Source organism: Protomyctophum parallelum (genome assembly GCF_964188405.1).
Source record: "Protomyctophum parallelum genome assembly, chromosome: 21".
In the NCBI taxonomy this organism is placed as follows: Eukaryota; Metazoa; Chordata; class Actinopteri; order Myctophiformes; family Myctophidae; genus Protomyctophum; species Protomyctophum parallelum.
In genome coordinates this window covers 17800825-17872913 of record NC_139713.1, presented here as the reverse complement: position 1 = coordinate 17872913, position 72089 = coordinate 17800825, and positions in this window count along the sequence as shown.

Here is a 72089-nt window from a genome sequence, read left to right as displayed (position 1 = left end):
GAAACTCATTACTCCTCATTACTTATATTAATTATTAATTATTGTATTTAACTCTTCATCAGGGGAGCAAACTGTCTATCTTTCTCTCTCTCACACACAATCAAACTCTACTAATCAAATGATTCCCGAGCGCGGCACAGCTGCAGCTCACCGCTCCTTGGCTGCAGCTCACTGCTCCAAGAGATGGGTCAATGCGGAGAACAAATTTCACTGCGGTAACGTGTGTGACAAATCATATGACTTTGACACACGCGCACGCACACGCCGTATACCGTTTGTCCTGTTCCGGTTCAGTATCCCATAGTATAGCTTCATTTGATTGGCTCAGCAGCATATTTTAAGTGGAGACACACATGAAGGTGTCATGATTATGTTGAACCAATCAAACAAAGCTTTGGAGAAACCGGTTAGATAAAATCCATAGCGGCAAACATCTAATCCAAAACCAGACAAATCGTGTTTACACTGATTTACCGTCCTGTTGTATTATGGTTTACTTTACTGTACCCTACAGTAACACACCCCTGAATATTATTAAACAGAGACCGCATGTTATTTTAAAGGTAAAGAATTATAGGCTATATTACAGTATGTAAATGATATTACCCCTACCTCTCACACGCATTGGCTCAGAGCATGAATACATTTTACCCTGCTGGTTTACTGCACAAGTCAACTTTACCAGAGGGAACGGACGCTCTGTGGAATAATGAATCCGGGGACATGCGGAATGCAATCAGGGCAATGCTTTACCTTTTCTATATAAAAAAAAAGAGTGGGTGAGATGTATTTGGATCACACTACTCTGCTAGATGTCGTCTTGAATATAATACCAGAACACCCCAAGAGAGAAAGAGACAAATATTATTACCCTGGCCTGCACCCTTTTACTGAAAGAATATATATACACAGTAAACATCTGTGGTGTTATAGTTTAACTCTGAAGACTGTACACATTATAACCAAATAGACCCTTGTCGGTTTGTTTGCGGCAGTGGCTCAGGGGTAGAGTGGCCAATAGAGTGGCTAGATGGTTCCCAGTTCGATCCCGGGCTCTTCCAGAGTTAGTGTCGAACTGTCCTTGAACAAGACTCTAGTCCCTACTATTATTTTAACACTTTGATTGCTCTGTCTTGCACTCATTATTCTTGTTTGCTGTGCTTGCTGTGGTTTTTGTTATGCTATCTATGCAGCTGCATTGTCTGTAAGGAAGCCAAAACAAAAATAAGTTTTACTCTTATGTACCTGTGCACAAGGTGTAACAATATGTACAACCTTGACCTTGACCTTGAACCCCAATTGCTCCCGATGTGCAGGTTGGTGTCTTGCATGGTTTGAATGGGTGAATCCAATGCACAATCTATGTAAAGCGCGTTGGATAAAAAGCTCTATATAACCATCTACCATTTTGGTTGCTTTATACAATCTGTGGGTTAAATTGACAAATTTTTCCATGTAAAAAAACCTGTTATGTCCAGTTTTATAATTTTTGCTATTGTGCAGTTGCACTGTCTGTCATGGGAGGTTTCCAGCCTACATATAATTCTAAAGTGCATGTGGGTCACCACTCATGCATTTCTCTAAAATACAGATCCTTTCACTTATTCAGCATTCTGTCAGGGAGAGCTGCGTGGCAGAATTCAATTTACTGCTCTGCACTAGGCTGCTGAAGGCAAAGAATGTCGCCTGGCTGTCGCTTATAAATATGGATTTGGCCCGCACTAACTGCTATCAGAGCGTTTTCAAAGACCCAATCTTCCCGCTTTCCCCATAAAAGTATAAATTGTCATGTGTGTGTTTACTCGCAGACAATCTCGGCGTGTGAGAGGTCCATTTGAAAGGCCATTAAGAAACGGGCCACATTTGGTCGCCCTCACACCTCGCCAGCATTAAATTACTGAGCCAAAAGGACTGAATCACTGCCAGGCACAATGCCCAACGCAGCCTCACCTGAAAAGCTACCGAGCCTCTGCCCAGAAAGCCCCAAAGCCAGCTTGGCAGCCGGGAACAGATGGAGGTGTGTGTTTCCATGGATGGACTCCTACCGGGTTCCTGAAAGCACCATGGATCAGGAACAACAGGTCTCGAGACAACGGCGCGGAGCACGACTGCGATTCCCGCAGACGGAGACGTTGTCCGTGCGCAAAGGTCGCGGGGTCACAGTACGGTTTACGCTGAGGGTGTCAGGTTGCACACAGACGGGTCATTTCCATCCATGCGGGCTGCAGACTCAGCAGAGCTGGACGCAGATGATGATGACAGCTATGGATGCACATGGTGGGTTCCTCCACAAGGCCATTCCTCCTCATCAGTCTCTCAGAGGGAGAGTTGAGCACAGTCAGCACAACACTGATAAAAATGTCTCTGTGTGGCCTCCTTGATATAGTTTATTCCACTGTGGAGCTGGAAAGGGAGGGAGAGAGAGAGCTAGAGAGAGAGAGGGGGGCCTTTCCTACAGAGACCACTTTAATCCCCCCTCTCTATCTTTCTCTCACTCTCTGCCTTTGTCACGTCTCCCCCCTCGCTCATGGAAATGTACTTTATAAGTGCGTGAGACTGAAATCTATTTCTGAATCTCTGCAGGTATAGCGTACAGTACTACGGGTACAGTACGCGGTGAGCAAAGACATGCATGGTGCTCTCCTAGTACGATAAGATATTGCTCTCCTCTGCTGGCTCCTCCGAGTGTTTTTTTTTAAATACTGTAGGCACAACCGCAGAAGTCCTCCGTTACAGTGCCCACTGATTAATGACGTGAATGCAGACACTGTGCCTGTACTGTACAGGGACCATTTGCTCCTCTTTGTTTGCCCAAGAACTGGGAAAGTGCATTACTCTCCTCTCCTGAAACTTCTCCTGTGCTCTTGCCTCTTCTCTCGCCTCCCGCTACCCCCCCTCTCTCTCTGGGACACACTCCAAATAGGGCAGATCAAATATCCGCAGATTAGATTGCAAATTTTCCTGTTATTAGGGGATATTGGGCTCATTTTGGTGAATGACAAGAGTGATAGAGATCTGATGTGATGAGGATTCAATTGTTTGAGCAGGAGACAAATCTAGCCATAACACGATATTAAATGGATGGGGGGAGAGAAGAGAGATGATTTGACATGTGATATGACGGAGAAGTTGATTAGCTGTCAGCGTCCTGTGCAGTGGCGCTGTCCTGGATTCTGGATTTGACTAATGAAAGGAAATGAACCGTCAGAGGATCAGCAGTCTCTCCTCTCCGTTCCATCACCTTCCCCTCTCCCCTCTCCACCACATCATCTCCATTCCTCCTATAATGTTCCCTGGAACAAATTTACCAGGGATTCGTCACGTCGTCAGTGATGTCACAAGCACTTCATCCAATAGTCGGAAATGGGGCTCTTGAGCCACAAACCGTACTGATGTCACGTTAATCTATAAATCAGTCACATGACCCTTCAGGACTTCACACGCTGAGAGCGTGTAAGGGAAGCTGTCAGAAGGTTCCCTAAAACACCCGGGACAATGCTCCACGTGTCCCGGACTCTTCTCCCTTCTGGCTCCCAAACTGTGGGACGGACTCCCCATTGCACTTAGAACTGCAGACTCACTCCCAATCTTCTGCTGTAATCTGAAGACTCACCTCTTCAGACTCCACCTTACTGTAGCACTTGCCCTAGCCTTGATGACCATGCAGGCCTATATGCAAAGGTTAAAATATAATTTAGATGCCAGGTTAATTTGTTGACCAAGCATCCTATAGTTTGTATAGTTTCAACGTACAGATTTTTTATATTATTATTATAATGTTAGACTGATGATAGGTCTACCTGCTTAGAATGCTTACTGTAAATCGCTCTGGATTAAGAGCTTCTGCGTGGGGGGCCTCCTGACGTCTAGTTACGCGGCTGCCTTAAGATTTAAATTAACACTCAGGATTCTGGGTTGAATCACTTATCGCTTCCAATTAATAATTCACTCTGCTCGGAGTTCGAGGAATGCAGCAAACCACAACATCTCAAATAGATCTGCCCTGGTTGCGAGACACAAAAACAGGACTTGGACCAGTTACTTAGAAGTGAGTGATGCTCAGTATTGACTGTGCCTGTCACCCACTCTGAGTTATGTTAAATCACATTACAGGATTTTTCACAGAGTCGTGTCACTCAAATGGCATTTGTTACCTCCTCCGTTCCCGCACAGTCAGTGGTGTGGGTCTCTGTGGACGAGAAACGGTCCAACCATTAGCTCCCGACACTTGACTTATTGACAGGGCTGAATGTTTGTGGAGCAGGGCCAAGTAATGGTTAGTTAGTCACAGCTGTTACCAAACGAGACTTCCTGGCAAGAAGTTGATGCACATTTTCCATTAACAGGGATTTTCGCACACCCGCCTCCCCCCCTCACCACCACCCAGCAGGAAGTTTTATATGCTGGCTCAGCAAGTTCTCATGGCCAAGCGTGTGAATTATACAATGAGCAAATGCGAACAGATGCCATATCTTAACCCATCAAGTCCTGGAGACCGATTCAACAAAAGGCCTTCTAAACCAGAAGTTTTTTTTTTCTCAAAAATGCATGTTCAAAAATAGCAGATGTACAAGCAGCTTGTATATCTGCTATTATATAGCTTGCTATTTTTTAATTGCCAACGCTAACATCTAAAATGACACAGGTTATCGCTTTCCCGGTTGTAATGGGTTAAAGAAACAAAATGAGAAAAATACTACACTGTGTTTTGATCACTTTTTTTTGCCAGGGAATTCTTCAAAATAAAGACCTTAGAGTGCCAGCAGATATGGCAGATTTGACTCTGAAAAGCCCCTCCCTTCCGTCCGTCCCCCCTGTCCCCCCCCCCCAAAACCGGGAGGCATAATCTTCCGTTCTTACCTCACGCTGGTCACGCTAAAGTCTCTCTAGAAGCGTTTATATTCCAAACGAGAGGCATGCTGAAGTCAGAAATGAAGACAGAATATTGTCCCTTTGGTCAAAACCACGGAGAGTTCTCTAGATTAGTACGGTGCAGACGGAGAGACCAACCAAAAGAAAAATCAATCAATTAAAAAAAGCCATAAAGACTTGTATACACATCCAAGTCCACCTGCGGTATGATTAGAAAGGACGTCCAAGAATTAATTAGTGGTACTACAGTGACAGCACTGCTCTTCTCGCACACATTCGCCACGAACGCCCCTCACGCCCCTCCGATCCCGAAATGCCATCTCGAATTAGCGACGGACTAATGCGCGTGCAGAAGGCCTCGCCGTCTGCCAGTAATGTCTACGGAGAGACAGAGGGAAGTGCACGGTCTCGGTCTCGCCCTACCGCTGTCTGCCGGTGTCCTCACTTCACATCCAGTCAGCGTCACGCGGCCACACCAGCATCTGCATATGCCACAAAGACATCTGACTCTATTAAGCCAACTAGACTAAACATAATCGTGGCTGTCGGTTGGGGAACCTTGCCTGACCCAAACGGTTACATGTCAGGAAATGGAGGGGGGGGGGGGGGGGGGGAGAACATAATAGATGTAATTTAGTTACAGGGTTTTAGTAAGGACAGAAAGGACAGAGGGGTTTAGAATAGGATAAATGTGTTTTGTCATCTCTGGAAAATGTCTTTGTTTATTATACGTCATTATTCCTTGTGCATGTGTGGCATGTGTATGAGATGTATGTGAATACTGTAACTCTTGGACTTTATTGTGTCATACTCGTATCCTTGAATGGCTTTAACGTGTTTTAATGTGTTATGACTATTCTAAGAAGCTAAACGAAATGTTATTATTTAGTTACAAGCTTCAACCCACAGCGATATGTTGTGAGCTTTTAGATCAGCTATTTTCACTATTTTTCGTTGCAGTATACTGTATGGCTAAAGTTCTCATGGAAAGTGTGTGTGTGTGTGTGTGTGTGTGTGTGTGTGTGTGTGTGTGTGTGTGTGTGTGTGTGTGTGTGTGTGTGTGTGTGTGTGTGTGTGTGTGTGTGTGTGTGTGTGTGTGTGTGTGTGTGTGTGTGTGCGCATTGATTTGTGGCTGCTAGTGGAAACAATATGGCTTGGCACCTACCTTTATAGTCTAATTTTACAGTAGTGACCTAAACATTTCTTTAGCCGTTGCATGCCCGAAGCACTGTGCATTTAGATGAGTTAAAGGAGATAATAAATGTGATTTGTTTTTGCTCCGTTCATGTCCACAGTGCACTTCTTCAAGTGGCAGAGTAAGAGGAATGACCTCTCATAAAATCCAAATTAAGGTAATGTGTGAATGAGCGGCGGAGCCTCGTGGATAATCTTAGTGATAAATGACCGTATTCCCTCAAAGCCACAATGAAGGTGAAACTCGCTCTCGAGATTCCAGGGTATCTCTTATACCAGAGACAATAGAGTGGCAAAGTTTGTAGTCGCAAAACCCGGAAATTAGTCAGCATTTTGCACGTCCCTGATTATCTCTCTCAAGGTCTATATTGGAAAAAAAATCACACCTGTGTGAACTGAGTGGTGCAACTCCCCTCTTCCCCGTACCCCCCTGCCCCCCCCCCCCTCTCTCTGTCTCTCATTAGCAGGCAACAGTGTTTCACTATCTCTCTCTCTCTGTTTCTGGCACAACAGCACCACTTTTGCCCCTACTGGTACTCATAGTCACACACATAGGTTCATAGTCACACACATAGGTTAACACGGACATTGCTGTTCCTTGGAGTGGTTGCACCACTCAAAAAACTATTATTCATAATCTACATACATGAGAAAAAAATATTTGGGCATTGGTTCTAAATCTTGGTTTGCATATAATATATGCAAAGTTGCAAACCAAGATTTAGAACCAATGCCCAAATATATTGAATATATTATATTCAATATATTCATTTTTGGTTGTCCATCCCTAGCTGTGATACAGAGATGTTACTCATGTGGGAAACAAAAAAAAGTCATCAGCAAGCAACCCAAAAGGGTTCTACAGCCAATCTCTGTGCTGTGTGTTGGTGAAAGAGCACGGAGCTCTTTGATCTCATCAAGTATCTGACGAGATACCAGAGGATCTGAGTACACTCAAGCAGTCACTCTGACATTTCATTTCCTTAAAGCCAGAAGTAATGTCTCCATTCTTGTCAGAAGAAAGACTATCAGGTTTGACATTTGAGCTGTAATTCCCATGGAATTGGTTGTCTGTTCGTATCGAGGGACATGAAACGGGGGGTGGATGGGGGGGGGGGGGTGATCTGAGAGAAAGCTATTTTCTAATTCATCAGTTACGTCCATGTTTTGACACAAACACCAGAAATGTGGGGAGAAAAGACAAAACAGCAGTGAGATGTGTCAGGGTGATTTCCTGACTTCACACATGCCTTTGAGAGTCAACATGCCCTCTGTCCCTGACGCTGGAATGGAAGCTTGGTAATTTAAGTGAGGGGTTTCTTTTCTTTCTTTTTTTTACTGCATTGCAGAACAAATCCAGTATTTATGGCTTTCAAATTGGGGTAACTTGATTGGTTTCCAATGCAGTGGGGCATGGGTTTGTTGGCATCCATTCTTGCCGCTGTTCTACCAAACTACCATTACTGTACAATATCGGTATATAGGCAGAGATCTCAAATGGTCTGGCAACGGGAGTCACACAGCGGCCTTGCGTGCCGAAAGCATAGCCGAAAGCTATTTTAGCTGCGCCGTCATGCAATGACTATGGCGATGAATCTGGCTACCCATTTAGGCCTGACCTCGAAATTTAAAAAAAATCTTCTAAATCCTCCAGTTTTCTGAAATAAATATTTTCAAGATTTTTCAAAAATAGCAGACCTACAAGCTCGTAGCGCGCCACTCGGTGACACGCTATGAGCTTGTAGATCTGCTATTTTTCAATAGCTAAATTATAACATAATGATTAAAACACCAAAAGGGGTTCCCGCCCAAAATGGGTTAAGCGGTTGCTGATATACTGTCCAAGGTTCTGACCAAGAACAAAAGATCAGCCATGGTCTCCTTGTGAAATTACTAATTAGGTATGTATGTAACACATTACATACGTCTTACTCTTACACACATAGCCTATGACTGCAGGGCTGTAGTATTGAGCCTGCTGTACATGACATCTATTAGTCCATGTAACCACATGAACCATGGGGCGAACATTCTGTGAAAACAGCAGATCTACAAGCTCACAATGCATCGCAAACACAGCTATTTTCGGCAAAGAGTTGGTGTGAACCCTGGGTGGCAACTAAACGCAGTAGTAAGGTTTAAGTGAGACTAATTTATGCTGACAAAGTTATGCATTGTATGTAATTATTTCTGTTAAAAATGTGTGCTTTTCTTTAGCAACACGGTACAAATTGGCCTTCACATTGATTGTGGGGGTGAAGGAAACAGGGCCTGTTGTTATGCTCTGGGCAATGATCAGATTCACAGTCACCTTCACTCTCTCACTCATTAACCTGTGATGTTGGATAAATAACTGTATTTCCTTGTGTGGATGCCAGCCAAAGATAGGTGGCAGCTGAGCCTGACATTTGGGAAGGCTAGTAATATTTGACCTATTACTATTTTACAGTGTCAGGATGAAGTGACTGACCATGAAATACAAGTAATTGTTTAACCATGGCCCAGAGGAGGCTATAGTAGTCTAGTAAATAACGACTCAACAAGGCTTCCCTTTAGAAATAAAACACATATTAATCAGACCACCTCAGGCGTGTATAGGACGCTTTGTCTGTCTGTCTGTGTTTCATTTCAGTGCTGTTGTCATTTTAATATCGTCTGGTACACACCACGCTCCAGGACCACTTTCTTTTTCTCCCTAGAGCGGTGCAGTCTTTGTTCGGACGAAATATTGTGTTTGTTGTCATGATTTGTCACAATCCGAGTCTGGCTTTGTCCGTGGCTCTAAAGGTCTTTAAATAAATACTGCAACCCCTCCTATAGATAGCTGTGTGTGGCTGTGTCCCTGTGTCCCTGCATGTCCATGCATGAAAATAGCGTTTGTTCACCACCAAGTGTCACTGTTGCACAGCCTAAGACACAGACACACACAGGCCAGGGAGGAGGACTTGTACAGTACAGTACAGTACCACTCACTTCAGACTAGTCTGATTTTTTAAATTATTTCCTGGGTCCCTCGTCGTTCTGAAAGGGGGCGGGACTGCGGCACTCTAAGGCCAGGGCATAACAGTGGGCGTGTTCCACTGAATACATTTTTCCCATAGAGATTTACAAAAATATGTATATCAATTATTTTAAGCCTAGAATCAAGCCACCCAGGATCCTAATGAATCATGGGGACGGGTGCAGTTCAGACTAGTCATTGGTCCGACAAACGACAACCTACCTCAAACCCTAACCTCAGCATAACCGCAAGCACGGGAGCAGCGCATGTCCGTCGGAATTACGTTCGGGTCCATAAAACCTTTGATTCTGTGGAAAAGAATATATGATATGATATACTACATTTAATGAATGCCCTTTGTTTAGCGGTTTTCATTTTCATTTTTCAACAGAATCAAAGGTTTTATATTCATGATTCTAGGCTTAAAATAATTGATATAAATATATTTGTAAATCTCTATGGGGAAAATATGAAAGGACCATTTTTCAGTGGAACCAGAAATCCACGCCCACTGCTATGCCCTATAGTCAGTGTGGGTCAGATGATCCCCAGCGCCATAGCATTACCTCCCACTCCTCTGCTGTAGGCACACAGGTAGCAGGTGGTTCACGGTTGGTGCATGGAAGGAGAACGCGCTGATGCAACTGGCAGCTTCTGGATTACACGCTTTATATTTTGCCTTGAAAAATGTCCATATAAAAAAAAATCCATTTCAGCTTCTTTTCTTTTTACTGAAACACTTAATTTCCAAAATAGAGCACAGCTGTGTGCTGCAAATATGATTGGTAGACAGACGTGATATCAGGATGTGCAGCGAAGGCTGTTTTTTCCTCCTTTAGCCTATACATGTACCAGGAATGATCCTGGTGCTGTATTGACACCTTCTTGCATGGCTGCAGCATCAATGACACACATTAGCATAATCCAGACAAGATGTACTGTATCTATGGCCTATCTATAATGTGCACGATATAGCCAGCAGTACAAGGCTTAACCTTCGCTAGCCTACTGTACATTACTCACTGTTGCACGCACGCACGCGCACACACACACACACACACACACACACACGCTGATACTGATAGCAATATTATGTTTATTTAGTTGTTTTTATTTTCCCCCTTTTGTGCCAGGGAAACAAATACATCTTAAATACAAGAAATAAATGTTCAGAATCTACAGCTCTGGACACACTGGTCTGATTAACCCATTCTGACCTGAGATCAGATTCTAAAAATGTCAGTCGTTCTTTGATTTTTCAAAAATAGCAGACCTACAAGCTTGTAGCGCGCCGCTCGGTGGCGCTATGAGCTTGTAGATCTGCTATTTTTCAATAGCTAAAGCATAACATGATGCTAACACCAAAATGGGTTCCCGTTCAGAATGGGTTAATGTGAGTTTCATTTGCCGATACTGATATTGACCGATAACGGCAAATATCGGCCGTCCGATATCGGTATGGGGCCGATACATTGGTGCATCCCTATATACATAGAATATATATATATATATATATATATAAATACACACACACACACACACACACACACACACACTGCCATTGCCATCATCAAACTCTGCTCGTGGGCCGGTTCCAAAAAAACCCTGCTGGGCCTGTGTGGTCATTATTCACTCCCTCCTCTTTATTCAATTCTAATTAAATAAGATTGTGCCTGAGTGGATTTTGAAAGGCCAATGAAGAAAACAGAGCAGTTTGGGCTCATTTAAACCTATTAAACAAAATGATGGGTTTTGAAAAGTCAAAGCATTTTAAGGTTGTCAAATGCTGAAGGTAAAATACAACAATGTACCAATTATATTATATGAAGAATAGGTCAAGTCTGAAACAAATATTACAATTTCTAAGTTCTAAATTTGCAAAAGAAGAGAAAATAAGAACAGTCTTCACTATATCACACAACCAATAAGAAACTTTCAATTGTGAGTGAGTCTGAAAAAGCTCAGATTTTAGCATCAACTGAAGTAAACAAGTCACGGAATGCATTGGGAATTGAAATTGAAACTTGAACTTCCATACAAGTTCCACACAATTCATCTGACCTGTGTTAAAATCCTATTCATACGGAAGTAATTTTATCAACTGCCGGTAAGAATTATATTACGTAAATCAAGTTATTCATCAAGGTCATACTGTTCTTGGCAAACAACATTATTCTGATCCATTCTCATCCATGAGTTGCACTGAAAGAAAAATATGAACGTATTGGACCTTTTTGACCAAGTCATTTATATTATTATTATTTTTGTTGAAGGCTTTGTTGTGCATTCATGCATGCAGAATCCAATTGATCCTCAGCCATACAGCTATAAATTCACACAACTATAACCTGCATCTCCTGTGGCTATAGCCTCAGCCATACCACCAGTGTTGCCATGTCTGCTTATTATAACCCACGTTGGGCTGGTTTGGTTTTTCTGTAAAATAGCTTGTAATTATTGATATATTTGTATTTGTATTCTTTCTTTTTTTGGGGGGGGGAAGTGGGGGTTCAAAGACCCCCATCTGACAACATTTGGTGTCAGGGACTCCTGAAAAATGCGTTGTTTTGATACATTCCCTGCCGTTGACGGAGATCTCCGTCATGTGGTCTTCAGTGGCTCAGAGTTATTGGGGCACTTGAAATAAATAAAAAAGTTTGAGAACCGCTGTACACTAAATGGACCAGAGCCTTAATTTGTATCACCAGTAACACCTGTGAAGGAAGGAATAGAGCCTCATGGTTGGGTGTTGGGTGTGTTTTTGGGTGTGTTCTTTCTTGTGTGTGTGTCTATCTGTCGGGAGGTGTGAGCGAGTGGTTGCCTTTTTTATTATTTTTCTCCTCCCTCTCCCACATGTGTCTTAGCCCCACCCCGTCAATCTCCAATCATTACTCATCACACCCATAGACATATAAAGGTAGACCCCTCATGCACCACTGCAATTCATTGGAGTCACGGAAACGGCTCTCCTGTCAACAACCTCCTCATGGCTGCAGAATCATTGTCCTCCTGGACCTGACACGATCGACCATGCAGTCCTTTTTAGCCGTTTTTGGGAGAAAACAAACTGTGCATATCAGGCACCGCCTTGGAGTGGTTTTTCTCTATCGGCATTGTTGAAGCAACTTCATCCCTACACTGCAGCGTTGGCCCTTGGCCCCGTCTTCATCTCATTATATATGCTCCCCCTCTGTGACATCCGTAGGCATCACATTCAATTTCACTTCAATGCCGATGACACCCAATTGTATCTCCCCATCAATACGAAAGACCCCTCCAGCATACACAAACTTCACACATGGCTATAGCTGACATAAAAAAACTGGATGTCCATCAACTTTTTACAACTTGACATGTACAAGAACGAGTCGAGTTGGGAAAAACCTTGACCCCAAACATTTCCCTGTTCCGGGTCAGTGTCCCATAGATTAACTTAATTGGCTCAGCAGCAGATTTGAACTGGGAACATAGATATGTGTTTCCTCTCTTTTTTCTTTTTATTAGATTTGTATCTTTCCTTTCCAGTTTGTTTGTCTTAAAAGACACATGTTGCTCCTTTGTTTTAAAATGAAGATAACACAAGCAGATCACTTGTGATAACAAGTAATATTACAACTTTAACCCATTCTGACCGGGCACCCATTTTGGTGTCGGCATCATGTCATGCTTTAGCTATTGAAAAATAGCAGATCTACAAGCTCATATCGCGCCACCGAGTGGCGCGATACGAGCTTGTAGGTCTGCTATTTTTGAAAAATCGAAGAGCGACTGACATTTTTAGAATATGATCTCAGGTCAGAATGGGTTCATCAGACCAGTGTGTGCCCGGCGGAAACCTCGTATGAATCTGATCTCAGGTCAGAATGGGTTAACACCTCCCTCCAGGTGTCTGTGACATTGTAATCCAGGTGCTGTCACGTTCCTCAGAGGCTCGGCTGTGATTAAGTGACAAACCCTAATTGTTTTCTGATTACCCCCATTTTTCCTCAGATTAATTTTTCCCCTCCCTTTTATTTTCAGGTTTTAGTCACAGCTCATTAAAAAGTGTACTGAAATTAATGCAGTGCGTGATGGTGGCATCTATTGCCCAGAGTTAAGCTGATTGAGCATGTGTTGCCATGGTCATTTATTATGTAATAACGATTTAAAAACATCAATGCCCGGATGCAATGCACCGACCCGCCAAAATAAATCACAAATGTAAATTTGGCTCTTAAAGGATGTAAAAGGGAATGATATCCATAGATTACATAAGATTTCTTCAGATCAGCAGTGTTTTGACATCGTGTAAACCATTTTTGCCTGTGGGCTCAAGATCATTGGTGACATTTTTAATTTATCGCATTATTAGAGCCATTAGAGCGGTTCTGTTGCCACATTACGCACTGTGTAATTACAAATGTGTCGTTATGAAACTCACGCGTCCATGTGCATAGGACACTTCTGAAGTGTCCGAGTCCAGGGCCGGTCAGAATTATGTCCTTGGAACCCCCTGTGCATGCATTGAGCAGCAAGGCATTGTTGTATTGTTTTGCACAAGGACACTTGACCACTTCAACCCTAGCATCCCAATTTTGGGCATGTCATTTAAGGTTTAAGGTTAAAAAACTAAAGAGAATTGAATAGACATTTTTTCCCCAAAAGAGCAGGTCCACAAGCTCCCAACGCATCGCATCAGGAATTCACGATGCATTGTAGGCTTGTGGCTCTTCTGTTACGCCCACACGTCACCATCGTATGCCTATAGTAAAAAATAAGTAATGTTTAAGTGGTTAAACATGGACACATCACAAGCAGACAAGGGAAACAATCAATATAATCATGTAAATGGGAATCCGAATAGGAATTTAAATAACAGAATTACTTTTATTGACCACGTGCAATCGTGCATATGCATATTCTTAAAGAATAATGCCTTGTTCAGTTGCTCTCTACACAGTACACAGTACACATTTACACTATATTTTATTTCAATATCTTGTTATCACATCAGCTATTGCATGTTCTCATACCACAGAAAAAATGTAATAGAGGGTATGCGGCTATGCGCATGCATAAAGTGCCAGATCGAATGGCAAATCGAGTGGAAAAGTGAGTTTAATGTTGTTTAAAGCCAATTAATGGAATCAAATAGGACTTTTCTGTTTGGATGTATGAGCTGTCGAGGCCAGAAAGTAGTTTTTTGCCACTCCGTAGGCGTTCCCGCATAACTTCCGGGTATGATGATGATGTCACATGCATACGCTCTACAGTGAGGTCAGATCAGGTTTCAGAGTCCAACAGTTAAAGTGCCACGTGCATCACTATAAGTAAGATATATAGTATATATGCAATAAGCGGAGTAGTCTAGGGAACCAACGGTTCCCGAGCAATCTGGCCCATAGGTCAGGAGTCTATCTCCAGTTTACCTACCATGAGGCAGCTTGATGTACAAGTACACCCTCTGAAACTAGTATATCACAGAAACCCCCAATCCAGCCGTCAATGCTGAGTGCCAAGCAGGAAGGCATCACCGCATTGGGTACCTTCTTTTTTATAGTGGTGTTTGTCTCCCCATCTCTCCAGGTCTTTAACAGACAGAAAAATCTTTTTCAGGTAGGTGACGAAATTGCAGCCAATTTCAGCCAATTTCAGCCATTTATCATCTTATTTTTTTATATTGTTCCAGTTCCAATTTTATCTGCTCATTTCTTGACCAGACAGTGGCCTTGTGGGACCCAATGCCTCCCTGCTTGGCACTCAGCATCAGAGGTTGTATTGGGGGATCAAATCAACTAATCAAATGATTCCAGAGCGCGGCATGGCTGCAGCTCACTGCTCCTTGGCTGCGGCTCACCGCTCCAAGAGATGGGTCAAATGCGGAGAACAAATTCCACTGCCAAATTTCACTGCAGTAATGTGTGTGACAAAACCTTTGACTTTGACTTCTTCGTGTCATCACTTACAATTCCACTTGTTTAATCTGTATCCTGACTGCGTTCTCTATAGAGATAGAGGGCGGGTCTATCTCTATGTCTATCTCTATGTCTCTGTGTCCGGGGCCCGGCCAGTGAGTACAAAAGAGCAGCCCCCACAGAGATGACGTCACTGGAGCTGGCCTGTTCTGACATTCCATATGTTGATCTGACCTCATCAAACCCCACTCAAGACATGCTCCTTATATTACCAGTACATAATTCATTCCATGTTGATCTGACCCCCCATGTCAAAGCGCCAGCGCTCGCCCAGCAGTCTGCCGTCAACGCGGCGGCTAAACCCTTCAGTTGACGGGAATTCCCTATGTAATACGAGTTGTTCACATCCTTTTCCCCCCATAAGGATTGGCTATTTATTGCCAAGTTAAAGGTGCTCTCAACGCGTTGTGTTGCATCGTGTTGTGAGCTTGTCGATCATCCACTGTTTTAGGGATCTGGAGGCCCTACCCCCTTTGCGGGTGCGTGCAAAGCGCTCACGCACAATTTTTTTATTAACATTTTATACTTAAAAAGGCCCCCTGACTGTTGAGGCCCCAGGCGGTCGCCTGACCTTGCCTATAGTAAAGACCGCCCCTGCGCTCATCGATTGCATCGATGCATGTTCACCTACTATATCACGGCCAGAATAGTGATCCTATAAGGTTGGGTTAACAGACCAACAGTCATGTCATGAGGAGCTAGCTACATGACTATATATGTAGCTCCTCCTGACAAGGAGGATGGGCGCTTGGGGACCAGATGGAGTTGGAAGGACCTGTAAGCCTGCTTTTTCAGTGGGTTTGTTTATTAGAGAAGAGTGGGAAGGAGAGTGATGGGAAGAGAGAGCAGAGAAGACAGTTTTCGCTGACAGTTTTCACACACACACATACGCGTGTTATGTGTATGATGCAGGTCCTATACATGTCATCCTGCAAATAACACAGTATCTCCACCTACACAGTGTGTAGCAAAAACACACACACACCCATTCACGTGGTCTCTCTCTCTCTCTCTCTCTCTCTCTCTCTCTCTCTCTCTCTCTCTCTCTCGCTACACTTGCTCCCTGTACAGTATATTATACAAATGCAAAGTGCTTTTGTGTGTTATATTATTTCTGCTGCGTCCTTAGTTATACATTACATAACGGAAATCCCTGAATAGACCATGAAACAAAACAAAAATAAATGTATATGCTCTCAGAATTAAATAAACACAGAGGGCCCTTTCTTGGCCATGGCTTACCACTTTGTCATATTTTGCTATCTTGAAAAACACTTTAAAATAGTTGAACTAGCTGATTTACATCGACACGTTGTGAGCTTGTAGATCGGCTATTTGAACTATTTAAAAATGTTTCTCAAAATAGCAAAACGTCCATGCCTAAACTGAAGGTTTAGAATCACTGGCCTATACATGTCACTAGTACTCGGAGCATCGAAGTTCAAGGTCATTTGTCAAACGGAACGGTGCAAACGTTGCTTGCAGTCCAGGGGTTGGTGTTGCTGAGTGTGCATGCTTTTCCTTTTCCTTCTCCGGTACTGCCCTGGTTATTCACGACCATACACTGCTATACGCACATAAAACATTTGATTTCTGAAGGTGTTCTACTTTTGTCCACTGAGCACCGCTACTTGGAGTAACTGTGGGATTAAGTGCCCTGCTCAAGGGCATGCTAAATAATAGATTCAAGGTTAGGATTTGCTGAGGGAAGAATGGGGGGGGGGGGGATTCCATGCCTTTGATTTTGATGGCTGGTTTTAGCCCTGCTTCTGGACAGGGACATTAAATACATGCATTAATATTTTGGGAAATGCAGACTGATAATGTTTTATAGCTGTATTATTTATGTTTGATAATAATAACCCAATTTAACAATTGAATAATAATAATATACAACTAACCATTTTTAACTCTGATGAAGACCGCAAGGTCGAAACGTTAGTCTTTTGTATACTCAGCACTCAAATAAAAGGCTCTAAATGTCTGTGCTGCTCCAGTCTCTTCTCCTTATGCAACTCATGATGTCCTTAATTGCACCTGTGAAGCACCGGATCAGCCGTTTCAGGCTTGAGGCGCGTTGGTATAGACTCCCTTTGTTTTTAACCATTTTAACCCTTATAGTGTCAATATTTTAAGCAGATTTGACAAAAATGTGTCCAAATCTACAAGCTTGTACAGTAGAGTGTGTCATAAGAATTATATAGGGCTTAAGAAGTTATTAAGAAAACACCCCTGGAAATGTAGCCCCGACACTGAATTTTCATTTAGTTTCACTGAATCGCCAGGGCATGTTTTTTTTTAATGGTAGCCAGCTAACTGGAAATGCTCACTTTCTCCTCAAATCTTCCCAACTGGCCAAGGGATAGAAACTTTCAGAGACAAGCCTTTCATCTCCGAACTACCATTGGCCGTAAATTGTACGACAAGCTGTAATTTCCTCTTCACAACCATAGGTGGTCCATGTCCCACAGCAAGGGCTGCATGCTGCAATAACACTCTGATCACACCTGCAGGGCTCAGTCTATGAATCAACTCAAAGGATATAGCAGGTGTGTGTGTGTGTGTGTGTGTGTGTGTGTGTGTGTGTGTGTGTGTGTGTGTGTGTGTGTGTGTGTGTGTGTGTGTGTGTGTGTGTGTGTGAGGGTGTGTGTGTGTGTGTGTGTGTGTGTGTGTGTGTGTGTGTGTGTGTGAGAGACATCAGGGTCGAGAAGGAACAATTCACGACTGGTATTGATGAGATAAAGTAGACCTTTAAAAGTATTTACCATTACTTATAAGAGTGTTCATGCACCGTGGCTGGCTGTACATGAGCCAATTGAATCACACAAGGCCGCAGCGCAGGTCCGTTTAATAGAGTGCCCTGTGAGAGATAAGAGCCCCAGAGCTCTCCAGGACAGACATGACAGCGCTGGGCCTGCACTTCAAGGGGCGCCCCGACCAACGGAACGATATGGAGCGAATCGATAGGTTCGCGATATAACCGGTCGCATCTGCTTTTATCCATGTTCATTTGCTGTTCATATTCATATCCCGTGGTATATATATATATATTTTGTAATCATTAAATATGCCATTTTTTAAGGTTCCATGAGTTATGTATGTATATATATATATATACAGTAAAGCACACCCTCCCTTGTAATATTGCTTAATTACCCACTTCAGCCCTAGATACCTTTCAGCCAGTTGAAAATAGCCGATCTACAAGCTCACAACGCATCGCATTGTGAGCTTTGTGTGTGTGTGTGTGTGTGTGTGTGTGTGTGTGCAAGGTTTCTTACTCGCCAAGTTATAAACATCTATCTGTGGCAGTTGTCAGGTCGGGGACAAGCTGTCGCTCTTTCCCTCAGGCCACTTCAGGACAGAGAAACGCATCACATATCGCGGCATATAGACGTGAAGGCCCACCATGCACTCAAGGTCAGGTCGGTTGATGCTTTTGCACAGGGCAACACCGTTGTCACTATACTACACACAATGTCCTTTTGCACAGGGCAACACCGTTGTCACTATACTACACACAATGTCCTTGTCAGTCAATGCATGACACCGCTGATGAAATAGAGGGGGAAAAAAGGGAGATTGATGACCTCGACGTTTTGCCAACAGTGCTGACATCGTGTTATCTGCGCATGATTTAAACTCATGTTTTTTTTTTTTTACAGGACTTTTTTTTTCTCTCTTAAACAAAATGTATAATGGAAACCTTGTCCTGAATTATAGGTCAATATATGACATACACATCACGATATGTACACAGAAGTGCAAATATACAATGTTCCACTCTTTAGTTATTGGCAGTTGAATATACAGTAGCTTGTCTTCACCAAAAACGCTGTCTGGGAACAGAAAGCAGATCATAAATCCTTTTGTATTATAATAAACCGTCTTGGATCTGTTTTGATCAAGTTTTTTCGAGGTGTCCTATGACCCAGAAGTCCTATAGGTTAACTCGCAAGGCTGTGGAAGAGCGCCCTCTATCGTAAATACTGAAAACACCAAATGACGTATATATTTACGCCAATGGCGGTGCGTTGGATTGGAATGATGTACAGCAATGCTTACAATCAGAATATAGTGCTTTAAACTTTTTTGTTTTGACCCCAAAATATTACATAACACACCTTTTAAGTATTTTTAAAAGTACTTTAGCTCAAGTCCTAGCACCTTTCACTTTTACAATGAGTTGACTCATACTGGGTTGAGTTACTCTGTCATTACTCTCTCTCTCTCCACACCACCGTCGTGGCTGGACTGGGCCTCATTGTATCAGGTGCATGTCTCTTCATTCTGGTGAGTTCAGTCCGCGATCACTCACTCCCCGGATGAAAAGCTTGTTTCTTATCCAATTTTTGCCAGCTGGACTGTCATCCTATGTTCTCTAGCTTCCGCAATCCGTCTTTCTAAACACAGCAGGGAGAGAATAGAGGTCTTGGACCAGCCCTGATAAACACCCAACATATAAGACGAAGGTGTGTGTGTGTGTGTGTGTGTGTGTGTGTGTGTGTGTGTGTGTGTGTGTGTGTGTGTGTGTGTGTGTGTGTGTGTGTGTGTGTGTGTGTGTGTGTGTGTGTGTGTGTGTGTGTGTGTGTGTGTGTGTGTGTGTGTGTGTGTGTGTGTGTGTGTGCTTAGATAGCATTTGACACAGACTTATAGCATGTTATGTAGACAGCACTATAATTGTATTGTATATAGTCATAGCACGCCATAGTAAATATGTATAGTGTATGTATAGTTTCATTATATAGATATTCCACTGTTACTTTCTTAGCTTACGCATGTTTCATGATAAATGCTTTTATGTGATGTATTCCCATGCTTTTGTTCTTGCTTAAATGTAAGTCGCTCTGGATTAAGAGCGTCTGCTAAATGCCTAAATTGTAAATTGTGTGTGTGTGTGTGTGTGTGTGTGTGTGTGTGTGTGTGTGTGTGTGTGTGTGTGTGTGTGTGTGTGTGTGTGTGTGTGTGTGTGTGTGTGTGTGTGTGTGTGTGTGTGTGTGTGTGTGTGTGTGTGTGTGTGTGTGTGTGTGTGTGTGTGTGTGTGTTGATTAGCATCAACTACTTGCAAAGTACTGACACATTAAAGGGGTGCAGTAAAGTAGTGTTAACCAGATGTCCTCTAATGAGAACTCTGGTTATTTACACATAAAAACATCCTGCTGTTCATTTAACAAGTGTACATGAATGGATCCTTATTTGTATACTCTTCAGAATTAAGTTAACACTAAGGATAACATATAGAGTGTATACAGTGAAATACTGTGTTCATGTAAGGGTCAATATTACGGACCACCGTACACACTGTTTAAGCCTTTAAGTGAACCCTGTTCCATTTCCTCGTAGTCTCCCATTACCGTACATCTCCTCATGGTTTTCAATTCAATTTCCTCGTAGTATTATTCCATTCCATTTCCTCGTGGTTTTCAATTTCATTTCCTCGCAGCATTCCAGTCCATCTATTTCAACCGTCAAAGTGCTAAGGCCACTGGCAGAGTGAGACTGATTGGAGCCGGGGTTAGACTACAGCTGTGCATCAGAATGATGTTGTGTTTTGTGTACATCTTAGAGAGCAATGACACATTAGGTATAGGTATAGGTACTTTAGGTAGGTGGGTGGGTGGGTAAGGTTTGGGTAGGTATAGGTACCTACCTACCTACCTACCAGGTGCCTGGACCGCTCAGCCGCAGCCCAGGCCGATCTATTGATTAATTTGCTCATTCATCCATTCATTCCCTGCAATAACAAGAGCAAGCGAGGCTACTATTTAACCCAAGGCATATAGACATTGTATGATAATTAATTTCTTTATTCCAGCAGCTCAGTTGAAAGAAAAACACTCCAGCGTTATACAGTGAGAATAAATAATTGTGCTACACCACAGATTTTAATCCTCTTATCCGCAATGCTCGAACAGTTCCTCTGTCAGTGGGCTGAAAGTGATGGCTTTCAATTATTATGCACTGTGTATTTAGTATAGCACTGGTCCTCAGCTTTGGGTCGGGTTCCAGGTGGTCCCCAGCTAATAAGAAACCTATACTGTATAGAGACCATATGGACCTTTTACGTGCCTCTTATGGGTCTGTTTGAGGTATCTTTACTTTAATACTTTAGTATTTCCAATTGTCAGGGCTTTTACTAGATCTCAATGGCAAATATTGTACTTTTACTCCACTACAATTATTTGAAAACGTACTAGTTACTTTGTAGATTTTAATTTTGATTACAAAACACTGTATATCGAAAAGGCCTTGTGCACTCCTACAAGGACAGGTGCGTCGGAGCCGGCAACCAAATGCGAATCATGAGAAGAAAAGGGTCCCGTAGTAGTTTTATTAGATGACAACGTTTCGGTCTAAACGACCTACATCAGGTATCTCGTACCTGATACCTGATGAAGGTCGTTTAGACCGTTGTCCTCTAATAAAACTACTACTCTATAAGTGAAAGACAGTGTGCGGGACCCTTTTCTTCTCATGATTACAAAACACCCACTTCAGCCCTATATACATTTCGGTCAAATGAAAATAGCTGATCGATCTGCTACTTTCAAATGATTTTTTATACATTTGAACGTGTGAATGGGACTTTTTTTTTAACTAAATAGTACCTTTCCCACCACTGGTTGTTGTGTTCCTCCTACTCAGCAGGGCAGAGAAACAGCCTTGACTCCAAAGCAATGTTGCTCATCCAAATGAAGGTATTGATTTGCCAGCAGGTAAACACTCATCTGGGGTTGTACAGTAGCTATAGCTGTCAGCAGGCTGGAAGAAGAGTACACAACATATATATGGAAGAATGGCATTGAATGAAATGTCTCGTTTAAGCGCTGTGTACGTCCTCTGTGTGCTATTTGTCACAACGAGACCAGATAGCGAGACCGTTACCGCAGCTATTCCACATGACGCCTATAAGATAACACTAATGGTAGCTTGATTCAACATTATCATGCATTTGGCATGGGACAAACTCATTTGTTTTGACATGGCTCATTTGCTCTAAGTGAGGGTCAATGCATGGAAATACATTTAGAATTTAGATTGTATACGGTATGCTACTGAATCTCTGTTCATGTGTACTAGCTCCCAAAGGGTATTCCATGCAACTGGAAGGAAGGAAGGAAGGAAGGAAGGAAGGAAGGAAGGAAGGAAGGAAGGAAGGAAGGAAGGAAGGAAGGAAGGAGGCCGTTTTTGTATGCAAAACTAATCCTTGAAATGGATTCAGAATCATGAAAACCCTCTAGTTTGACATGTCACATGCTACATAAAGCATAATGAAAATGTGAAAATCTTGCCTTATACAGGATGTTAATGGTATGGTCACATATAAATCCCTATTAAAAACATTGCTCAATGCCGACAGCCGGTCACCAAGTGGATTCATGAATGTATGTTCCTCAGATTTGGGTATTATGGTACAATCATTTTAAAATGGTCACATCTCCTTCAAATATTTTCCAATGTCATTAAATGATACATCATATGAAAGCTTACATTCTGTACTTTAATAATCTGTAAAAAAAAAAAAAAACATTACTCTGGCCGAAATGAGGGCCCTTTTGCCAGCACCAGTCACATATAGACAATATTTTAGGCCAATAAATAAGACGATATACCAAATTTCCCACTTTAAACAAAAGAAGCCTGTCGGCTGCCGGACTATATAGCCTAACGAATCACAGCCATGACTGTTTGAGAGCATGGCCTTGGCTGATGTGCCTAATGAATGGGCGACGGAGTAGCTGAAAAGCTACATGCATCACAGTTATTAGCTAAATTGGCACTCCGATATGCTAGGATTCCTTCTCTAATAGAGGCCAATTAATCCTTAAAGTTGCAATCCGGAACATGGTTTAATGAATAAAGTACTATTTTAGCCAGTCCGGAATGCGTGATACTGTCGAGTATGTATGTTAATCTGATCTAACTATAGCACATCTGCATGTGTTCTCCGTTTTCTCTTCCATCGAAGACCCTGCAGCTAGGACACCTACAGGCTGACGAGTAGCCCTGCCTGAAGCTTCCTTTCAGATGTTTGTTTACCACGCGAGAGACGCACTAGGCGCAGTGGTGTAAAGTAACTACTGTACTTAAGTACAATTATGCGGTTTTTACCAGCTGCTATGACATAGCTAGCAAGCCGAGTCTATCATCGATGTGCAAGCTAGTCCTCTAGTAGTTGCGAACGCAGTGAGCCACTTACTATGAGACCCTGCTGCTCATGTCTGTGTGTCTGTCCCGCTGTGACACCACCCGCCCGCCACCAGAGGGCGCAGCTGTAGCACACACACACACACACACACAGGGCGCAGCTGTAGCACACACAAACACACACACACACACACACACACACACACACACAACCACACACACACGAGCTGCGTTCGCTTCCCGCGTTTGCGCGTCTTACTTGTCTAGTCCAGCTGGTTTTTACATTGGCTGACGTCGCTGTGCTAGTCCAGTTGCCATGGCTTTCTCATTGGCTAAACTACAATTAGCTGTTGCCAGACCTACCAGACAGGGCGTCTGGGCGTGTCTTTTCCGGGTTTTTAGACAGCTGGTGGATGTAAATTAACCCATTCAGGCCTGACGTCGAAATTAAAAACAATATCTTCTAAATAATGACAATTTTCGAAAAGATTTGAGGCACATTTTAACGATTTTTCAAAAATAGCAGACCTCAATAGCTAAATTATAACATAATGTGTAACCACCAAAAGGGGTTCCCGCTCAAAATGGATTAAGGCTGACTGCCGCGGGGGCAAGCTTTTCCGGTAATCTGGCCGTCACGGCATTCAGCCACGTGGGTGGAGCTTCTTTTCCATCCACCAGCTGTCTAAAAACCCGGAAAAGATGCTGGCCGACAGCAGAACATGGCCGCGGCTGTCGGCTCAGGTCTGGAAACTCTGTGTGTGTGTGTGTGTGTGTGTGTGTGTGTGTGTGTGTGTGTGTGTGTGTGTGTGTGTGTGTGTGTGTGTGTGTGTGTGTGTGTGTGTGTGTGTGTGTGTGTGTGTGTGTGTGTGTGTGTGTGTGTGTGTGTGTATGTGAGCACCGCAAATATGTCCGGGCAGAAACGAACGACTCAGAACACAATAGTTCCGCCTTAGAGAATTTTGGTTCCTACTGTACCTAAACTACTGCGCTGAAACCAAGCCCCCAGTAAGGCTATGCAACGTTGAAGATGCCACTACCTACTGGCGAAATGTGGAATTGCAGAACTTTAATGGAAGTGGACGGATGTTCATGACGTCACGTGCATAAGCCCGGACCTCAAAATGAAGGTCCGGGGCTAGGCTAGGCTAAACTTCCGCTCGTTCGAGCCATTGAGTTATAATTATACTTCCGGCAGTCTTCCGGGTGCTTCAAAACGCCACTGAGCAACTTACACTGAAATGAATAGCAGGGGGCGGGGCTAGTGCTCCAGTTCGGTCTCTATCCTTCTTTATACTCTATGGCTGAAACTGACACAGAGGCAGTTATAGCGGACCCCCACAGATGATAATAATAATGCAGCTGGTAATTCATTGATTTAATCAATTTGGGCTTGTTTTTACTTTACTGCAGTATTTTCAAAGTTTCAGTACTTTTACTTCTACTCCACTGCAATTATTTGAAAACTTGAATTTGTAGATTTGGATTATTATTACAAAACGTACAATACCCACTTAATAGCCTTATATATATGCATTTCGGCCATTTTAAAATAGCTGATCTACAACATTATCCATAATGAGTAATTTCTACTTTTGGCACTTTTACGTATTTCTACATCGCAGTATTGTTACTTTTACTGTAAAAGTAAAAACAATTTGGTGTCCCCGTTGTAGTTGCCTCTATCTGTTGTGAGAGGACATAAGACGTATAGCTTCCATGCTATATAGGTAAGTGTGTCTCAGAGCTATTTGCAGTCACATGGTTGTATGCACTACCACCTGTTATAATGAACATGTGTAAGCGTGACATTTTCAGGATGGGCACTAATTTACTGTTTTCTCCATCCCACCGAAGGCAGAAAATTCCCATTTTGGTATAATGAGGCCTGGATTCCAGCAAACAACCTTGTGCAGACTTTCAAATCCAGTAAACACATTTATTAGACAAAGCAGATTATCAGCCATTATCAGCTGGGGGTTCGCCCGCAGCCCCCAGCCGTAACCCCCTGAATAATTAACACTCTCTGTGTCTTTTATTTTCTCCTTTCTGCAGTGTGCGACTGTGCGAGCATGTCTATAATTTTCAAATTAGAGTTCATGCATAGTTTCCCTACTGCAATATGAGCCTACTTCAAAGCGCTGTCGACACCGCTTTTTTAATTATTTTTTAAATATTTGACTGGTTTGGGGCTGCATGAAACATGAGGAATTTGACTGATGTCTTATTGAGTCGGTTTGCCTTTAATATTTGTCTGACCCATTGGATGTGTCCTGTTGCGTTTCTTTTTGTCCTCATATTCCTCCCAGCCCTTCAGATCTGGCTGCCCGTCAACCCCTCTGGTTTTCAAAGACTCCAGGGTATGAAATCACAGACTTTGTCTGGCCATGTACCAGATTCCCATTCTCTGATCTCCCCTCTATCAGCAACAAGCCTTTCTTTCTTTGTATAATTATCCATTTGGGTGGGTGGGTGGGTGGAAGGACATACAGATGAACGGATGGGGAGTTGAATGGAGGGACAGACGGATCTATGGACAGACTAAGCCTGAGAATGATCTATGAAAATGAATCCACAAATTGTGGTGTCAAAATTGACAGACGGAATTAGGTTCCAAACACGCATCATTTAGGTGTTCATACTTCATTCAAAATCATAGCGAGGAGTTGTATGAGACCTCATTCGGTGGGGAACTTGATGCATACTTTGCGGGAGCCATTACTTTTCCTATATTTTCTGCTTATCATCCGTTGTTGCTCTGGGGAGCGTGAAAACCGGGGGTTGGAAACAGACATCAAACGACGACGGGTCCTATCTGCTGTGTTCTGCGCGGAGCCCGTCCCGGCCCGGCACTATCGTGGCAAGGTATAGCCAGGAGTGAACTGACCTGCAGAAGGAAGATAAAGAAAAATGGCTTCAATTTCCCCCAATCGGAGGAAGTGTGCTTGTTAGAGCGGAGAATCCATTCCCGTTTCCCTGGGACCTTTGATCTGGGATTACACAGGGAGAACTAGGGTAGAGCTCCACGTTTGGCCTGGGAGAGCTCATGGTGGAGCTGCCCGAGGTGGTCTTGGCCCTCTGAAGTGAAAACAGCTGTTGAGTCGACCGCGAGGCGCTCAAGCCTGCACTCACGAGGACATAATCGCGGAGTATTAGATGATTGCCCGTTGTCAACGGAATACAGCAGGAACGGAAAGAAGAAGGGTGGGGGGGGGAGCAAAGATAAATAGCAGTACACAGGCAGTCTCAATGTCTCCTGGTGAGCAACCACTGTTGCAATCTGAGATGTATTCAATTTCACTATATTCCCTGAATGAAACTTCAGTCAGTCTAATTATTGGGTTGCATTCATTTCTTGACTGTGAAATGCAATTAAATGTGATCCGAGTGAAGGATCCAACACATTTTCCATGTATTGTGTTCAATCTGATGTGTGATTGTATGGAGTCGCATGACAGGCTGCCAGAGACCACCGTGACCTGGGCAAGACCTACGCTGTAGAGGCTATCATTTGTTTGGGCGGAAGTTGCGGGATTTTAGCAGAAGTATCGCCCAAGGAAATTATGTTGATGCTTTACAAATCAGTTTACATTCTCCGCGTGAATGAAACAAGTGTTGTAATTTGGTCGGGAAAATATCGTATCCGGGGGAAATACATCGTTGAGTACTCACTCTACAGTAAACAAACCAACATACAGTATAAGTGTAGGGTATATGCACAATTCTAAAGTTACAATTGAAGGACTTTTAAGACATTATTTTGAATACCAAACTGGGCAGATTGTCAAATATTGCAAAAGAAGGTCACGGTAAACTCTATTGTCCATAAGGGAAAATTGTCTTGGGCTTTCATCCCAGCTGCAGCCACACATAAAACATCAGTGACAAACAAAAATACACGACAAAGAGGCAAACAATATGATCATTTTGGGGGGTCTGAAAGGCTGAAAGGTTTGGGAACCCCAGCTTGACCTACAGTAGTCTAAGTTTAATAGGTTAAAGCTACAACAGTTTATTTTAGTAGGCCTATACACTGTTATTTTGTTATGTGAAAACATCATCTGCAGCCCCATGTTGGAGAGACTGTGGAAGAACTGGAAAAGTATATTTTGGGACTGTTCAGTGCTCAATAATTCAATCGTTTTGGGGAAAGTGTTAACGATGACATTGGCAACATTTTAGGGTTGGATGTTTTTCCACAGGATTCTTTTGTGTTATCCTTTTAGCTTTAATGTCTTTCTGTTTTCTGACTAATAAAGTAATCAATCAAGCAATCAATCAAGCAATCAAGCAATCAATCATGTGTACAGCACAGATGAGAGATTAATGATACTTATACTGATTGCCAAGAGAATGATAACTGTGAATTGCAAGTACACAAAAACGGCAACTATAACCCAATGGATGCAGAGACTGAAACACATTTACATAATGGAACGAATGACACAGTTTTACTCGTGTTATACTGTACGATTAAATGTGTGATTTGGGTTAACCCATTTTGGGCAGGCACCCCTTTTGGTGTTAGCATTACGTTATGCTTTAGCTATTGAAAAATAGCAGATCTACAAGCTCATAGCGCGCCACCGAGTGGCGCGCTAAGAGCTTGTAGGTCTGCTATTTTTGAAAAATCAAAGAGCGACTGACATAGAAGACATTTTTAGAATCTGATCTCAGGTCAGAATGGGTTAAGTAACAACAATGTGTTTTGTTACACAGGAGACACAGAAGCCTGGTTTGTGGCTGGATCGATGCACGTGAGGGAGGGGAGGGGATGTGTGTGTGCATGCAGGGCTCACCGCGCGCCGTGCACGTTTGTGGCAGGTTGTGTGTGCCTTTGGATCTGCTGGCCCCGCGCGGCGAGGTGCACATCAGGCTTGTGACTACCACCATGTTGCTGTGTGTGAAGTAATCTTCCTCTTTTCCTGATAATGTCCTATTTCCTTAAGAAGTCCTATTATGTTTTGTTAAACCATTTAGGCCTGAAGTCGATATAAAAAAAACGTTTGCTCTGAAAGAATATATATTCAAAGATCTGTGCCGAATTTTTACGATTTTTCAAAAATAGCAGACCTACAAGCTCGTAGCGCGCCACTCGGTGGCGCGCTATGAGCTTGTACATCTGCTATTTTTCAATAGCAACATAACATAATGCTTAGTTAAAACACCAAAAGGGATTCCCGGGAGCCCAGAATAGGTATTGTAATGGGAAAATGACATTTCAGTCTATGTGAGCTAACTGTTGACAGAGAACATACTCTTCCACCTGTTACCAGCAGTCAAATTCCTATTTGTGTTTAGACTAGCAGACTAGAACAACAGCATACAAGGACATGTGTTAAACCATATAAGGCTATGTATTAAAGGAGTGTCTTGTTGCATTTTCAACCATGTGTATTTTTATTCTTTGGGAACCTTCTCGAATTGTATAAGAGAGGATGGAAACCTGTAATTGGGAGTTGTCATAATACTCCGGTGTTGTGCTGCTCCAGGGCCGGTCTTGTAATAAACTAGTGATTGTGTTCTCAACACTTTTGACCTTTTACTTGATCTGGACTTCGACTTCTTTCCATTTTTTGATTGTAAGTCTGATATTCCGTTAACAGTATAATGGGACATTTTGAATAAAATGAAAGTAGCCCATGAATAAATATATATATATATATATATATATATATATATATATTTTTTTTTATCATTCTAGACTAGAGCACCTTAATCTGATCGCGATAATTAAATTTTAAGGTTTGCAGCTTAAAATAAGAAAACCAACTAGCGCTTCACAGAAATGTTTTCAGCAACCCAGCATCTCTAAATGAACAGCACGAGGAAAGTCCTACTGACAATCCTAAATCCCTCATCATTGTGACAACACCGCAGCAGAATAAATAAATGCCTCTTCAGACTATACTCAAACTCAAAAAAGTTTGTATATTCATTTTCTAGCAAACGATTTGTGCCATTATGTTTCTGAATGCCCTTAACCCCATCCACCATTCTCTCTATATCTCTCTCCCTCTCTCTCTCCCCCCCCCCCTCCCTTCCTCCCCTGCTTTCTCCCTCTATGCCCTGCACTCCTCTCTGTGGATTCACGTTGTGATCTTAACATTATAAATGGGTTTTCTGCCGGTGCTTAGATTAGATTTGTTTCTATGAGATTCATTTCAGCCCTAACTCTGCTCTCGGTGCGCCAGTGGCTTGTTTCCTTGATGAATGCCCCCTGCCCTGTCAACAACCATTTGCCAGATCTCTTCTCATAAACTCCTCCTCAAAGGGAGGCAAAAAAAAAAAACCTCCACCCCACTAAATCCATATTGCATTCGGACCCTTAGCCTCTAACCTTTGCCAAGATCCTTGTATAGATAAAAAATACAAATCAAAGGATAGAAAACAGGATCATGAGTCATCCGTCTGTTTTTTTATATATATTTTCTTTTATATATCCTAAGTGAGCATGTATGTGAAGGTGGAGATTGCTAAGTTTTCCCTCTTCTAGAGAAGGATAAGGAGGACCATTTAATGCCCATTGCTTCGTACTGAGTGAGGTATTGATTGTCTGGGCCTCCATCTTGCCTTTGTTGCACCTGACAGCTTCCAGCGCTTAAATAAGATGTCACTATTTCCTCCCTCAGCAGAAGCCATTTCAAATCGTTGAGTAATATCTGTGTAGTCGGTTTGTTCAGGCTTTCATAAGCAGGCTCACAGACCTTGGAGGGATCTTTGCCACTTCTGTCTATGAAAGTCTTGTTCCAGTGTGATATCTTTTAAAATGGTCTTGTTTTTCTGTTGTTGTCTTAGAGCAAGACGCATATTCAATTAAGAGTTCTGTCCTTCAGTTAGTCAATAGCTGTTTTGTAGTTTCAAATCATTTTGCAGCTAGAACTAAAACGAACACAATGAAAGAGGAAAACACATTACGTCTGTAGCAATAATGTGTTCATGTAAATTATTATCCCTTGCTTTACCAAATATAAATGAGGCATTTTGTTCTATGTGCACCTATTGTTGCAATTAGAAATATGCAGACATGCAGTCTTTTGTGTCCTGCATGTCGGATATGCCTAATGACGGAGCTCTGCGTGGGCCCTCAGAAGTGCCACAACAATACATCTCTGACAGATAACTTTGCTGTCAACAACTGTTTTGCATTTAAACCCATCAATTGGGCAGCAGGCTCAGACGTCGTCTTGTGGTACAACAAGCTTATCACACTCAGCAGCAGCAAGGACAGAGATAGAAAACTGCAGAGAGGAGAGAGGGAAATGAAGGCATGGAATACAAAGCGATGTCTGACAATGGACACACGCACGCACACACACACACACGCACGCGCGCGCATTCCTTGGTCTCTTCTTCCATCACCTTGGAAACTAGCAGACAGTGTCATTACATCTTGTTCAAACAAAAAACAAACTGTACACATGAAAGAGGCAATTCTATGGTCTGCCTGCTTTAATGTTCCCTTAAGACCGATGAAGAATGCAAACCTCAAGGTGAGAAATTGCATCTTTGATGAAGCACGCTGCGGTAAAATGAGAGCCCGCACCGCATTTGGCTGAGACAAGATAAGCATGTTGTGTTGTTGGTGGGCATGGATGTGATTTCAGACTAAACATAATGTGGCGCATAGAGCGTGTGAAAGATTAGATGATGCATCCTCGTCTCATGGAAAAACCATTACATAAGCGGTGCCGGTGGTTGAGACGCGCGGCGAGACATGAGGAGAACGTCGTTGATTGTGTGGCCCCTAGGAATTACACTAACTCTGAAACACTACCACCCTCCATTTAAAAGTGTACAGACATTAAATCCCACTGTTTTGTGCCTAACAACAGTAACAGTAAGAGGACAGCAGAGGGCGCTTTGAGGCTTTGTTACATGTGGTCTCTGGCACACGTTAAACAGGAAGTACTAGTATGCAGATCAGATCAGTGCAGTACAGACTGAGTGATACACTGAATGTAAACTGATGTGTGATCTAAATCTGTTTCACAGGTAAGACTGCTATAAGGACCAAAGAGTACATCCCCAAGTGTTATACATGTGCATGAATAGGGATCAGATGGGGCAGAGATGAGTTCAGTATAAGATGAGTGTTTTATGATGAGTGAGTTGTGATTATCCTGGTATTAGCATTAGCAGTGGCATTTAGCATGCTAACACTGCAACACAGCAGCCATGTTGATTACGTTTGGACTGTGATATTTCTAGTCAATCCCCAACATAGCTTTGGGGTATGTTATGGTTATTTTGAGATGTTGAAAATACTAATGTCTGTTTATGGCAGATTTGCATTATTCTCTAAGAGTGTGTTCTGGGAGCTAATGTGGTGCTTATATTTCTCAGTCAACCAACATAAGAAGTGCTATTTACTAAGATTGCTGCTGAAGCTGTTTTATGTACTGTATGTTAAACTGAAGGTATATGTTTATTGATATTTACTGTACGTATGTATTACAAACAGGAAGTACTAGTATGCAGATCAGATCAGTGCAGTACAGACTGAGTGATACACTGAATGTAAACTGATGTGTGATCTAAATCTGTTTCACAGATTACCCTATCCTGAAAACTAAAATAAATGTGTTGCACCGGAGTGAGGATTCTTCTTCATTGCATATGTGTAACATATTTGGCGAACCAGCCCAAGACGAGACACCAGAGGTCTCAATAAATAACCGAGCCTTCATCAACCTTCTGTAAGATGGATAACAGCCAGCTCCTGCGTGATCAAGTGAGTGCAGCCCTATGGCAGCTGAAGGAGGAGTTTCTCATGGATGTCTGCAGGTACATGAAGTGTGATGGCCTGGACAGTGGAGACCACCACAGTAGGACCAGACGGGCACTCATCAAGAGGGCAGAGAGCGTGATGGACCAGATTGAGAAAGATGAAGATGCTGAGGTTTGTCAGTATTTTACTGAAGTACTAAATCATATTGAAAAAAAAAAAGAATGCCTTAATCCAGAAAAAGGGCAAAGCCCAGAGGAGCCCGCTCCAACGAAAGGGTTAGAGGATAAAGACTTATTGCCAAACAAACCTTTCCAGAAGATCACAGCCTCCCCACTTAGGAGCCGACCAGAGCCAACATATACACTGCCTGAAGTAACATTGAGGAGGGAGTTTAAAATATGTGGGCAAATTGGAGAAAGTGGGCAGAAGGAGAAGTTATCCTATCTCAGCTTAGTCCGTCAGATTGAGATGGGGACCGAAAAAGGACACACAGAGACTGAGATTGTGGAAGCCGTGATCAGGGCTATCAGTCCAGGGCTTCCCTTGAGAGACATGTTGGAGATAAAGCGTGGGCTGACCCTCACATCACTACTCACCATCCTGAAGGGTCACTACAAGGTTGACAGCTCCACTGACCTCTACCACCAGCTTATAAACATCTCCCAGGATCCTAGAGAGACCCCCCTGAACTTTGTATTCCGGGCAATTGAGCTGAAGGAGAAGCTGTTGTGGAAAACAGAAAATGAGGAAAATGATGAGCAGTACAGCAGAATCACCGTTCAGCGCAAGTTCCTCCGCTCAATTGAAACTGGGCTATTGAATGACTCTGTGAAATTCCATATTCTTCCCCAACTCAGAGATGTGAGCACCATGGATGAAGAACTAATTCAGAGAGTAAATGAAGCAGCCAAGGTTGAAAATGAGAGGCAGGAGAAACGGAAACGGGTCAATGCTTTTAAGAATCCTAAAGTGCAGGAAGTACAGTCCGAAATCCAGACGAACTCCACACCAGCCCAAAGTCCCCCTACACCAAAGGAGTCCAGTATAGCAGTGGCGGTCAAAACAGTGAAAGGAAAAGAGACTAAAACTGACAGCATTAATGCACAGCAGATCATGGAAGAACTTCGTGCAGAAATGAAGCAGATGTTTCTCACAGTAATGGAGACAAGCCGCCGCCCTCCTGGACCGAGGCAGCGAGAGAAAGGCTGCCAAAAGTGCAGAGAAGAGGGGGTAGGTGAAGATTGTTCACACTGCTTCAAATGTGGGCAAGTGGGCCACCTATCCCGTGGCTGCAGAGTACAGAGAGCATCGTCGGGAAACGACCAAGGACTACTGAGGCGGGACTACCGGTAGCCCAGAATGAAATGTCTCAAAGCAAGCAGTTTCCAGCCAGCCCGACAACTGTGACTATGACAGCACCCAGAGCAGCAGCAGGGGGCTATTCAGCTGTAAATGCAGTTCAGTATCTACCCCCCAAGCATCAGTCACGATTAGTGGGTCTTGTAGGAAAGAGATGTATGGTGAACTGCTTTATGGATAACCATCCAGTTAACGTATTGTGGGACACAGGGGCACAGTCCAGCATAGTAAATGAGCCCTGGCGACAGATACACCTACCCCACACAGTTACCCGCCCGATTTCAGAGCTCTTGGAGGAGGAGACCCTGACAGTCCTCGCTGCCAATGACACGCCCATCCCCTATACTGGCTGGATTGAGGTCAGCTTCCGGTTGGACAGCAACACTCACATGACAAGCAACCTACAAGTGCCAATACTTGTGTCAAGCGATCCTGCAGTTGCCAGTGACCCCATTATAGGCTATAATGTCATCGAAGCCATCATCAACAGAAATGAGGGGAAGACTAAAGATGGAAGAAAGCAGCTGACACACAAAGTGAGTAAAGCATTTGCCGTTTCCGTGAAAATCGCTCACAATGTGGTGAAGCTCATGCAAGACAGTGTTCCAGATCCAGAGACTGGTGTTGTGCGCACAGGTGGAAAAGTTGTGTTCTTGCCAGCCAATGAAGTTACTACTGTCTACATCCGAGCACATGTGAGTTCACAAGCTAGAGGCCAAGACATGTATTTTTCACCTGACATACTTAATCCCACAACAGAGGGCGTGGTCCTCAACGAAGTGCTGGTGCAGGTACCAGAAAGGAAAATACCATATGTACCGATACCCATGACCAACACCACAAACCACATAATTTGTCTGGACCGTCACCAAGTTGTTGGACACCTAGAATCTGTCAAAACTGTGTACTCAGCAGCCATTCAGACTAAAGATCAGCAGCCGTTACCTGACCAGACAGATAGGACAGAGTCCAAGTACAACAGGGAAGAAGACATGTCACACCCTGCACCACAGTCCGATAACAGTCAAGAGGAGAGACCTGTGACATGGGACCCCCCGGTGGGACTCAACCACCTTTCAGAAGGTCAGCAAAGAGCAGCAAAGACAATGTTGAGAGAGGAGTGTCAGGCCTTTGCATTCGACAGCGATGATGTAGGCTACATACCTTCTCTTCAGATGCACATCACCCTCAATGACACCAGTCCAGTACAAAAAACCTACATGTCTGTCCCAAAGCCGCTCCACAAGGAAGTAAAAGAATATCTGCAGGACCTGTTGAACAAGGGGTGGGTTACACCATCACGGTCACCATACTCATCGCCGGTGGTCTGCGTCCGGAAGAAAGATGGCAGTCTGCGCCTCTGTTGCGACTACAGAGAACTGAACCGCAAGTCAGTGGCAGACCGGCATCCCATACCAAGAATTCAGGATATGCTGGATGCACTCGGGGGAAGCTCATGGTTTTCTGTGTTAGACCAGGGAAAGGCTTACCACCAGGGCTCCCTGGATGAAGCGAGTCGTCCGCTGACAGCCTTCATCACGCCCTGGGGGCTCTATGAATGGGTCCGCATACCATTTGGCCTGAGCTCCGCCCCTGCTGAATTCCAGAGGAGCATGGAACATTGTCTGGCTGGCCTGAGAGACACCGTCTCTTTACCATACCTAGATGACAACCTAGTACATAGCAGCAGCTTTGAAGAACACCTGGAACATGTCCGTTTAGTCCTCCAGCGCTACAAGGAGCATGGCGTTAAGTTAACTCCGAAGAAGTGTGAGCTGTTTAAGTCCAGTGTGCGATTTCTTGGCAGGATGGTGACTGGAGAAGGTTACACCATGGACCCCGCAGAGATGGCGCCTGTGATGAATCTGAAGGGAAGAACAATTGCCACCGTCGGTGATCTGCGCCAGGTGCTAGGGTTCCTATCTTATTATAGGCCTTATATCCCCAATTTCTCCCGTGTGGCCCTTCCACTGTACAGCCTACTAACTGTCCCAAACCTTGAAGAGCACACATCTGACCCACCAGCAGGAAGACACAAGAAAACAGTAAAGAAAAAGAAAGGTCATTTATCATCACGCACACCCATACCGTGGACCAGCTCTCACCAGGAAGTGTTGAACCAGCTGATTGACGCCCTCACAAAGCCCCCTATACTTGGATATCCTGACTTCACCCAGCCCTTTGTGGTACATTGTGACGCATCCCAGGTTGGTTTGGGTGCAGTACTGTATCAGCGTCAGCAAGGGAAGATGAGAGTGATAGCGTATGGCTCCCGCACCCTGAGTCCGTCAGAGAAGAGGTACCATCTGCATTCTGGGAAGCTGGAGTTTTTAGCGTTGAAGTGGGCCATCTGTGAACGCTTCCGTGATTACTTGTTCCATGCTTCATCATTTGTTGTTTACACGGACAACAATCCCTTGACATATGTGCTCACTACGGCAAAGCTCAATGCTACGGGACACAGATGGGTGGCAGAATTAGCGGACTACAACTTCATCATACGCTATCGCCCTGGAAAAAACAACTCAGATGCTGACGGGTTGTCTCGGATGCCGTTGGACATAGAGGGCTACATGAGAAGCTGTACAGCTGAGTCTAGTCAAGAGGCAATAAGTGCATCCATGGAAAGCGTGATGGTGGAACAGAGAACGCCGTGCCAAGGCATTGGGGTGGTCCACATCAACGCCTTGAGCCTTGTGAAAGACTGTGAGACTGGCCAGCCTCTCACTCCAGCACAAATACGCAAAGCACAGGAAGAGGATGAAACCATATCCAGATACCTTTGGTATAAGTCACAGAATAGGAGGCCAAGTAGAACGGAGATGAGAACAGAACACCCAGCGGTAGTCACACTACTGAAACAATGGCTAAAGATCCACGTAGATGAAGATGGTGTCCTACGCCGCAGAACCTCTCACCGAGAACAGCTGGTGATTCCCAAAGTCTACTGGCCACTTGTTTTCAAAGAGCTGCACCAGGACATGGGCCACCTAGGGGTGGAGAGAACGCTTGACCTCATCCGAGAAAGGTTCTACTGGCCACAAATGCACAAAGAGGTAGAACATTTTGTTACTAGTGTGTGTGATTGTCTTAAGAAGAAGAGACCGAGTAAGCAGACCCGTGCACCTTTGACACCTATCCATACCACCTATCCATTTGAGCTAGTCTCAATAGACTTCCTTCATTTGGACAAATGCAAGCATGGTTATGAATATATCTTGGTGGTCATGGACCATTTTACGAGGTTTGCACAAGCCTACGCCACAAGAAACAAGGCAGCGAAAACGGTGGCAGAGAAACTCTTCAATGACTTTGCACTCAAGTTTGGATTTGCCAATCGTTTACACCATGACCTCGGAAAAGAGTTTGAGAACAACCTGATGGCCAGGCTGAAGGACCTCTCAGGTGTCCAGGGCTCCCATACAACACCATACCACCCACAGGGAAACGGGCAGGTTGAGCGATTCAACCGTACCCTGTTGTCGATGTTGCGGACCCTAGAGGAAAAAGAGAAAGAAGATTGGAAAGAGTCATTGAATAAAGTTGTTCATGCATACAATTGTACAAAGAATGAGGCAACAGGCTATACACCCTACTACCTCCTTTTTGGAAGATCTCCTCGCCTGCCAATCGATCTTCTGTTCAATCTCAAAATTGATGAGGCTCATGACACTTATGAGAACTATGTGAGTCGATGGCAGAAGAGAATGCAAGAAGCATACCAGATAGCTGCCAGTACAGCAGACAAGGGGGCAGCTCGAGGAAAAGCTCACTACGACAAAAAGGTACAAGGGAGAGACCTTGAGCCAGGGGATCGAGTCCTCATCCGCAACCTGACCCCGAGAGGCGGGCCTGGGAAACTTCGGTCGTATTGGGAAAGCCAGGTATATAGAGTTAAAGAAAGAAAAGGTGACAACAGCAGCCCAGTTTACCATGTCATCCCAGAAAATGGCATAGGGAGGGACAGAGTGGTCCACAGAAATCTCTTGCTGCCATGCGACCACCTACCTCTAGAGCGGACACCAAGCCAGGCTTCTCAGTCACGGCGAGACCCACAGAGCACCACAAAGAAGAAGAGGAGACCACAACACAGAGAACTACAGCATCCAGAGCCCGGCAGTGACTTCGATGATGACTCAGACGAGGACTACAGTGCGACCTACAAGTGGCGTCTCAGATCCAGCAGCAGAAACCAGCAAAGTCAACAGTTGCTGAATCCTCAGACGGAGCCGTTCCAGCCACACCAGAGTCCCCAGCATCTGCACTTTGAAGAGGATGAGCCACTACAAAGCGAAGAGGATGTGCCACTGCAAAGCGAAGAGGATGTGCCACTGCAAAGCGAAGACGGTGTGACACTACAGTCTCAGAGGCCTGAACCAGGCCTTGACAGTCCTGTGGGTGGTGAGTTAGAAGCAGATCAGTCACTACCGGTAAGACAACACCCGCAAAGGCAGAGGCATAGGCCAGTGGTACTGAGTTATGACACATTGGGTCAGCCTTCTTTAATCACCAGACATTGTGACATTAGAGACACTCAGAGTAGTGAATGGAAACCTGTATGGCGACCATGGACGGTTGAGGGTTTATGTTGAATTGAACATTCCGGGAAATGTCAGAGACATTTAATTTTGTGGGGGAGAGTGTGGCCCCTAGGAATTACACTAACTCTGAAACACTACCACCCTCCATTTAAAAGTGTACAGACATTAAATCCCACTGTTTTGTGCCTAACAACAGTAACAGTAAGAGGACAGCAGAGGGCGCTTTGAGGCTTTGTTACATGTGGTCTCTGGCACACGTTAAACAGGAAGTACTAGTATGCAGATCAGATCAGTGCAGTACAGACTGAGTGATACACTGAATGTAAACTGATGTGTGATCTAAATCTGTTTCACAGGTAAGACTGCTATAAGGACCAAAGAGTACATCCCCAAGTGTTATACATGTGCATGAATAGGGATCAGATGGGGCAGAGATGAGTTCAGTATAAGATGAGTGTTTTATGATGAGTGAGTTGTGATTATCCTGGTATTAGCATTAGCAGTGGCATTTAGCATGCTAACACTGCAACACAGCAGCCATGTTGATTACGTTTGGACTGTGATATTTCTAGTCAATCCCCAACATAGCTTTGGGGTATGTTATGGTTATTTTGAGATGTTGAAAATACTAATGTCTGTTTATGGCAGATTTGCATTATTCTCTAAGAGTGTGTTCTGGGAGCTAATGTGGTGCTTATATTTCTCAGTCAACCAACATAAGAAGTGCTATTTACTAAGATTGCTGCTGAAGCTGTTTTATGTACTGTATGTTAAACTGAAGGTATATGTTTATTGATATTTACTGTACGTATGTATTACAAACAGGAAGTACTAGTATGCAGATCAGATCAGTGCAGTACAGACTGAGTGATACACTGAATGTAAACTGATGTGTGATCTAAATCTGTTTCACAGATTACCCTATCCTGAAAACTAAAATAAATGTGTTGCACCGGAGTGAGGATTCTTCTTCATTGCATATGTGTAACAATTGCACGGACAGAAAACCACTAACACAAGACTGAAAATGACGCTTGGTCTTCTATAAACCAATGTTGTACTCTGCAACATTTCATCAACCAAAATGAAGATGGAACAAGGTTAAAGGGCTGAGTGAGTCCGCACATTACTATAACTATAAATACTGTATATCGTTTACCATTGTCATCGGTATAGCTGTGGTGTGGACTGTGCCATACAACTTGACCTAGACATTATTTGTTTAAACCGACAGTAGTAAATGTGTACATCTTTTGTGTGTTACTTTGCTTGCAACACACAGGACTTCAAACCAGTCTCCCGCGTGAGAGCATACTGCATAGAGTATTAAAAAGATAGCGACTGAACCGGAGCGATAGCCCCCCCGCTATTCATTTCAGTTGAAGTTGTTCAGTGGGAGTTTTGAAGCACCTGGAAGAACGTCTATACTTCGCGCATTTTTCGATTTGGGCAAACGAGCGCTCAATGTTAAACTCCAGCGGCACAGGGTTTCCTCATCATAACTCCACGGGTCCGCCTGCAGTCCCTCCTCTGACCAGCAGAGCCTCACTGGGGACTTGCGTGAGAGAGAGACAGACCAAGGACTTTCAACAGGCAACCAGTATGGTGTGTCCTATACATATACCGACACCAGTCGAAATGTCTCTGCAGAAGAGTAGGGGAGAACACCTCCATCCCCTGCAGCTGTGCTAGTTATATTATATTAACATACTCTACCATACCATGACCTGAGGCCCATTCTACAAATCCTAAAAGTTTTGTTGCTGCTTGTATCTACATATTTTTCGTAAAGTAATGCTTGATCGTTTCACAGCATCTTACAAAAGCATCAGAAGTAGCAGGTCCACAAACCGCGCCGCGTTTCGAGCTTGTATAATCTGCTACTTTTGAATTTGAATCCTGAAAAGTGACAGTTTTGGACATAATGAGGTTTCCACCCGACGGAGAAGATATACAGTATAGCTAAGATCTAAAATGACTGACGCTTTTCCAAGGTTTAATAACACCTAATTTATTAAACCACGGTCCTGTTTGCAGCTTTGTGGCTGCTGCATATTATAGTGCCACCTGTCGACACATAGCTTCGCTCTCAATGCATTAAACAAGTTAAACCTAAAGATAGACGAGATGTCATCACTGCCTCCAAACCAAGCCGTCTTAAAAATATGTGTAATAACTTTTGCACTCATCCCAAAAAAATTGCCATTTTGGTAATTGAGATATTGGAAACACAAGTTGTTTTGTGAATTTGCAACACTAGTGCAAATTGGCCTGAACCCAATCTCGAATATAGCGTGCGTGCGTTTGTTAGGCCTATGTGTGAGTGTGACCTTGTTACTCCTTTGCGCTGAGCTTCTTTGAAGGCAGGTGTCAGGGGATTTGTAGTTTTACTTATGGAGTCAATGAAAGACATCCACTTACTCCCACTCCTGACCTGACGTCAGTGCAATGTATTGTAGACCTTCTCTTAGTGATAAGCCAGCTGCTATCTCTTATGAGACTCAGAAATGCCACCATCCCTTTCTCACAGGGATCTGACATTTTTCTGATCTAGCATTTTTCTTCTCACCAGTAGATTTCTTCAGGTGAGCATGACGGCCATACAGTCCTGTACAAATGTATGTTTAAATAAGGATATTTCACTTTCAAACATGTCTAGGGTCATTTTAAGCTTTTGTCATGCAGCATCCCAGTTTTTTAAGTTGCATGATTCTTAGATATTTGACATTCATTTTATCAGACACACCTCCTTTCTATACAAAAAACGAAGACGAAGACTCTACGTCCTCCTAGTGGGGTCAACTTAAGAACCATCGGGGGTGCTCACAAACATCATAAAGTGAAATGTTTGAAAGTGAAATATCCCTAAAGTCAATTGTTATTCTCGGCACAGTGTTAATCATTTCAGCCCTATTTTATACTTTTTATACTTTTCTCTATTTCTCTCTGTCTCTCTTTCTCTCTCACGCATGAATGCACACACACACAAGCATGCATGCTCGTGCACGCGCCAAGTTTATTTTTGGACTAAAGCCTATTTAATTCATGCAACATGTTGTCCATATCCGTATCCATATCTCTCTCACTCACTCACTCTCCCTCTCTCTCTCTCTCTCTCTCTCTCTCTCTCTCATGCATGGATGCACACACACACACACACACACATACACACAAGCACGTACGCATGCACGCAACCACGCGCGTGCACACACACACACACACACACACACACACAAACACAGCCACCTGCACCACACAAAATGATGTACGTTTCACAAACAAACCATATCCTTGGGTTTGTGTCCAGAAGGCAAAACACAAATCCTTGATAATCAGTCTAGCTCCTGCATTCTTTTTTTTCATAATCCCCTTGAGATGGTAATTTTACAACTGTGAATCAGTGAATCACTATGTCCCATTTAGGAAAGTCCGATTGCATAATGAATGTGATTATTTTACCCGCATCCGTGTCATATAATGCAAGCTCACAGCACATCGCTTCTCGCCGCGCAGCGAGCTTGTACATCTGCTATTGTTTGGACATTCCTGTTGGAAAGCATGCATCGGCCTCGGGTCTCTCAGTGGGTCGAAATGGAATGAGCAGCTTTGTATCTTCCATTTCCATAAATCCAGAATAGATTTATTTGAAGAGATGCAGGAGATATGCAGAAATTATTATTATTATTATTATTTATTTATTTCTAGTTTATTTGTGTTGTTTCATGACACACTTAGAGCGTAGACAGGCAAGGAAAGTAATTATGATGATAGGCAGTGATGAGCTTTCTCTCGAGATGCATTCACAATGAATAATGATTCATTGCTTTAATTAACATTATGGTGAAACACTCCTGTTGCATTATTCCTTGATACAGTGATATTACTATCAGGGTATATATTATATGGCTCTATCATTTCTAGGATCACTGACCAGTGTAAAGAACATGACTTTACGTGTGGACCACACACACATACCTGCAGGTTTGATTGGTGACATGATGGGGCCCGGGCTCCATTTGACTGCCCTGGCCACCTGCCCTCTCTTTTCTAATCTCTCTTCATTATCTCCTGTCTCAATAAAACATGCACGGGACGGGCTATAACACTGCGTCCCAAACAGTGGGTCGGGACACATAGGCCTACACGCCCGTAAAACGGGCGTGTAGGCCTACAGTATGTGATATTACACTAATTCTATATCTGTTCCTGAGGTCATTGTTTATCCCCCAAAATCACAAAGGCTAATTTGACCTTTGGGACACACAAATAAGTCGGTGTGTCCGAAAAGTAAGTAATCTGTTATATAGATTAAAGTGAAAAAAGTGTCAGGAATACTATTCTGGTGATTTGCATACTTTGGTAGCACTTGCCTGGCCGGAGGAGGGAGGGAGGAAAGCTCACCCACGAATACGCTGGGCTGTCCGCACCTCCCTCTGTAGAGCTTTCAGCTTGAGGGCAGCCTGTCAGGATGACAAGTACGTGTGTGTGTGTGTGTGTGTGTGTGTGTGTGTGTGTGTGTGTGTGTGTGTGTGTGTGTGTGTGTGTGTGTGTGTGTGTGTGTGTGTGTGTGTGTGTGTGTGTGTGTGTGTGTGTGTGTGTGTGTGTGTGTGTGTGTGTGCACAGTAAAATCCTCAGTGTTCATGTATCCATTTGTAACTCTTGAGAGTCGGTGTACAAGTGCAACCAAATGGACACTTACTATATGGGTCACAATTCACTCATTTAACGCTGCACCTTTTCACTCCTCCCCACAGTCAGTGAATGGGATTTGGCCACTGGGCTGCTAGTGATTGCTGCCAGTAACAATTGTCCACAAGGACAGCCAGGGCAGGAAGGGACGGCACATATAACCCTCCCTGGCCCGTCTTCATTAGATTGGTGGATGTTTGCCCATGAGGAGAAAGGGTGTGTGTGTGTGTGTGTGTGTGTGTGTGTGTGTGGGGGGGGGGGGGGTCCTCCTCTGCTCTCCTCCGCCCTGCCGACACCTGGAACCAGGCGGCAGGGCCGAGATGGCAGCAGATCAGCGCCAACCCTCGGAGAGCAAAACTATCAAGGCCTAATGCGGTTGCTGTGTCCCTAGGCCAAAGCCCTGTGACAGACGGAGTGATAGCTTGGGCCGAGGCAATCATATATCACTCTTCACCTGTATCAAACCAATTGGCTGGCGCGTCTGTGGACAGCTGCTCCCTAGCACTGTGTTTCTGACACTGTGATGTATAATGGATAGATATAGCCTCCATATGGCAGATAGAGCAGATTTAGAACATATAATCCTGAAATCCTTTTTTTCTTCCCCTTTTTTTTCTTTTCTTTTTTCAACCCGCCACCAAATGACTCGGGGAGCATGTCATATACACAGGATAATCCATGCATAGGCTAGTGAGAGTAGGGAGCCTCTTCTAATCCCTCAAATCCAGCCCACAGTGAATTTTCTGTAACACCATGCACTGCAGATACTGGAAGTCAAGTAGGCTATTATTCTAATCACTGTAAGTGTCCGCTGTGTATGGCGCCGTAGAATAGAGCCGGACAATAGTGTTGCCGTGCTTCTTACTTCTTGCTGTTTGAAACACCAGGATACTGATAATGTTGTGCTTGTATTGCACCCCAGTCTCTCTGACACTTACATTGTTGTACAGTGTGTACTGTATACTGTATGTACTGTATACTGTATGTACGGCGATCAGGAGTAAGCAGCAAGGATAGGAGTTACAGTAAGTTTGATTGTCCGTGCAATCGTGCATGCGTGCGTGGATGCGTACACCGTGCATACATGCGTCTGTGTGTTTTTCAAACTCACACCTTCCTGTTGTTATATCATGCAGGTTGGTTGTTAAAACAATGTCTTCTGTTTCATTGTCAAGTTTTACAATGTACTGTATTATCTTTCAACTACAGTGCTATGGGGGTTTCATCCAAACATGAATATTTACGTACAATACAAAATTGCAGTAATAATGGTCCGTTGTACCATTTTTACCGTTTGCACTGTTAGCATTATTTATTCTAATTCCGTGTATGCTTCTGTTGAATAAAGTAGTTAATGGAATAACTTATGCCAGACAAATGCCAGTTGAATAATACATTTTAAAGTCATTCATCCAAATGAATCCAAATGTAAAATTGTAATGGTTCTGTTTCCCCTTAGATGTCAATTTAGTTACGGTATAATTTGTACACTCTCAGATTTAAATGAACACTCTTTTTACTCATTTTACAGTGCATTTGTATTCATATGTTGTTGCCATTGTTGTTCCAGGAAATGAAACGTCTGGGTTTCCGAGGCTACCGTTGTTGTAGCAAAGCCTAAAAGTTTAGTGTTCAAGGCACTATTATTAGTATTTCTGATAAGACAAATATCTTTGTCTAAAGTTAACTGTTGGTACTTTACAGAAGTTGATGTAGATGACCTTTTGATCTCTCACAGTAGTGTTTTGGCTGTTGTTTTGTTGATATAAAGTGACCTATTATAGACAGCCCAATGTTGTGTACTGCAGTGGTGGACAAAATACTCAATTGTTTTACTTAAGTTAAAAAAAGTTTACGATTTTGATTTGTCACACACGTTACAGCAGTGAAATGTGTTCTCCACATTTGATCTCTTGGAGAGGTGAGCCGCAGCCGTGCCACACTCGGGAATCATTTGATTATCATTTGATTATCATTTGATTATCATTTGATTATCATTTGATTAGTTGTTCTAACCCCCCAATCCAACCTTTGATGAGTGCCAAGCAGGGAGGCATTGGGTCCCATTTTTACAGTCTTTGGTATGACCCGGCCGGGGATCAAACCCCGACCTCCCAGTTTCAGGGCAGACACTCTAAGCTCATTGTGCAGAATGTTCCATTTCAGTTTTCAAATTAATTGGCAATGAAATGAAATAGCAGATCTACAAGCTCGCAATGCGTCGCACCGACGCATTGTCAAATGGCGAAAATATATATATACTGTCTTATAGGTCTGATGTGGTTGATGTATGTTTTGTGATAATACCGGTAATCAAAATCTACAAAGTGACGGTAAACTCAAGTTTTCAAATAAATGTAGTGGAGTAAAAGTACTATACCGGTATTTGGATCTGAGATGTAGTGGAGTAGAAGTAAAATAATTGTAAATTGGAACCACTGGAAAGTACAAATACCTCACAATTATAATATTTAAGTGCAGTACTTAAGTACCACTGGTGTACTGTATGTACATGAGTGTTGTGTTGCTACATGGAAGGTGGTCTGTTTCTGTTAACCCTTACCTGCAGGTAAGCGGGTCACCCCTCTGGGGAGGTGATTATCCTCTAGTCTGGTTAATGGTCCTTACTGACAGCACTTAATGAAAATTAATGGCCAGCTTTAAGACGCCTTGCACACAAACAGGTAGCCGGGTCTGTACTGTACGTGTTTATTGTTGTTCTTAGGAGCACATTTTCAGGAGAATTACATTTCGCGGCATTCTGCGCACGTTAAATGACATAGACTCCAACGCAACTCCAGACTTTCAGGACTGCACATTGGGATATATGAGTGTCTTGTTTATCAACACTACAGTATGCACGCTAATGTGCACAGCACTAGTCCCCTATGCGGAGCTTGTTGTGTGACTTGATTCTGAGTGGGGAACTGTCCCTGTTTAGCATGAGGGAATAGGGGGAGAAAATGCATCTCACACACTTCATTAGGTTTCCATTATCATATTTCGCATTGGATGATCAGCCGGAGTGAGTGATCAGATTTGCGTGCTGCCGTCAAGAGATACACAGACAGACTGAAAGATGACATGATTAGGGGGTCACTCGGTTAATTGTACAATACTGCCAGTCTGTCTCATTCCTGGGAAGGAAATGGATGCCGGGGGGCACAGTAATTCATGCAAGTCGCATCATGAAAAACAAGCAGATTGCTTTTAACCTTTTGTTTTCTTGCTGTCCAATCTCATTCCTCCATTGCTATGTGCACATGCTTATTAACTTGCTTCGGGGGAAAAGGCTGTAGTCCGGATGCCATCTACTATGTGAGGAGAGAGAGAGGTTGTGCATGCACAAAATGTGAACAGGAGGTATGAGAAATTGATATGATGATATCACAGCGACCAGTTGTTGTTTTTTCATGAGTAGCTAATCAAGCATGTCACTTTGGCAAAGACCTATGAACTTGAAACAACAGCACCGGGAAACACATGATCGCACCATTTAATTGCGATTTAAAGTAATTTAATGGCCAGGGACGCAAGCCAAGACACTCCCTCCCTCCGCCCATGTTGGACGCTCGCTCAGTCAACATATGAAGCCAAAGTCTCCTGCTCATCTCGTCCTCCAACCCACTCCATCTCCGTCTTTCCCACACCCTGACCTCCACCACTGTCTGACCTCCAGCCTCTCCTCCTCTCCCGTTTGTACCCTCTGACACCCCCAATCTCTCCATTCATCCTCAATCCCCTCCCCATTTATAGGTTCAAATGAACAGTATGGCAAGACTGCCCTCCTCTGGTTATGGTGTTCCCCTATGTGTGTCGGTCCATTCAGTCAGCTCTGCAGCCCCTGGGGCTTTATATCACCCAGCCAGCAGTGTAATGAAGCCAGACTGCCACCTACTGCCCACTGGGATTTTGTCTTCTTCCCTCCTTGTACTGCTAAGACAGAGAAAAGTAAGTAAAGGAAACATTGCCATCTGCTGTCTACACCTATGCAAGCAGCCGTTTTGCAGTGTGGTTGGGCTTAGAGTGGGAGCAGGTCTTTCTTTCTTTCTTTCTTTCTTTCTTTCTTTCTTTCTTTCTTTCTGTGGGATGGTCTGTGTGTTTGTCTTGTGGGATATTGCAATATATTCTCACTTCCAACTCGTCAAAAACAGCAGCTTCGTCACGTTCCTGGGTATCAACTTATGACACTCTGTTTGAACACCTGCAGAGCACCGAGCCACTTCTATAGAAATCCCACTGTGTCATCATAATGTAGACACCGTGAGATGTGAGGCGTGGGAGGCCACTGGAATCAAGTCCTAGATGCATGTGAGTGTGACTAGCATATTCTGTTTCCCTATTTAGAGCTATTGAGAAACAATGAAACACCATAGTAAAATGTGATATTTTTTTCTAAGTGTATAGCCTACAGCAGGGGTTCTCAACCCATGGGTCGCGACCCCCCGCCTGAAATATTCTTGGAAAATAAGACCACCAAAGAGCTCTAAATTGGGATTAAAAACAGCTCGACCTATACATGTATTGTTTTCTTTCTATTCATCATCTTCTTATGTGTTTGGAATCTGTTAATTGTCGCGCTGCGACGCGTTGAGAGCTTGTAGATCTGCTATTTTCAGGGTGCAACCCAGCGCTCTTTATCAAGTGGAGATGCAACGTATGACATGGATTTCTAAACAAATTTGTTCAACGCAAAATGCTGTGTTAAAAATAAAAAAGCAATTCTCCTGAATGCTGCCTTCCGGAATGTCATGGAAAGGAGTGGCTGAATGGAAAGGAGTGGCATTTGCATTTCTTTCACCATTAGTAAATGCTGCACTCGTGGTCTGGAGAGGGCAGTTGTTTTACAGACGGGTAAAAGAGCAAGGGCTGAAGCCCCCTTTGCTGTCTATATGTGCAGGTCCCTGGTGGAGGGGGCTTGCAGTGTGAGTCACACACACACCTCCACAACAGTACTTTGAGCGTACGTGGCACACTTACAGGAGGCAACCGCTGCGTCACTATCAGTGCATGCGAGCCACCAGAGAACTGCCTGGCATCCCCGCAGTACAAGAGCACATTAATAACGATAATAATATTTGTTTAGCACCTTTCATGACATGAAATGCAGCCCAAAGTGCTTTACAGAAAGAAAAAAGAGCAAAAACTAAATTGTAAAAAGCTGAGCAAGAGTAAAGCAACAGTGCTTTGCAGAAAAGGCAAAAAGAATTTAACAATATTTACATAATATTAGCAATAAAAGGGGGGGGGGGGGGGGGTGGGGGTCCCCGTGTGGGTCCCCGGAACATCCAGATCCTCAGGAACGGGACAGGGCTTATACTGTAGTGTACCACTTTAGGTGTTGCAGCTTTCCATGCTCGGACATACAGACACAAAGACAGACATACAGACATACGGACGGACAAACACAATAATATAGACACACATGCAGTAGCTCCGTAATGGAGTGGAGGCACCGCTCAAAAAGCTACATTGAAGTCGTCTCACAACTCAGGGGGGGGGGGGGGGCATTACCTCGACAGCCCTCAGGGATCGAGGTGCTGAAGTATATGAACATTGACTGTATATAATTGGTTATTATGAATAATGAATGACTGGAACTTCAGATGTCGATGACACATCCAGGCTTGTGAGATATGTGTCTTATCTGCCACCATCCTGCTGTGCTCAGGGCTTTAATTTGGAAAATTATGCATTTCACTCTCTTTTAGGTCTACTACGGTGTCTACCTCCAGGAGCAATGTGCACTGCACACATGTGAATGCAGATACAGATACAGATTAGGCCGCCAGCTGATGTCAATCGCCTTGTTAGACTGCAAACTGTCAGGCTGTACAGTACAAAGTCGCCAGGGAAGTGTTTGGCTTTACTTTAGAATTTTTCTTCTTTATTATGCATTTTATTTAATCTGTATGCAAATAATAATTTGTATTGTGTGTATGTAAATATTAGTGCTATTGTATTGTTCATAATGTGATCTAAAGTGTCCCGGCCGTTCCCTTTGCTGCTGGCAGAGGTCGGTAGTTGCCAGGTAACAACACAGTGCAGTCTGTCAGCTGAGACCGGCTGTGGGGCATACTTTATAATACTTTTTTTTACACCCATAGTATATCTTCTGATGCTAGAAGTGCACCGCCATCTTTTGGGCAGTGTGCCATGCTATACCCTAGACTCTAGGGTATAGCTAAAATCTCAATTGACCTCTCAGTCATGTCATCCTGCAGCCGGCTCTGGAAACAACTAATGTTTCTTCCACAATTCTGCTATATTTGCACTCCCTGTGACCCCATCAATATTAGTATGCTATATTAGTAGCAACAGTATTTTACTATTATTTATAATCTAGTATCACCGACCTGTGTTGGAATAAATTCAAATAGATGAAAGCAGATACTAGAATAGATAGAATACCTATACCAGGCATAGGTTAACAAACTGACATTTCAATAAATTCCCAGCAGAGGGAGCCATATCTCTTTAATTTGCTTTAATGAGGAAAACCTATGCCATGTTTTGTTAAAATTGACACTTTATATAAATCAAAGCTGCATGAAAAAATTAAGTTTGACCAGGACTTCTAAAGTAAAACTAACTATATTGTCTTTATAATACAGGCTTGACCTGTCATAGCCCATACTCTAACTATAAATGCGTGTGTGTGTGTGTGTGTGTGTGTGTGTGTGTGTGTGTGTGTGTGTGTGTGTGTGTGTGTGTGTGCATGCGTGTGCATGAACGCGTGTGCAGTGCACCCACACACAACCCATGGTTGACCATAACCGCCACAAAAGGCATCTGCCCGGGCCAGACTCAATATTTGGGCATGCCTAACAATGGGCATACAAGGGGACACATGGCCATGAAGCGTTCGCCCCACCAACTTCTCACATCTGCATAAATTCGACACGCGTTCTACCCCACCACAGGGTGTGCAGTGCCCGGTGTCGAGTTGGTCGGACCCACGGTTGTCCAGAACCGACCCAAAAAGTCCTCTGCCCGGGCTCTGGACAGGTGTCCAGTGTCCATATATGGAGCTGGCCTGTCCTGAGTCCTGACTGACATCATTCTGAAATTTGCATAGAGTCCATATTTGACCATGCCTGACAAAGAGCTCCATGCTTAATGTCAAATAGAGTAGAGTAGCTGCAGCAGGAAAAACTATGCCATGTTTTGTTAAAATTTACACTTTATATAAATCAAAGCTGCATGAAAAAATACACAACTGAAGTTTGACCAACACTTCTAAAGTAAAACTAAGCCTGCCTCTACGAGCACCGCTGTAGAGGCTCCAACGGGTGCCGCTCTAGTAACATATATTAAGTTTAGTATAATATAATTAACTTAATATTTGTTACAAGATATTATCTTGTCAGTCAGCTGCAGTTTGCTTGTCAGAAAACAACTGTGATAATGTTTCCAACCTGTTTCCAACTTTCCTGGGAGGTTACCTCTGGCAGGAAGTGCCCCTCCAGCTGAATCAAGTTAACTTGATTAGGGTGTAGGGTATAAAAACCTTCTAAAAACCCTAAAAACCACTACCTTCTTTTGTAATTGTAATTTATACCTGCTGGGACAGGGTTAGGTAGCATCGCAGCCAGCGTCATGTCAGATTTTGATGCATTAAAAACAAGGTATTCTTTATATAATAAGATGTACAGTGCTGAACTACGTAGAGAAAGTTTTGCAGACTGGCCCTTCCGAGATGATTGTGAATGTACACCTGAGAAGGTGAGTCCAGTGAAATTATGACAAAACCTGTAATCATTTGTGAGGGTTAGGTAAGGGATAATGTATGGCTGGGTGGTCATTGTTGACAGATAAATCAGACGGGGTGATTATCTATCAACACTATAGCTGAATATAGGAGGGGCTGCATGGCGCCCGTCAAAATACTATGGTTTTAAAATGTGTACTATAGGCCTACATTGGCATATGGCACATTAGGAGTCCATTATACTTTTGGGATAGGAAACTCCTATATTCCTGTATTTCACCTGTCTCTGATGTAAAGCCAAGAGGTGAAGCCAGTGTAGATACAAATGCTTTGTTAAAGGTACATCTTAAGTAATGGATTTTGAGGGTTATCAACCAGTATAGAGTATATTACTTATCAAGCCCATTTAATGGAGCGGAGACGTTGTTAGCCATTGTCCGACGTGGCGTTGGTCGCGTTGACCGACTATTACTAACCCTAAATCTAACCCTGACTCTAGCCCAACACTAACCTCAGACTTAACCGGCCCGGTAAGTCCCTTAACCTCAGTCTTAACCGGCCACAAAACTTTACAATACCCCTCTGTGATTTCTCAATTATTATAGCCTGTATTTTTCTGGCACTACAAGGCCTGTAGTTGTCTGGAGATCTTCCCTGGATGTTCTCCTTGACTACAGGGACCAGCAGAACTGATAGCATGTAGTCAGGATCTGAAGTGTTCCATGCATCAGCATTCCAGAGAAACACACAGCAAGTAGAACAGAGGCTCTGGGGCTGGATTATCTCAGGTGTTCAGCTGTTATCTGATCAGGTCCACACGACTTATTTGGATCTATGGGCAGTTTCCCTTATTTAGAGCCAGTTTCTCTATTTTCAGACTTCGTCTGGTCTAATAACCACATTATCATATGGGAAACAACTAATGTCTCTTCCATAATTCTGCAATATTTGCACTCCCTGTGACCCTGTCAATATTGGAGGGCAACGGTATTTTTCTAACTTTATAATCTAATATAGTATCACCTGTGTTGGAATTAATTAAAAAAAAGATGAAAGTAGATTCTCTAGAATACCAGGCATAGGTCAACATACTGACATTTCAATAAGTTCCCAGCAGAGGGAGCTATATCTCTTTAATTTGCTTTAATGTCAAGTAGAGTAGACTAGCTGCAGCATTGAAATGGGATGCAGCAAGTCTGAGGAAAAACTGCCATGTTTTTGTTAAAATTGACACTTTATATAAATCAAAGCTGCATGAAAAAATACACAACTGAAGTTTGACCAGGACTTCTAAAGTAAAACTAACTATATATTAATATTTTATTTATAATACAGGCTTGACCTGTCATAGCCCATAATCTAACTTGTCATTGTTGACCGATAAATCACGACAGGGTGATTATCTATCAACAATTTAATGTTTGTTAGGACAAAAATCGACACTAAAGCTGAATATAGGAGGGGCTGCATGGCGCCCGTCAAAATACTATGGTTTTAAAATGTGTACTATAGGCCTACGGCACATTAGGAGTCCATTATAAATTTGTGATAGGAAACTCCTATATTCCTGTATTTCTCATGTCGCTGATGTAAAGCCAAGAGGTGACGCCAGTGTAGATACAAATGCTTTAAGTATTGAGGGTTATCGACCAGTATAGTATATCTTATCAAGCCGATTTAATGGAGCGGAGACGTTGTTGTCAGCCATTGTTGATCGACTATTACTAACCCTAAATCTAACCCTTAACCTCAGTCTTAAGTCTTAACCGACCACAAAACTTTCCATTACCCCTCCGTGATTTCTCATATTACAGTATATCCTGAATTTTTCTGGCACTAAGAATTTAAAATTCCTTTCTTTTAAAAATGTAACTCCTTCTAGTGAGAATTGTGCGATATCGGGGCTCTTAGTCTTGGACTGGTTGCTATCTTCTATTTGCAGATGGCTGAGGCGGGGTTTGTCTACAGTCCTGGTGCAAATGACCCTGATGTCGCCTGCTGCTTTTTCTGTCTGCTGGAGCTGGAGGGGTGGGAGCCGCATGACAACCCTTGGTAAGGATTCCTTCACAGTTCCTGTAGTCCGGCAGTCGACAGGCTTTGGCCTAAAATATTGTCTATATACATTCATGAATCCACTTGCTGACCGGTTGTCGGCATTGAGCATTTTTTAATAGGGGTTTATATGTGACCCTACCATTAACATCCTATATAAGGCAAGATTTTCATTATGCTTTGTCAAACTAGGGGGTTTTCATGATTCTGAATCGCAAAGTACCAACGAACTGGCCAGATGTATGGAGAACCGGGATGACTGGAAACGACGATGGAGGGCTCGTCTGAGGACGACCTAGAGATAATCCATTTCAAGCATTAGTTTTGCTCAAAAAACACTCCTTGGGCTAATAACGGCCATAGCCACTTGCCCAAATTCCCCAAAATGTGCTGACCTCATCACATTTGTGATGATCCTAGTTAAGTCGCATGTGACATGTCACATGCTACTTAAAGCATAATGAAATGTTGACAAATGTTTTTGCCTTATAGGATGTCAATGGTATGGTCTCTCAATACCGATTCATGAATGTACAGTATATATCGACAATATTTTAAGCTGGTCTGCTGGTCTACTGTCGTCAGCTACACAAACTCTAGAACCAAGGACAAAGCACACGTTACAGCCGTCACTCACACACATTCGACAAATCAGACCCTTCCTCACCCAGGAGTCAGCCCAGCTCCTAATCCAGACATCAGTCATGTCAAAACTTGACTTACTGGCCTCCTTACTGGCCTACTGGCATGCGCACTTAAGCCTCTCCAATTGATCCAAAAAAGGGTATACAATAGCATACAATAAGGTCAGACTGAAGATGGTCTTTTGTCCATCAGTTGACTTTGAGACTTAATCAGGATTTTGGCCAGGACTAGACTGAGCTGTGGACATTGCTGTCAAGTGTGTGTGTGTGTGTGTATATATATATATATATATATATATATATATACACACACACTTGACATAACACAATGTGTTGCATACAAGGCCGCTGGGTCGCAAGACAAATTTCAGTGCAAACTAACAATAAAGTACAATATCATATGTTGTAGCCGTACATCGTTCTAATTGGATTTTGCCTTCATAAGAGTTTGTTTCTGTGCCACTGTTTAAATGTTTGTTGTGGTACGTTTTCCCTCTTTCTTTTCTGGAGCGTAGGCATGAACACAATAAACGCAGTCCAGAGTGTGCCTTCCTATGCAAGATGAAGAACAAAGATTTTCCACATTTGACGGTGGCTGAGTTCATGGCCTTGGAGAAGGAAAGGCTAAAGAACTTCATGGTGGGTCTCTTCTCTACATGGTGTTGTCTCTGCATATTGTGTGCTGTGCAACAAATGCATTTTGACATGGTGTTAAATGTTGTGGCTGTTCCCCTCGTCTTCCAGAGAAAAGCCCACAATATGAAGATGGCCTACTTGCGGGATGAAATGGACAAAACCATTGCCAAGCTGGTATCAATGAATCCATTTCCAAAGGAAAAGAAATGATGTGCCATATGGTCATGTTTTTTGTATGTTTTTTTGTATATTTTCATGATTAAATGTCTACCTAAAAGTGGTTGTACGTTGATACTATCTGAACAGTCCATTAAAAGGGGTCTAATTGCTACATTTAGTTCAAATAAGTAAAGTGTTGAGTAGCTCAATATTCCCCTAGTAATTGTTATGTTTGATTAATTGAAAGATTTATTAACGTTATGCAGAATAGGTACATTTCAAGCACAACTCTATACAAAAACTTAACTATACAATAGGGTCCACCATTTTAAATTTAGAAACATACAAATATACACTTCTATATAACAAAAACAGGAAACATCATAAGACTTTTTTACGGGGTCCAGTTTCGAATTGCTGTTGTCTGTAGGTGCCCTTTGAGTGTGGTTTTGAAGGAGTCAAGGGATTTGCATGTCTTAATGACTGTTGGTAGGGCGCTCCACATTTTGGTGGTGTAGGAGCGAAATGAGTTTAGTCCCTTGTTTGTGCCAAATTTGGGTTGCACGTGGTCTGTTGAACTCCCTCTGGTGTTGTGGGTGTGGACTTCGTTGACCTTAAGGAAGTATTTAGACGGGTACATACTACATGGGTATCTTGGTGCTGTATCGAATCTTTGTTCAGTAACTGGCGTCTCCCAGCTCCTTTAGTAAAAGGAACATAGGCCTACGTTTTCAGGTTCGGGATACCGATTTCATCCAAGGGGAGAGAACTCAACACACTGCATGATAAAGAGGTGATGAAAACAATTGGCCATGGAACACGATACAATTGAAATGGGTTCTCTCCTGATGACTGGTGACCCATCTGAAAAGACCCCTGTTATTGAATCGGAATATAGAGCTTTAACGGTAAACATTTTGTTTAACCCATTGTCATTTTCGATTTGAGCTATATACCACATTGGTTCTATACTTTGTCTATGATAAATTGTGAATATTTGTGCAAAACTTTTAAAATATATTTTAAAAGCGAACATTTTAATTCAAATATTGGGAGGGGGGGGGGGGTTCCTTTGGGGTTCCTTGACATGAACCTCTGACACAGATGTGAGTTTTTCGGGAAAACAGTTTGGATTTCTAAGACATGTTGTACAATGGGGCTTAATGGGTTAAACTAAACTATCACTCACACTTTTAAAAATTAACACCATAATACACTTGATAGTGCCACAAAATATACACTATTTCATAAATTGAGTTTATTTGGAAAACAAAAGGGGTCTTAATTGCTTTGTGGCGCCTGGTGAGTGGATAAAGGTGAATTTAAGCAAGTTGATTAGGGCTCAGTGGCCAGAGTGTTTCATTATACAAAAGCAGGGGCTCGCAACTCGCTTTGTAATGCTCCAAGCTACTTTTATTCACGAACACAGTAGGCAACGTTTCGATGTTTACAGTAATTGCTAATGTAACCCTAATCGGGGCTTAAATCTGCACCCCTATGTCAATCCAATTATTGTGTGTGTGTGTGTGTGTGTGTGTGTGTGTGTGTGTGATCCCTGATCAGCTCAAATCTATCTTCTAACGGTTACGTCACCGTCTGTATTATGCCCAGATGTGGACCTGCATGATGTCACGCTGATGACATATCTGACTGACCACTGATCACCATGGCGACACTGAGGTAAGCTGATAGCCAGTGGTGGAAGAAGTACTCCATTTATTATTTTTCAACTTGAGTAAAAGTACCAATACTACAATATAGAAATACAAGTAAAATGACTGTCATTAAAACTTTACTCGAGTTAACTATTGTTTTCAAATTTACGTCATATTTGAGGCACATATGACCTCATTTCTCCTTTCATTGTCAATGGCAAATATGAGACATGTGAGGACAAAAGCTTTATACCTGTATGTGATTGGTTAGCAGATTTGCTTGTCTACATATGACGTAAAGTTTCCCTTCATTGTCAATGGCAAATATCAGACGTGTGGGGACAAAAGCTGTATTATAGGGCGCCCCTTAAAAATCACACCCGTGTGAAGTGAGGGGCGCTCTTATCATCATACATCATCTCATTCCAGCCAATCACAATTTGCGACCTCACCTTCGTCATCAATGTTTGTGTTATGCTATGTTTGTGTTTACACTATGACGTAAAATTGTCCATTCGTTGTCAATGGCATTTTAATGTTTGTGTTAGGACAAAGTTTGTGCACAATTGCACATAGCAAAAGCTGGGCAAAGAAATATTGGACACATTTATACTCTAGTGAAAAAAATAACATAACCTCAAAATGGTACATGGAATGATATTTGGTTACTTCGGAGATCTCCAGGAGGGACGAGATCCCTTTGCGACCTTCCAGCACTGCTGAGAGCAGGAACACTCTTCATAGAACAAACTAATGATATTTGGTTACTTTCCACCACTGCTAGAGCAGAATCACTGATGATTTGGATGATGATTTGGTTACGCGCGTGTGTGCGCGTGTGTGTGTGCGCGCACGCACCATATGCATATGTTGTGGTTTACTTTCATATTGATTGAATAATTACTTTTGTAGATGTAAAAAACAAAAGAGAAGCCGAATACAGTAATCCTGTTAAATCATTTGGTTAAACAACAAAATGTGCTAAATGTCAATGTACCAGGCTGTGAGTACTGTATTACGTGGAAGCGTAGATTGAACCCGGGGCTCCCACTTTCCAGACCAACTCTCAACCTGTCAATAGGGCTGGGCCTGATTGGCAGGGCTGTTGTGGGCCGGGTCTCTAATAGATTGTGCATTTAGTGCCATTAAGTTAGCCATTTCTTGTTAAGAGATTAAGAGAGTATATTAGTTACACTTATTTTAAACTTTGGTGTAGTATACTATGCCGTGCCATCGGTTTTTGAGAAAAAGCGCATAACGTCTGCTAATCATCTCATCCATTGACCAAGCGTGAGCGCATCATCATGGTATGCCATCTGAAAAACCTGGACTACTGCTTTGGTGTATGTACGATTATCCAACACAAACCAACTGATACGCTATCAACAGGTGGTCCGTGGACCACTGGTGGTCCCTGACCATGCATTTAGTATTGTAGGTAGCAAAGTGAAGATTTTGTATTTTCTTCCACGGAACAATGCACTACTTTTGGCGGACGTGGAAGTGAAATGTTATCAGTAATTGGGAAGTCTGGGGTTAAGACATTCCACAGAAAAGGGCAGAGGTGGGAGGAAGTCCCTATGTTGCAAGTCCAAGTCGAGTCTCAAGTCTTTGCTCTCAAGTCAAGTCAAGTCTCAAGTCTTTGGCATTCAAGTCCCAAGCAAGTCCAAGTCTATTTTTGATTTGATCAAGCAAGTCTAAAGTCATCAAAATCGGGACTCGAGTCCAAGTCGAGTCTCGAGTCTCGAGTCCAAGTCCCCACCTCTGGAAAAGGGAGTTCTCAAGAAGGGTGCAGTCTACCAGCTTACCTGATTGAGTCATCATTATTAGGAAATGTGCCCATATGTCTGCTCTATCAGTACTGTATCAGTTAACCTGAGTTTAATGGGGGGATGGATAAAGTAAGAGAAGTGTAACCGTGGGATAGGAATAGATCAGTGGTTCTCAAAAGATATATTTTGGCTCCGGACCACTCGTATATTTCAGTTAAATAATGCTTGATATAATTTGTTGCACGTAGTATCGTGCAATGAATGAAATCAGGCCCTTAAAATGTCATGATTTAATTTCAATCTTTTTATTAGCTATCAATTCAAATATTTTCTTACATTTGATGGACTTTTGAAATACTGTATTATTTAAACATATATTATTTTAATACATCTAACAAAGACATTTTATTTATATTTGAAAACATTTTCTCATGGACCACCTGCAGGCCTATTATGCCATGGACCACTAGTAGTCCGTGGACCATCGGTTGAGAAACAGTGGTATATATATATTGCATAGCATTAGCAAGAGTTATGAAAGCGCTAAGCTTAGCCCATATGATACCCTCCCAACTCAACAGTGGTCCCTAGCTTGATCCTTAGACAGGGTGGTGGTCCCTGGTTCACAATCAGTTGAAAACCCCTGAGCTATAGTATCAACTAACAGAGCAGGTACTAGTATTTCTCTATGCTGTCATGTAGAGGGTGCCAGTTAGCTTTGTCACAGGATTGGGACACTTTAATCCAGGGGATACACGCAGCCCCCACCTTCACTTAACACAAAAAATGCTGGAAACGTATCCATACGCTTTATTAATATCGAACGCCGTACGCGCGAAGCGTATGTATACGTTTTATACGTTTTTTTATTGCTTACTGTACATCAACGTCCTATGCTCCAGGACACCGAAGAAAATAACAGCTTTCGTCTCCAGGAAGCTCCAATATGTGATCCGGGAGTAAAAAGCCCCTCCCTCCTGAAAAGAGGTCTGTCTGTGGCGAAGACGCTCCCTCCTCCAATGCCTCCATTACACGTATGGGTCTGCACGGCAACGGCATAGACCAACGCAGATGTCAGGGCATCTAAAATGGAGTTACCCATACTCTAGTGTCTGTGAATACACTCGATTCCCCCTCCCCTCCTGTTTCTACATGGTTTCTCCCGAGGAAGCTTTGTGGGGGGAGTCTCTTGATCGCTTTGGCAGTTTGAGTTCCCCCCCCCCAGGCCCCACTGCGCCTTGCGATCGCCTTGCACCGCTCACTCATTCTCGGAAAAAGATATAACGCAGTCGTGTCGATTTGCCCTCTGCCAGTATATAAACCAAGAATAATCTTCAACGATCGCCATTTCATAACGTTTTCAACACGCACACGGCACACGCCATGATCAACTAACTGCCTGGCTACGTCTTCAGTCTTCACCAGCCATCGCTATCCGTTGTGTGTATCGCCATCGCGTCTTCACTTTGTTTGTTTGGGCAAGAAGCACGATCAGCGATGGAAAAGAGCTTTATATCCACGGCAGATAAGTAATGACGTATTATCGAAGGACCGCCATGATCAACTTACTGCCTACGTCTTCGTCAGCCAATGCAGCCATCATCGCTATCCGTTGTGTGATTGTGCATGTAGGCTATATCCACGGTATCGAGAGAGACGCCCGGCTGTGATATAGGTCTTATCACTGCAATTATAATGAATAAAAAGGCTACAATCACACAACGGATAGCGATGGCTGCATTGGCTGGTGACAACGTAGCCTCGGTCCCAGGCAGTTAGTTGATCATGGCGGTCCCTCGATAATACGTCATTACTTATCTGCCGTGGATAAAACTCTTTTCCATCGCTGATCTCTGCTTCTTTGCCCAAACAAAGTGAAGATAGCGTTGTCCAACAAAGCAGCCAGTTATTTGATCATCTCTCTCTCCTGTGCTTCTTTCCTCAAACATGTCCAGACATGTCAACCTCAACCACTAAACTCACCGATCCAGTAACGCATCTCACCGTTATACTATCGTTCTGAAGGCAGATATAAAAATAAACATAAATAAATTATTGTCATATACATACTACACACTGAATGAAAGCCCTAATTGTCTACTTTTAGGAGGAAAACAAATACATAATATTGATCCCATGTACAGTTTGTCAGGCTATTGAATGCAGTTGTTCAGGTCCAACTATTATTCACAAAATAAGGCCTATAGCGACATGTACATATTATATACCGTATGAAACAGAAGACCCTCTGCTTTCATAAGAAAAAAACTAATACTGTAATAATAATAAAAATCACACCCCTGTGAAGTGAGCATTTCCTCATGAAGTTATCATAGCGAGTTATAAAGGTTTAAAGTCACAGAGATTGACAGGCAGATATAAACATAAATAAATTATTATCATATACATACTACACACTGAATGAAAGCCCTGAATGTCTACTTTTAGGAGGAAAACAAATATACAAATATATACAAATATAGTTTGTCAGTAATTGGCTATTGAATGCAGCTTGCGCCCACCAGAGAGGATTTCAGAAAATGCATGGACCAGAAGAACTATTATTCACAAAATAAGGCCTATAGCGAAATGTACATACTATATACGCAACATTGCACTGCTCACTTCACAGGGGTGTGATTTTCATTATTATTACAGTAGAAGTATTTTTCTTATGAAAGCAGAGAGTCTTCTGTTTCATACGGTATATAGTATGTACATTTCGCTATAGGCCTTATTTTGTGAATAATAGTTCTTCTGGTCCATGCATTTTCTGAAATCCTCTCTGGTGGGCGCAAGCTGCATTCAATAGCCAATTACTGACAAACTATACATGGGACCATGTGTATTTGTTTTCCTCCTAAAAGTAGACATTCAGGGCTTTCATTCAGTGTGTAGTATGTATATGATATTATTTGTGTTCATTTTTATATCTGTCTGTCAATGTCTGTCAACTTCAACCTTCCATATCTCTGCTGTTTTTTCAAGCGAGCAGCGTGCCTTCAAAAGCAGGTTTTAGAAAAAGGTCAATATCTCCAGAATGGAAGATGGTAGAATCATAATTTTTTTTTTAAATTGAAGTGGACATGTTTGGCCTACTTTTTATTTATGCGATGTGATTCTAGCTATAAGAGGCCCCTCGCTGTGGGCCCCTAAAAAGTTCAAAAGTCCAATGTTAATCGCTTAGCACCAGCAAGCCTGAGCAAATAGAAAACTCTAGCATACAATGTGTTAATGTGGCCCTCAGGTTAATATTGCAATAGGCCCTACTGATATATCATTGATTTCAGCTGTTAACAATTCCAAACATGCAAACATGACCCGCTTCATAAAGTTAACATATACACTATAATTAAAGGCATTTGAAATAAAACAATTTAAACATAGCAAAAAACAATTCAGGATTTAAATTCAAATAGATTTAAAAAATAGATGATCTACAAACTGCGTCTCAGTTTTTAGCTTGTAGATCGGCTATTTTTGCTACAACAGTATGCTTTGTCTGCAGTGAGTGTGGAAATATAGTGGCCCTCTCCATCGTCAAAGTTGCCCGCCGGTGGTTTAATCTTTAAAACATTACAAACTAAGGGTCGTCCGATGTCGTCCGTGGCGATATTTAATCACATTTAATGGTCGTCCGATGTCGTCTGTGGCTTGGAAACTGTTAACTGACGTAGTGGGTTTTGCATCACAAATTCACAATACAGTATGTCCAGTATGTAGCTATACACAATGCTCATTAATGAAGAATTATTTTTGTAAGAAAGCGGCTTTAACTTGTCCTCCTATGTTCAAATATTTATACTACAACCTCACTCTTATTTTACAAATTCAATGAATCAATAAATAACTGTTATTGTATGTACCAAATGTTTTGTACCAAATCACATTTATATTAATTAAACGCCATACTCTTGAACATAACACACATTTGCGTTTTAGTAACAATACTGGGGAAGAGAAATGTCAAACCTGTCTGAAGCAGCCCCATTCAATGCATCTAGTGTAATCACTCAAGACCCCCATCTCCACACACACTACACCCACACACAGTGGTACACCTGTTTCTCGGAGTCTTTCAGCTCTGTAAGGAATTTGCATCGCAAATTAGGCAAATTCCCACACACACCCGCTCTACCCAAGCGCCAAACTCAACCATTTCCCTTTTAAAGAAATAGGACACTTTGGTAGAGGTCTGGGTTGTGTTGCTATAGTTTAAGTATAAAATAGACTTTAGTCTGTCTTAGTGAATGGGTATAGGAGACTTCTGAATACAGGCCTTCTTAGGGCCCAAGAGTCGGTGTCAGTGGTGACGATGAAGAAGAGCGTTTTAATTTATTATACTCAAAGGGAAATGGTTTACCACCAGAGGCAGAGGACAGCTCAGATCTGATCAGATGACAGATACAGCCTGAACTTCCCTCAGGCTCAGAGTCGTCAAAATGTTTTCTATTTCTGTGTTCGGTGGTCTGTGCTTTTGTCTGACGATGCCTGTCATTTGGATATTTTCTGTTCATCTCCCATGCTTGTAATTATCGTCTTCCTTCTGCTCTCTCAGTAAACAATGTTCCACTGTCTGCTGTTCCACCTGTCCCTCTCCACTGGTGCCAAGTCAGTGGTATTCTAGTCCAGTTTATACCTGGTTTGTACGACTGTTTTGCTTGCCAAAAAATGAACATCACCACAGCCGCACGACAAAGTAGAATTTAGCCATTGGATGGGGGTTTAGACTAGAGGGTGTAACGGGAGACTGACTTTAAAGCTAATCTGAAGGGGCGATGACCCAGACATATACTCCCATACCCAACCCCACACACACACACACACACACACACACACACACACACACACACACACACACACACACACACACACAGTCACACAGTCACACACACACACACACACATGCACACACACACACAGTCGCACACATACGCCACAGACACAAGCTGTATTCAGCATGCATTTTGATTGTTCAGTTTTCTTAACCACTTAGTAAAAACCCTATACTTAGTGGATCCTATAGGCCTACAGCCTACTAGTATTTCCCTCTAATAAGAAATCTGTAGATGAAGATCTACAAACTATAATTTTGCTACGCATCGCTGGCTTGTAGTTTGACTATTAGCCTGAATGTTCGACCCTCCAGAATAGGGGCACTAGGGTCCGTGTAGTTATAATGGTTATCGTTTTGGGATGATTATGAATTGTGAAGTAATGTAAAAGAAAATAGATATAGATAGTGATATGATTATGGATTACAGTTTACAGATACTTTCACATTTTATATTGCTGCACTTCTGAATGAATCACTTTACTGCCACGACTGCAGCCAAAGACTCTACATTTACATTATAAATAGTATCCTTAGTCTACTAACAACATGCTGGGCCGTGCACAGACTTCACTTAGAGCAGGTGCCCTAGTCATTAGGGCACCTGCTCTCTGTTCTCACAAAAGTCTGTTGTAGCCTCCGGATATCGTGGTGGGGAGGGTTACTTTAGGGCCCAATGTATTCATGTAATGATTACAGGAAAGTTACAGTAACTCATTTGTATACAATTTGTCACTGTACAAAGTATACATTCTTAAATACTTGAACTTTGTCCTGTGCTTTGAACCCATTCCGACTGTTGGGAGCAGTGGAGAAGTGTTATTAATACAGCGCCCGGGAGCAGTAAGGGGTTAAGTGTCTTGCTCAGGGGCACTTCGACACGTACAGACAGGGTGGGCTGGGGGCGAACCGGCGACCTTCTGATGACCAGAAGGTTTACCTACTCGGCTACATCATAGTCCCACTATACAGTTTGCGTACAGCCAAAACGGGTAAATGGACAACGCTATCGCCCTCAGCCTCCACACTGCCCTCTTCCACCTGGAAGAGAGCAGGGCTGTATACAATGAGAATTCTGTTCATTGTATACAGCGATCGGCACCGCCATCAAGCTCGGAGAACTAGAACTCGACACCACCATGTGCAACTGGATCCCAGACTTCTTGACCGACGGACCCCAGGTGGTGAGGATTGGCACCAGCATCACTTCCATATACAGTGCACTGACTCTTAGCAATGGGGCCCACCAGGGCTCCCTCCTGTATTCCCTGTTCACTCATGACTGTGGGGCCACGCACAGCTCAAACTCCATCATGAGGTGTGCAGACGACATCGCCCTGCACCGCCATTGGCCGCATGCAGACAGTGACGAGACGTCCTTTACAGAGAAGAGCCCTGACATCATGGTATCGGGGTGAGATCCATCTTAACATCTGTGTAACAGAGGAGATGATCAATATACCCACACGAAGGCTGCAGAGAGCACACGCCACCATTTACACCCAACAGTTTGGTGGAGAGAGTCAAGGTGGCAAGACATAATGGCCCTGTAGACCGAGCAGGTTCCACATGGACCCCAGGGTACCCTGCAGGTGCACCACAGACAGTATCCTGACTGGCTGCATCGCCGCTTGGTACACAGAAGATGTTCAAATTCAAAACATGACCACAAACGGCACACCAGGACTGAATTGCCATGAGCCACGCGGCCTCTGCACCCAAAGGAGGAGAAAGAAGGAGAAATAGGCTATCCAGTCGTGCTGAAATGAGCATGACGGCACAACTAGCCGTTAATAGAAGATTAATCACATTAGAAAAATCATCAGTTGTGCTGATTAGTTGATTAGTGAGTTTTGTCAGAGCAGCAGCATTATTGGCTTAGGAATGGAACAAAAAGGGCAGGTATACGCTCCTGTATTTTAACCTCGGTTATTATGGAGAGCCAAATATTTTCTGAGGTGCAGGTACTTCAGTATATAACGGTTGGGAACCAATGGGACTCCAGCAGACTCCGGGGTCAGGGACGGTATCTATCCCAAGGCCAAAAGATTTAAAAACTGTAACCTGATTCTTTTCACATTTTGTATTGACATTTCAGATTTTTACTGCTATTATTGACTGGGGGGGTAACCAGTCCTACATTTAGCCGGCGAGGAAAGGGTGTTTCTTCGACATTCATTTTTCATGATTCTATCGCTTCTCAAGTTCCCAGATTTTGATAAGGCAGACAGAGTGCTGTTTAAGTTAGAAATTGTACATTTCGGGGCACGGTGGCACAGTTGGTAGTGCTGTCGCCTCACAGCTAGAAGGTCCTGGGTTCGATTCCCGCTGCGGACGCTGTGGGCACTGGCGGCGTGTTCCCTCCTCCGCGTCATCAGTGCCCATACCCGAGGCGGGGGTTGGCGAAAGGGCCCTTCTGTGTGGAGTTTGCATGTTCTCCCCGTGTCCCCTAGGGTAGATACCCTCACAAAAACATGCCGTAATCCTGGTCTCTAAAACTACCTCCCCCTGGCCAGCCGGGGCGCCTGATGGATGGGAAAGGAACTGGTCGGAATAACGTGTCCCTTCCACGCGCTACGTCCGGCCGGCGAAATTCCCCTCTGTCAGGTGAAAAGAAGCAGCTTGGACTCCTCATGCATAGAAGGAGGCATGAGGTCAGTCCGCTGCCCCCCCAGGTTGGCAGAGGAAGTGTAGTGCCCAGGATTACATTAGACAATTGGCACTGGGTGAAAAAAGAAAAACTGGGTTACAAAATCGTGGGATAAAAGAAAAGAAAGAAAAAAAAAGAAATTGTACATTTCACAACAGCAACGATGTCATGAGAGGTTGGAAGATTTTCTGCAGGCCTTCAAAACGTACTGTATATGTCAGATATGTGTGGTTATGTAGCTTTAGGATATAGACGTTAGCAAGTGATGCAATGCTAGCGTTCTACCATATAATCTGGCTCCCAGTGGCCAGCCACAGCACTCTTCAGAGTGGATACAGGCGCACTTGTTGTAGCCTTGTTTTCAGAGTCATAATTGGCATAATTTGTTCTTGTTCAGTATTACACTGCAATTTAGATTAAATGCGTGTACTTCACCACCTCCTCCACATCCATACTGTATAGGTGACTGTGATATTTATATGCATACAGTATGGCGCGCACGCACACACACACACACACACACACACACACACACACACACACACATTCCAGTTATTCCTGTGTAAGTAATAGCCTGTAAAAAAGGGTTACCAAACGAATCCTTCCTCTAATCATCTATTGTGAAGATGCATTGTTACATTCTTTTTGGGGGGTGGGGAAGAGTACTACATTATAGGGCCATATGTTTGAAGCGTCTGGGAGATTACAGTCTGACTTCATTTAAAGCTGTAAAGCTCCTCTAAAGCTTTTTGGTAACAAACACTGAGCCCCCGTACAGTCATCCCCTTGCCTGCCAACTGCCTCCATGTATTGTGGCCTGCCCAGTGAGGATTAGGGTCAGGGCGGATGACAACAAAAACCACCGTTATGCAGAGTTATGGTTGAGACTGATGACTGCGAGATGTATTCGTCTATAGTACTCTGCCCAGGGCATATTGTCAATATATCACAGATAAGGCACGTTACAGGTCGGGCTGATACGCCCCTTAGCTGGATAGTTGTATGAAATACTTGCCGTTAATATAGTGGTTGCAACTGTATTAATTGAGTGCCCAAGTCCCGTGGTGGGAGTTCTGCTCTGGTTTTGGTAGTTCCGGTCATTTTGTGGGGGCCACGCAGTAAAAGTAAATTAATTCACAAAACTAACGTAATTTGTATCGTGGACCTATTTCTAAAATATTAGCGCAATTTACGTTCAACTTTGACCCCTCTATCACATGGAACAATTTTTTGGGCATAGTGATATGGACATGCATAAAAAACATAGTTCCGTGTGATAGAGGGGTCAAAAAGGAATTGAAAGTTGCACTAATATTTTAGAAATGGGTCAACGTTTATTCATTTACTTTTAATGTGTGGCCCCCTGTGCCCCTCACAAAATACTACTTAATATTTCACCAAAACCAGAGCAGAACTCCACCACAGGACTCAGGGAATCAATTAATACAGTTGCAGCGACTATATTAATGCCAAGTATTTCATACAACTTAAGTTCAAAAAATCTCTTCAAAACGCACACAAAAAACATTATTTCCCTGCGTGAGTTACTGCGCTATTGTAGGCTTGCGTTGGTCTATAATGTCCAAACAAACTAATCATCCCACCCCCCCATTTTCCCTCACTGTATATTGTATCTTTTCCCTTTTTTGCTTCCCATATGATGAATTCCTGTTCTGTACTTTAGCTACATAGAAATGTCTATTTGTATGTCTCTAAATGTCTGTATGTCTTTAAATGTTTTGATGAATTGAACAATGTGGACCCTGTTGTAAACAAGTGTAATGCTTAATTGGGTCGTCCACTCACAGTTGACAGTCTTTGTATTGAGTTTGTGCTTAAAATGTACTGTAAATTCTACAAACTGTTAATAAATATTTCAATCAATCAATCAATCCACTAATTGGCAGCTATGACAGACTATGCACAAACTGTACTGACACATATGTGCCACTTTATTTTTGTTATGAGTCGCCTTGCAAGCTTGAAACTTATTTATTCTAATTTAATTTACCCAGTTTTGTGTCTTTTGCTAGTGATGTGATCAATTAATCATTTGGCACCAGCTGTGTAAAACACGATTTGTTGGTCACGTCTGTAAATGGCCAATTTGTCACCAAATGAAAGCATATAGGATTATGAGACGATAAATTATACACAACTATCAGAGCTTGTACACACTGCTGTAATTCCGTGGAGTTCTCGTCTGAACACCAGGGCTGGACTCGGTCAAAAATTCACTCCTGACATTTGGCCCAAAAATATATTAAAGCAAGGGGGGTGCCCACTGGACATCAAGTCAAGTGACCAGTCCAGTCCAGGCCTGATAATCACCGGCGAGTTTGCAAACTGTGCTTCGAAGTTCGAACGATGATTTCATGTTGTGCTGTTTCACTTTCAATGTGATCTATCCATGCCGATCGTGTATACGTTTACAACTCAGTGTGCCGGCGGAAGTGTCATCCACTTTCAAGTATAAGTTCACGAATGCGACGCATTGTGAGCTTGTAGATCGGCTATTTTCAAAAGAGTTTGTACACATTTTGAACGTGTGAAAATGGGACATTCTGCGATATGAGTACTCTTACTTTTAGTACTTTAAGTACATTTTGATGCCGATACTTTTGTACTTTTGAATTTTGAATACGGGACTTCTACTTGTAGCAGAGTACATCTACATTGCAGTATGTATACTTTTACTTAAGTACTTTTTTCCGCCACTGATTTGTAGTAGTGAACGTGCACGTGGATCCGGAGGCTGCATCAGGGGTCAGAGATGCTCTTTCAATGGACAGTGGACGTGTGCGTGCCCTTTTATGGTGCCCTTTCAGAATAACAGTAGCTCGAGTACAATAGTTGCTCCTATAATGATGTACGATCTCAAATCTTTGCTTTTGTTCTTTGCTTTGCACTCGATTATGGTTTGCTGACAATTGTGTCCGTCTTGTGTTTTATTTGGACATGCCTTTGGTAATGTAGTAAAATCGGGAGAAAGGATGAAAGCTTGCAGAAAATAGACAGTTTTTTAAATACAAAACATGGTCTTTTGGCCATTTCCAACCTGCTGGTCCCCTTAGGACATGCCCATGCGGGTGAGTTAATTAATAATTTAAATGGTTCAAATATTCATCGTAGAGCAAAGTATGAATAACACCTTGCAATTATTTGACACAGCATTGGAGTTTGTGCTCAGAAGTTAAATTATAAAAGGGTTTCAGGCGAGACAAGTCGCTTAGCGTGTTTGTGAATATCTTATCTGGCAAGGAGAACATGTTTCTTGTTTCTCCGTCCACAGGGAGCGTTTGTTAGCTGCTACTTCGTGGTGAACACCTGATTGCACACAGACAGTTCTGCAAAACAGAGGTTAATAGCTGTATTTTTCCAAATTATACTGTATATTTGTAGTGAACGAGAACGTTAAGTATAAGATAGACTTGCAAAACTGTAATGAAGGACTGTGATTATTATTATTATTCATTTGTGCTCAGAATTAAGGTCTGCAAGGGCCTTGGATTCTGCTTATTCTTTGGCTTGTTGTTTAAATGTTATCCATCAAGTTGCTTTTATAGCGGCGTTGTGAACAACTTATCTGGCATGGGGAACGTGTTTTGTGTTTATCTGCTCACCGGGGAAGTTTGTTACCGTGTTTACATGTCGCTGCTCTTCGCACTAATCGCCATTTGATCTGAAGTCACTTCCTGCGATTCTTGTGTCACGTCCCTACTGTCTCCTCTCTTCCTGTCCATCAAGTTCCCTCTTTCCCCCAACAAGGAAACCAGGGGCTCAGAGAGGATACCCATAGAGTAGGGGGGGGGGGGTGCAGGACTGTGGGTGCATGCCGTGTGTGCGTGCGTGCATGAGTGAGTGAGTGAGTGTGTGCGCACACCTTTGAGCATGCAAGGCCTTGTGTGTGTGTCATTGTGTAAGCAAGAACCCTGTTCTTTACACTGGCTCTGAGAAAGTTGGGGCCAGACTTTAGGTTGATATGGATGGGAAGCCACAGAAGCAGACTACTATGATAACAGTCAGATAGAGTAGAGAGAGAGAAAACAGAAAGGTCTGGTTCCCTAGCAAATGAGCTGGACTGGTAATTGAGCAGAACAAAATGTCACAATATTTACACTTCATTCACATTTCATTCATATCTTTGGGGAGAGTAGATTGAATATTTACCAGTCTTGTGGAGATTTGTAAGCTCTCCCTCACTCTCTCACACACGCACGCACACACGTACACACACACAAGCACGCACGCACGCACGCACGCACGCACGCACACACACACACGCACGCACGCACACACGCACACACGCACACACACACGTACGTACAGCAGAAAGTGACCTCACAGCTCTGTTATAATTGAGAGTAATGATAAAACCATATGGGCGGCAAGACCTTTGGTTTGAGGTTACAATAGCTTATTGTGTTCCAACTGGTGTAGTCATGGGTGTTATACTGTGTGTGTGTGTGTGTGTGTGTGTGTGTGTGTGTGTGTGTGTGTGTGTGTGTGTGTGTGTGTGTGTGTGTGTGTGTGTGTGTGTGTGTGTGTGTGTGTGGTTGTGTGTGGTTGTGTGTGTGTGTGTGTGTTGTAGGCCTATGCATGCGTCTTCTAGACCTTGAACTAAATCGAAGCGGCCGCTTAAGTTTCACAAATACTGTGAAGCCCGACAGCCATAAAAATCCATCAGGTTCATATTACTTGTGAAGAGGATAGAAGTTCAGAAACCTACTAAATCCTATACAATGCATTTGGAGTATTTCCACTCACAGTTTATAGCAGCTGGGGTTCCCTTTTTCATGTCAAGGACCCCCAAATTGACGATAATTAGCCCGTGGACCCCCATTTGAAAAGATATTCCAGGGACCCCCATAAGAGAAGATTTTTACAGCTCTAGCAGTGATTCTCAACCCGTTTAATTTCAAGGACCCAGACCCCCATTTAATGGCATTTCTATCTCTGGGACCCCCAATTTATATTGTAAAATCAATGTGAATTGAACTCTTGAGTGTAGTTCCATTTGTAGCCTACACTCTCAGAGTTACATACCCATAAGGGTCCATTTTGGTTCATTAATTAATTAATTAATTAATTAATTAATTGATTAATTAATTAATTAATTCATTCATTCATTCATTCAAGTTTAATTTATTCTCGAAATTACACTGAGTAATTACAGTAATACAATATCATATAGAAAAACATCATAATGCATCAGAAGATCAGGAAACTATCATTTAGCTGGGGACCCCCCATGGAACTCTCTCAGGGACCGCTAGGGGTCCCCGGACCCCACTTTGGGAACTGGTTTATAGAACGTTGCCCACTCTACTGCCCTGTGGTGTAAGAACCGGTCCCGGTCCTTATGGTGATTTATTTTTGACTATATAGTTGTGTATATTCGTACGTCTGTAAATGTTGTGATGAATTGAAAATGGTGGGCCCTATTGTAAACAAGTGTAATGCTTAATGGTGTCGTCCACTCACTGTTGACAGTTTTTGTATTGAGTTGAGTACTTGAAATGTACTGTAATTCTGCAAACTTTCTCAAAACCTTTTTCATCTCAAGGCCCATTATTGAGGGAGGGCAGAATCCAAAAGATCCGGCCCCATTTGATTTCAGCCTTTCAGACCCCAAACTAAAGAATATGTTATCGTTGACACACAATCCCATGCTGGGACTGGCAAAATGTTGATCAAAATAATAATTCTTCTACATTCATTGTCTAATTGTGTAGACTTCTTGTGAATTAAGTATAAGTAATATGGTAATGCAGATATTAAACAATCATTTACAAATTATTTTACACTGGTCCATTTGGTTTCATTTTACGCCCTCAAGAGTTAAAGATTTATAAGGGTCCATTTGGTTACCAACTCTCCATCATTTAGCTGAAGACCACCTGGAACCCCCTCAAGGACCACTGGTGCTCCCCGGACCACTGGTTGAGAACCACTGGTGTAAAGTAACTATAAGTAGTAAGTACATTTGCTCAAGTACTGTACTTAAGGTACAATTTTGAGGTATTTGTACTTTACTTGAGTATTTCCAATTTCCAATACTTTTACTTCTACTCCACTACATCTTAGAGCCAAATCATGTACTTTTACTCCACTACTCCAAACTTTAGTTACTAGTTACTTTGGATATTTTGATTATTATTACCAAACATGACCAGTTCAGCTCTATATACATTTAGTAGTAATTTGACAATAGCAGATCTACAAGCTCATGTGTGTCATGTGTCGCATCGCGACGCATTGGAAAATTTGAAATGGGATATTCTGCACAATGAGTATACATGTTGATGCCAATACTTTTGTACTTTCATTCAAGTACATTTTGAATTGGGGACTTTCACTTGTAATGGAGTAGTTCTGAATTGCAGTATTGCTACTTTTACTATAGTATAATTATAGTGCTAATAATATGGCATGTGGCAACGAGGCCAACTTGGCCAAGAGAACATGTACACTAGCTAGGTACATGTTCACTTGCCCCCCCCATTGCATATAGTCAATATAAGCCAAGTGAACATGTACACTAGCTAGGTACAAGTTCACTTGCCCCCCCCCCCCCCCCCATTGCATATAGTCAATATAATAAACCAAGAGAACATGTACACTAGCTATAGGTACAAGTTCACTTGGCCCCCCCATTGCATATAGTCAATATAATAAGCCAAGAGAACATGTACACTAGCTAGGTACATGTTCACTTGGCCCCCCCATTGCATATAGTCAATAAGCCTCAGTGACCAAGGAGAGAACCCCATCCCCCGCCTTAAGGTTATTGGTCCCTATCCTGTGTCAGACAGGAAATGTACTCTCACCAGTGCTGTCAATGGAAACAAATGGGAATGACTTACTGCAGTGCTGCAGCAGTGGAAAGTAACTAAGCACATTTACTCAAGTACTGCGCTTAATTAAGTACAATTTTGTACAATTGTGGGATAAGGTACTATCACTTTGCGTTTCGTTTTATACTTCTGCTCTACTGCACCTTAGAGGCAAATACTGTACTTTTGACTCCACTTCAATTATCAGAGAGCATTAGTTACTAGTTACTTTTACACATTTATAGAATTATTACAAAACTTATATTGACTGATAAGTGATTATGTATTCTAGTTTAAGCTACCCGCAGCAGCATATGAAGGTAATTCAAAGAAGCCCCACATTTAACAGCTGCAACATTGATGTGATGAACACATGAATGGATTGTCTAATGGGGTCATTCTGTATTTTAAAGTTTTAATGCCAATACTTTTGCACGTTTACCCAAGTATTTTGAATACAGGACTTTTACTTTTTAATATTGGTATACCGTATATGTAAATTTACAGTATTGTGGTTTTGTTACTTTTAATTACCGTAAGTCAAATAATCAGAACACTTCTTCCACCACTCCTGCAATGGCACACCCCTGCTTCTCTGAAACCTCGACAAGCTCTATATCTTTGACTCTTTCTGCACAGTAAGTCCTGAGC